Consider the following 72,089-nt stretch of genomic DNA (forward strand, 5'->3'; position numbering starts at 1 on the left):
CGATTCGGTTACATCAAGCACCACTGGTCTGTCCGCCTTCTACATATCCATGGATTCCAGCCACTGGTGTTCACCCTCCAAGAAAGGGAGGCCAAGATCCCGTCTGCTCATGCTGCTGCCATGAGGTCCCAACGAGTTTGGAGAAAAGCTAGAAGGACCACGATTGCTATGTCTGAAGTGCAATCCAGGACTGCTAATCGCCAACGGACTCCTGCCCCAGCATACCAAGTTAGACAAAAGGTTTGTCTCTCCACCAAAGATCTCCCCCTGCGAGTGGAGAGCAAGACATTCGCACCTCGTTTTGTGGGTCCTTTTCCTATAGCCATAGTGGTGAATGTGGTGGCAGTCCGCCTCAAACTACCCTGCCCCATGAGGATGCACCCATCGTTTCATGCGTCCCGGGTCAAGCCCTACATCATGTTCCGCCTGGAAACCTCTTCTAGGCCCCCTCCACCCACCTGGCTCCTCGATGGCAAGCCTGTCTACACGAAAGACAAAACACGTTCAAGCAGCCTTCAGTTTTTATACCCAAAAATCTGGAATAAGCTTCCAATGCACAGCAGAACTGCTCCTACTCTGAGCTCCTTGAAAACAAGGTTGAAAACCTTTTCATTTGTTGTTGCTTATTCTTAACTATTTTTATTTTAACTGCTTATCTGCTATTTCGTAGTATGTATATATATATATACTTTGAGTTACCTTTGGCTGAAATGTGCTTTGTAAATAAAGTTACCTTGACTTATACTTGTTCTGTTAGATCTCAGTGCTGCATTCATACAGCTGATTACAATATTTTCTTACAAAGGCTAGAACATGCCGTAGTGATCAGAGGAACAGCACTACATTGATTTGAATATTATTTGTTTGACAGATTCCAGTTTGTTCGTGTAAATCATAAATCATCTTCAAACTTAATTGTTGAGTACCACAGTGTTCAGTGTTTGGGCCAGATCTCTTTCCTATATATACGCTTCCAATAGGTAAAATTATCAGGCAGCATGGGATACATTTCTACTGTTATACTGATGATACTCACCTTTATTTATTCATAAATCTTGATGACCCGAACCAGTTAGATATACTACAGGCATGTATTGAAAACATAAAAATCCGAATGACATTAAATTTTCTTCTTATAAATTCAGATAAGTCAGAAGTTGTAGTCTTTGGACCAGAGCCTTCTAAAAAGAAACTGCTTAGTCAATCAATTAACGTGGACAGTATTAAATTGACCTCTGGTAATAAAGTAAAAAAACTTATTTTAGACTAGGACATGTCATTTAAGTCCCATATTAAACGTTTTTGTAGGATTTCCTTCATTCACCTTCTTAATATTGCCAAAATTAGAAATATCCTATCCAGGAATGATGCTAAAAAACTAGTCCATGCATTTGTGACATCAAGGCTGGACTATTGTAATTCTTTACTATCAAGATGTCCACAAAATGCAGTTAAAAGCCTTCAGCTGATCCAAAGTGCTGCAGCAAGACTCATACTTGTACTCGTCGCCTTCCCTTTTATCAGGGTATGGGGTGGGGAGGCAGCAGACTTAGTAGAGATGCCCACACGTCCCTCTCCCCAGACACTTCATTCTGGGGGGCTGCCCAAGGCGTTCCCAGGCCAGCGCTGAGAGACATAGTCTTTCAAGCGTGTTCTGGGCCATTCTCTGCGCTTCCTACTGGTGGGACATGGCTGGAGCACCTCCCGGGGGAGGTGTCCAGGAGGCAGATACAGATGCCTGAGCCACCTCACTTGACTCCACTCGATGTGGAGGAGCAGCAGTTGTACTTCGAGCTCCTCCCAGATGGAAAGGGTCCTCACCCTATCTCCAAGGGTGTGCTTGCCACCCTACTGAGGAAGCTCATTCCCACTGCTTATATCTTGTTTGATCTCATTCTCTCAGTTATCACCCAAAGTTAATGCCCATAGGTGAAGGTAGGAACATAGACCGACTGGTAAATCAAGAGCTTTGTTTTTTGGCTCAGCTCTCTTTTCACTACAATGGACTAGCACGGCGTCCTCATTACCGCAGTTGCCACACCGATCCGCCTGAAGAAGACAAGCCACCCTTTTCCGGTCAAGAACCATGGCCTCAGACTTGGAGGAGCTGATCCTCATCCTGGCCGCTTCACATTTGGCTGCGAAATGCCCCAGTGCATGCTGTAAGTCTTGGCTAGAGGGGTCAGCAGGACCACATCATATGCAAAAAGAAGAGACAAAATTCACTGGTCCCCAACCAGACCCCTCCGGCACTTGGCTGCACCTAGAAGTCCTGACCATAGCAGAGGACTGATGACAAAGGGCAGCCCTGCCTGAGTCCAACATGTACTGGGAAGAAGTCCGACTTAGTGCCAGCAATGTGTACCAAACTCCTGCTCCGCTTGTACATTGACAGGATGCCCTCTGATAAAGGGCCTCCGACTCTGTACTCCTGGAGTGCCCCGCACAGGACACGAACAGGGACATGGTGGAATGCCTTTTCCAAGTCATTGCTTTTAAGAGAAAGTGAATCCAAACAGAGATGATGCTTCTGGGGAAAAAGATTCAGGGGAGATCCGAGGCATCTGTCCACCAACAGTGTGCAGTAGCTTGGACAGACTGGTTGGGAAAAATCACATGAGCTCTCAAACATCCTCTAGAGGGTGTAGAGCTGGCCTGCGTTTCACAGCCGATACGAAAACCACTCCTGAAACTGAGGTTCGACTATCGGCCGGACTCTCCTCTCCAATACCCTGGCATAGGCCTTACCAGGGAGGCTGAGAAGAGTGATCCCCCAGTAGTGGGAATACACTCTCTGGTCCCTTGTCTTGTGAAGGGGGCCCACCACTTGAGGCACTCAGGGTGGATCCACCCCCAAAGGCTTGTGACAATGGAGCTTTTTGACCACCTCAGTGACTTCAGCCTGGGTGATGAATGAGTCAAGCCTCGAGTCCCTAGTTTCTGTTTCCACCAGGAAAGGCGCGACAACAGGATTTGGTAGATCCTTGAAGTACTCCTTCCACCGCCCGATAATGTCCCCAGTTAAGGTCAGCAGCTCCCCACATCCACTTCAAACCGTGTTGGCGAAGCACAACTTCTCTCTCCTGAGGTGCTAGATGGTTTGAATTGCTTCAGGTCTATCCAGTAGTCCTTCTCCATGGCCTCACCGAACTCCTCTCAGGCCCTATATTTTGCCTCTGCCATGCCTAGCCTTACAGTACCGACTGGTGAGGAGGTGGTGGACATAGAGGGGGGGAACATAGTTCACTCAAACTTTATGTCTCCAACCTCCCCAGAATCTGGTCAAAGTTCTCCTGGAGGTGGGAGTTGAATATGTCCATGGCCGAGGGCTCCGCCAGACCTTCCCAGCAGACCCTTCCTATGCGCGTGGGCCTGCCAAGTCTTTCCGGCTTCCTCCTCCTCCAGCGGATCCATCTCACCACCAGGTGGTGAAAAGCTCACATTTGCTCTTCACCACACTGTCCAAGACATGCGGCTGAAGGTCCAAAGACACGACTACAAAGTCAATCATCGGCCTCCTGCCTAAGGTGTCCTGGTGCCAAGTGCACTGATTAACACCCTAATGCTTGAACATCTCCAACATGTTCAAGCATTAGGGCACAGAAGTCCAATAATGAAACTCCATGTGTCACTGTCATTTCCCATGTGGGCGTTGAAGTCCCTCAGCAAAATGACAGAGTCCTTGAGAGGGGCGCTGTCCAGCACCCCAAACAGGGACACCAAGAAGGCTGAATACACTGCACTACCGCTCGGCCCGTAGGCCGTAACGACAGTCAGAGACCTGTCACTGACCCGAAGACGCAGGGGTAAACCCCAACACGAGACGGCTGAGCTGAGCTAGGGTGGCAACAAGCAAACCCACCCCAGCGCGTTGAACACTCCCTGCAGAGTAGGAGAGGGTCCAGCCTTTCTCGAGGAGCTGGGTTCCAGAGCACACGCTGTGCTTGGAGGTGAGCCCACTATTTCTAGTCGATATCCCTTGACCCCCTGCACAAGCTCAGGCTCCTTCTCTCCTAGCGATGTGACATTCCAGGTCCCTAGAGCCAGCAAAAACATCCGGAGAGCAGGCTGTCGAGGTCTCCACCTTAGTCCGCTGCTCAATCCTCTTTGCACCAGTCCCTCATGGTTCCCCCTGCAGGTGGTGGGCCCACTGGGGTATGGCCTCGTGTTTCTCGTTCAAACTTGGCCCAGCCTGCTCCCGTGAGGAGCTACCCTGCCACCAGGTGCTCTCTGACGAGTCCCGACCCCAGGCCTGGCTCCAGGGTGGGAGCCAGGCTCGGCCGTACCGGGTGACATCATGTGCCTCGATTTTGTGGTCTTCATTAAGGCGTCTTGAACCGCTCTTTGTCAGACCCGTCACCCAGAGCCTGTTTGCCATGGGAGACCGTACCAGGGGCATTTAAGCCCCAGATAACATACCCTCTAGGATCATTCGAGCACTTAAACCACTCCACCACATTAACGTGGCGGTTCAAGGAGGGGTCCTTCAAATGTGTTCATTTCTATTGAGTAAAACTGCAGCAAAACAGTTAGGCCATATTGAAGAAGAATTAATGGATTTCATGAAACTTTTCAACAAAAAAGCAGTTTGTCAAGACGACAGAAGCAGGCTGGAGTGGCCAGATTTCATTATCTAAGATTTTGAAAGACTATTCAAACCATCCATCTATCCACCATGCTACTATACAACCTATACCATTACCATCATTCCAGTACTAGCTTCTTCACGCATTTGAAGATAGTAGCCTCTTTCAAAGCATTAATACTACCTTCTAACATATAGAAGGTAATGTATGTTGAGACTACGTGTTGAAACTGTGCCACTGTATGGGAATATCTCTAAAAATGTTTTAAAATTATTAGTCCCGAGCAGGTAGGCCTGCAAGGGCCTATTGTAACTCGAATGTTTAGGCCTATTGTAACTCAAATGTTTATCATTATTCATCCGGGAAATTAATTGGCTTTTTGGAGGCCTTAACATATTCAAAAACTCATCAAACTTCACAGAAAGTTGTCCCTGAATGGAAATTTTAGTATTCTGATGGATTTGAAAATGGGCGTGGACAAACAGCTTTACAGCGCCCCCTAAAGTGAAATAGGCCAACTGGTAAGTCTTAGAGAGTTGAAATTTGGTACATAGCTAGATCTCCCGAAATCATCAAAAATAGTCTCTTGGGAGTATGCCTTAAAACCAACAGGAAGTCGGCCATTTTGGGTCAAAGGGTCATTTTGGACGTTTTTCACTTTTCATACATGTCAAACTTTAACAAACACCTCCTAGGGATTTTGAGCTACCGGCTTCATATTTGGTCAGTGTGTAGATAAGGCATTGGGGATTTAAAGTTATCAAAATTGTGAGTTTTGAGCATGTTGGAGGGGCGGGACCAGGCCTCAAAGTTAGCCTTCTCGCCGCAAATTTCGAACAGCAATAACTTTCACATAAATTGGCTGAAATACACCAAACCTGGTATTATTGATCCCTCTCAGGTCACCAACAATCCTATCTGGTCAAATGATGGCATCATCAAAGCCACGCCCCCTGAGAACAGGAAGTAACTTTTTTCACTTGGAAAGGTGCCTTTCTGACCCTCTTGACCCAATCAACTTGAAACTGTGTCAGAATACAGATAACTAGTGGGTCTAACTTCATTTGAAGCACAGTGACTTTTCATAAAAGGGCGTGGCCGTGGTGGCGCGGCGAAGTGTGATGTCACGCCATGGCCATACTTTTGGCTTTAATTTCCACAAACATCATCTGATCTGAACCAAATTCAATATGATTGATCCTTGTCTAGTTCCCAACAGAGATCTGATGACATATTTGGTGGGTGAGGCCTAATTCGTCCACAGTGCCCCCTAGAAAAGTTTTAAAAATCAGCCCCAAGCCATGCTTTGACTGAGGAATCTGAAATTTGGTACACATATGTAACTTCTCAGGACCTACAAAAACGTATCTTGGAGCATTGGTCCAAACCTAACAGGAAGTCGGCCATTTTTGATTGAAGTTGCCATTTTGAACCCGGATTTGCCCTTTCTAGACCGCATATCTGAGCGAACTCCTCCTACAGCTTTTGTCTTAGAGACTTGAAAATCACTCAGTATACACTTAAGACAATGGGGATCAAAAGTTATCAAAAGCTTTTTGATACATGAAAGCGTGTGGGCGTGGTCACGCCTCAAAATATGACTTCTCGCCATAAAAGACTAAATTGATATAGCTCCTACAAGGAAAGTCACAGAGACCTGAATCCTTCTGAGATTGATCTGCCTCTTGGCCTGAACAATATTCACTGATCAGATGCTGACATCATCGAAGCCCCGCCCCCTGAGAACAGGAAGTGTCATGTTTTCCTTTAGAGAGTAAATTTTTTATGTTCTTCACCTAATCAATGTGAAACTGTCCAAAGTAACACATAACATGATGGTCTAAGACAGATGCCAGTACTGACTGTTTTAGCTGGAGAGTGTGGCTATGACGGCGTGGCGAATACTGATTTCACGCCACGGCCATACGTTTGGCTCTAAATTACACATGCATGGTCTGATTCACTCCAAAATAAATATGGTTGATCTTTGTCAGCCCCCAAACACCTCTATTGGATTACATTGGAATTTGGATCAACAGTGCCCCCTAGGACATTTCAAGTGCTCTATCTCCCTCATACATCATCGGATCCACTTCAAATGTAGTATACATCATCAGGGATCAATGCTGAACATGTTGTCACAGTCAGTTTATGACATCTTTTCAGCTCCACCCACTAATAAACAAGTGAGTGCAGCTTCCATCTGGATGGTCGGATTTCCCCCAAATTTGGAATACTTCTCACCAGACCACAATTCTGCAGGAGTAAAGATCATGACAAGATGCTCACAGCGCCACCTAGAGGCAACATTTGGAATTGAACGGCGGCTTTGTCGGTGGCATGCAGCCGGCAATGCCAGGCTCTCGCGGTCGCTGCACAGGTCGAGTTGCGCTGAGGTGCGAGGGCCTTCAATGCTGCTTGCAGCTTTAATTTTATTTATACCTTTATTGAACCAGGAATTGAGATCATAAATCTCTTTTACAGCAGAAACAAAAGTCGTGCTGAAGGCCCACTCCACACAAATGCTCCCCCACCAGCCTCCCAAAAATAAAGCCACCCCAACAAAGTGCAACCTTGCGAATAGAAGATCCATAACATCCACACCCAAGAATACATGCCCAAAACCCATAAACCAGCCAGAAGCAGCCCCACGAGAAAACCCACACAGAAGCCCACAAAAGGCAAAAAAAAAAAAAGCAGAGCCAAAACTAAAATCTACAGAGAGGCAGAGACAACTCCGCCCCGAAACCAGTTCCAGTCACCCAGGCTGCCAAAACCATGCAGACATCTTTGACCCCACCTCCAAACAGAACTGCAATTCATAATCGTGAGGAACTGGAACTGAAACAAGGAACTGAAATCCGAGCCGCAATTGGTCAAACCCAAACAACGCTTGGGGAATCCCAAGCCTACCCCAGACACACCCAGGAGAAGCAGGGCCACCTTTGTCACAGTTGTCATGTGTAGCTCCTATTACCTTCACCACTCTTTGCCTGTTCACTTTCCTACACTCCTCATGGAACCTCCACGCTGATGTCCTTCTTCTGAACCACATCCAACCTCTCTCTGGCTGCCTGGAACACCCTTTATTGCTCCTTACTTCTCCTGGAAAATGTAATCCAGTCTTTCCTCCATCTTCCATCCATGTTACAATCCTGCCTGCTGTCAATCCCCATTTTCCCTTCCTCACACGAGCCACCTAAGAAGGAGAACAGATCCCTGTAATGAGTATAATGAATTAACTTGTTTAAACCCTCACATTCTGTTTCTGAGTGATTTCCTCCATGTGGGTCAAAAAGCTTAATACAAACACTCATGATAGTTGTGCAAAAATGCTGGATAATTTCTTCAGCAATAGAAGCCTTTATTAAACAGTAAATTGACAAGAAAGAGGAGGAAGAGAGAAGGGGAAGACATCCAGCAAATGGACTGAGACCGGGAATTAATCCTAGGACAACGGTGTCGAGAACTATAGCTTCAGCACATAGTGCGCCTTCTCTACCAACTGAGAATCCCAACCCACAGGGTAATCTGAAACATCCCATCACCCCAAGAACACCATCCCCACAGTTAAACGTGGTGGTGGCAGCATCGTGTTGGGAAAATGTGTTTCAGAGGGAGGGACTGAGAACCTTGTCCAAATTGAGGGAAAGATGGATGGTGTTCAATACAGAGATATTCTTGAGCAAAACCTGTGATTTGAGACTGGTACGATGATTCACCTTCCAGCAGGAAAATGACATTAAGTATACTGCTAAAGCAACACTCAATGGATTTAAGGGGAAACATTGAAATCTGTTGGAGTTGCCTAGTCAAAGTCTAGACCTCAATCCAATTGACAATCTGTGGGGAGACTTGAAGATCTCTGTTCACAAGTGAAAACCTCCCAACATGAGGGAGCTGGAGCAGGTTTGCCCTGAGAAGTGGGCAAAAGTTCCAGTGGCAAGTTGTGACAAGCTCGTAGAGACTTATCCAAAGCGACTTGCAGATTTAATTGCTGCAAAAGCTGGCTTTGCAAAGTACTGACTTTGGGGGGACAGCTATGCATATAGTTATACAAATGGTTCAATTCATTCAATAAACACTGGGGCTATATTGGATACTGAATTCAGAGCTGCACAGTGAGTACTGATTTTCCAAGATCACATTCCAACTTGGGGAGTGTTTTTGTTGTTTTTCAGGAAATCCAGCTTCTAAAACCCAAAATAACTCACCATTAATTGTGACAATTAAGTAAATATACAGTAAACCACTTGCAATTTGTTGCATTCTATTACAAATGCATTACAATACAACAGTACAACAGCTTAATCACAAAAATAGAAATAACTTCTTAAAGTGACAGCAGGGAGCATCTCACCTTGGATACAAAAGAATCCCCAGTCACACTAATGAACAGCCAATAAACACATAGAGATGGAATAATAAATCTGAAGCAGGTAAGCTGTTTCAGTCATTCAGGGACCAGGGACACATTCCACTTTCACTTCTTAGCATAGAATTAAAAAAACACATTGAACTAAATGATGCAGTTTTTTTTCCAGGACTGATGATATGGTTGAAGATCAGCGTCTCTGTAATGAATCACTAGAGCTGCATAGACAAACTGTGACCTATTATGCATTAAGTGTTTTTGTTGTGTCTTTGTCACTTCTAATCATATGTGGAAATCTTCTTGTAATCATCTCTGTAATTTACTTCAAGCAGCTCCACACTCCAACAAACTACCTTATCCTCTCTCTGGCTGTGACTGACCTGCTAGTTGGGGCTTTAGTTTTGCCTTTCAGTGCAATATTGTCTGTGAGGTCATGCTGGTATTCAAGTTATTTACTCTGTAAAATGCGAGGCTTTTTCGATATGTTACTATGTACATCATCCATTTTAAACTTGTGCTTTATCTCTGTTGACAGATATTATGCAGTGTGTCATCCTCTAACGCATAGAAGTAAAATAAATGTTCATGTTGCTCTGACAATGATCCTGGTGAGCTGGGCTATTCCTGCTCTACTTGTGATTGTCATCACAGTTCATGGGATAGGTAAAGATAATCCTAGCTGGAGGTGTAGGATATTTCTAGGTACAAAGGAATCCACAACTGGATCTATTTTTGCGTTTTATATTCCAGCCTTTATAATTTTAACTATCTATCTAAAGATTCTGGTGGTGGCAAAGAAGCAGGCACGCCGCATCCAGAACACTATGAAGTCTGGTGCAACTGTCAGTCAGATGGACAAAAAGGCGAACATAACGCTGGCTATAATAATGGGAGTCTTCCTCATGTGTTGGACTCCTTTTTTTCTGTCTATTGGTTTTTACAGAATGGAAATATTCACAGTACCAGATATAATAATTGAATCATTTAAATGGCTTGGATGGTCTAATTCTATGTTAAATCCACTGGTTTATGCTTTCTTTTACAGGTGGTTCAGACGGGCTTTTAAAATGATCATTCATGGGAAAATATTTGAAGGAGATTTTTCCAATACAAATCTGTTGTGAATTATGATACCATATGTTTACAAATTATAACCAACAATATGCTTCTGTTATTTATAGTGTTCAATGTACCATGCAAATAGAACCTGTAGAGTAACACCTGTGACAACATACAGAAAGAAATGGTGTGCTTCATTACTTTTACTTCACTGTTGAGCTCTTTTACTGCTGTTGCTTTTGCATGTTTTGAAGATGCGCTGAATAGAAAAATTAGATGTACTATTTGTGTTTTTCCTCAAAAATCAAAGCTCCCTCTGTGTTTTTTTTTTTTGCTTGAAATTTTTTTTAAGTGATCTCATTGCTGATTGGCATTGTTTACATTATTTGGCTTAGTAAATGCCACTATTGTCTCTGCCTACACTTGTTTATAACTCTGTTCTTTGTGACCCAGTGCATTATTGGAATTAGCAAGTCCAATCAAATCCATTCAGTAATGAAAAATCTGAGAGACTTGCCACTGAATTATTTTACACTTACTTTACACTACAATCAATTATCCACCTATTCATACACACATTCACACAGTGTCAGTGGTAGGCTACAATGTAGCCACAGCTGCCCTCGGTCAGACTGAAAGAAATGGGGCTGCCACACAATCGGTACCACCGGGCCTTCTGACCACCATCAAACAGGGAGGCAGGTAAAGCATGAGCCACTCGACAAATTGGCTGGTTTTCTGTAATGTTAGCTTGTTCCTATGCCTTTAGCAGAGCTGCAGCACACTGGCAATCTTAAGCTTGAATGACACTGTGTGGGGAAGGGGTTTTAGCAGCATGACCATGATTGACACTACTAAGACATTCCCTCTGGTTCTGATCACCTGTATCATACCGAGAGCATGGTATTTCTGCAAATGGCAGTAGAACCAGCCTGCTGGACGTTTGCAAAACTTCGTTTATGACTCTTCTGAAATGAAATTATCTAATAATTTTTACAATAACTAAAATACAGGCATATGATAGGCGCCTGATAACTCTGCATGCTATTCTAATGAAGTATTTAAATATATAAAAAACAAAAACTCCCTGGTTGACATGATGGGCGGTTGCTTTCTGACGCACATGCAGAAATCCAGTCAGAGGCAGTAAAATAAGTTTTCAAAACAAGGTTTATTAAAAGATAACAGGAAAATCAGTCGATCTGGTAACGCAGATTGAGGTGTTCTGTGAAAGGAGGCTCTGGTTAGTTCAGGTAGTCTGCACGGAATTGTTTGAGATCTTGATTTGAGCTTACGTTTTATCGGCGTGGTTTCTTGCTTTGGCTTGAGGGGAGTGGTCCGTGTGGTGAGTGCGACGGTGACAGGGTCGGAGTCCAGGCTCCATAGAGCGTTGGAGAGCAGGAAGGCAGGTTCAGAGCTTGTGCGGAGGGCGAGCCAACTTGGCAGTGATTTATCCAGTGAAGGGTTATTGTCATCAGAAGCTTGGTCGGCGGTTTTCGGGGTCCAGCAGTGTCAAAATGAGGTGAGATCCTTCCATGTATCCATGCAGAAATTAATTAAACCCTCATAATTAGATCAATGAAATATACAGCAGTAAATGTTCACATTTTAAAGCTATGAAGATTGGGGGGCCCATTTGGTGCATGTTTTAATTCTTATTTCTTTTGCAGAAGTGTATCACTATGATTGAGTTTAACAACAATCACCTATGATGAAATGAGAGCCTGAGCTTTGGAGTATCAAATAAATAATGATCATATTACATGGATAAGATGGCATGAAACAGTAAAATGAATATATCTTCGCACTCTGGAACTGAGGACTGAAGAGGCCTGTATGGAGTCACACATTAACTGTGACTGTCTCATCTTTTTCAAAAGTCTTAACTGTCTTATCTTTTTCAGAAAACTACAAGTATAATCAAAGAAAAATGTAAGCTGATTTTCTGTTTTTCTACAATTATTACATGTAATGAATAGGAGTGATGTTAAGCAATTGTGAAAATGAAGTGATGTTTTTTTTTTAGCTGTAACTGGTATGAGAGCAAAAAACAGAAATACTGTTAGAAAGCTTGAGGGTGAGCAGATAAGGAGGGCACCATGGTCTGGGAGCGAGAAGCGGCAGAGTCATAACATCAGGACGGGAGGGGCAGAAGAGAGCCAGCTTCACGGGAACTGGATGGAAGGTCAACGAGCAAGCTCAAGTCATAACGAGTTTAACAAGCGAGAAACGAGAAGCCAGGTGCACGCTGTTTTTCGTCAGTCTGAAGTTCGAAAAACAGGCAAAAGCCATGGCACCAGGATGGGAGCGGGAGTCGTGAAGCTCAAAAAACAGGCAAAGGTTGTGGCACACTGACGGGAGCGGGAGTCGTGAAGGTCGAAAAACAGGCAAAAATCACAACACAGGGAGCCAGCTGCGGGCTGTTTACGACTCTGTCTATGGTGGCTGGGAGACAGCAACGAAAAGTCACGGTGACCATGTAACTCAATGATGGGAAAGCTTGCCCGGCAACAGGGGATGAGCAGTGAGGCCATCTGCAATATAAAACCTGTGCTAAAGAAAGAAGCGGGGTTATTTCCTCGCAGAAGACCAGCAAACAAAATTGGACGGAGAAAGAAGCTACCGATGAATCAGAAGACAGGAGACGCAGCCCCGCTGACAAATTCTGTATTATAAAGAAGATCAACCCGTGTGCCCTGAGAAGAGCTGCAACTCAAAATTGAGAATCTGAATTTCATCTGTTGCATTTTTACCAAGACAACTGAAGTGAACTTGGTCAGTGAACAACTGATTGCTCGACGTTTCAGGCTACTGGAAGTCCTGAACCAACCTCAATTACACCTCAAATGTTTCCTTCAACTATTCAGCCTCTGGAAGCTACCGACTTTTGAAACATATGCCAACAAAGTTTCTGTTTTTCAAATGTTTTAATTTCTTACATTTGTTTTGTTTTTTCCAACTTGACCATCGAAAGTATCAGCGCCTGTCCACTTAGAGGAAGAAAACTGAAGACTTGCCTTTCACCCAAGAAGAAAATCACAAGTTGCCTATTGAAGAAATCATTCCATTCGGATCCATGGTGAGCCTCAGTCTCCAAAGCCTCTTCAGCCTTATCAGTTTCAGCATTAGGGAAAGACAGGTTAAGTTGATTGATTTATTTCTATTATTCAAATTATTAAGTTTTGCTGATTTTTATGCTGTTACTGACCCCTGCAAAAGCAGTACTAATTAAAGAAAGCATATAAAATTCTAGATTTATTGTGGACAGTCAATTATGTGAGTCACCTTATTTTTGGGTTTTTTCGTTGGTGGTAAAAAGTCTTGTTGCCTGGTTCCAAATGATTTTAGGAGGTTTTTATAGGTTGCCCTAAGCCATACAAACAATGCCCTTGGGGCTTGTGCCGAGCCACTAAAATCAACCTAACCCATATACCAATTGCAAGTTGTAAAATAGGGAACACGCAGCTGTTTAACAGAAGTGACTGTCGAGGAGTGGATGACTGCTGTGGGCTACTCGGTCGTCCAGACCACCAGTTGAAGAAGGGCGAGACTTTTGGAAGCAGGCTGTCAGAGGTTAGGCATGTCATTTCCTGACACCAGCTTAAACAGATTTTCCAGTAAACCTGCTTAGTAAGACCTTCCAGGTTTAGGGAAGTCTGGACCTGTTGGATGTAGAGCTGGATTGAGCAATCCCCTTAGAAATAGGGAAGTAGGAGGGAGGGTTAGCTCATCGGACAACGAAAGCAGACTTGGATCTGTGGAGCAACAGGCGGACTTTAGAAAACATGAATAAGAACTTCAGAGCATAAACAGAGTACCAGACTAGGGCTCAGAGACTTGAGTTACCACACAGTAGTGGACCATCTAGTGAAGGGTAGTTGTCTCAGAGCTCCTTATAAACGCTCCAACACAAAAGCCAGCAGGTGCGCTGCATCAGCTGGTTGCCATGCCCACCAGTAGATCTCCTCCAGAGCAGCAGAGTTCTCACCACAATACTCACTCACATATATGGCTCCATTCACTCACACACCAATATGACAGTACCCCCCCTCCCCCCTCCCTCCCCCCCCCCCTCCAAAAAACGCCACCAGGAAGACCCGAAGGTCCAGGTCGGAGGGACGTTTCAAAGTCTGTGATAAGGAACCTCAACAATCACACGTCTTTCTTCAGTCACTTGTAACCAGCAGGAACCGCATGGACTAGAAGCTTGTTATGGAGCCATTTCTTATTTATTTTTGTGACTGCTGGGAGATCCCAAGACAGGGAAAGCTCTCATAGTACAAGTTGTTAGTTTCCCCACAAAACCTTTTCATATTAATTGTTGCAAACCATTTTGATGACACTTGCCATTTCAGGGTCCCCATTGAACAGTGCACGAATGATTGCACGAATTAATCCTGCGGTTGGAGTTCCATCAATAAAAAGGAATGAGCTAACATCCTCCCTGCGATCCAGAAGAGGTTGCTCTCAACAAATGCCTCTGATGCTGCTGGAACAAGGTGGTCAGGTTCAACCTCAAAAAACAGTCTTGCCTGTTCCTCGTGAAAGTACCAACAAAATACACTTAACGGTTTAGTCAGATAACATGTGGCAATAGCCTTCTAGCCGACTGCCGACTGCTGACGGTCAGATCATATTTTTCCTTTTCGCCAAGGAGGCCAAAGGACGAAGATTGACCGCTCTTCCCGAAGTTAACTGTGGACGCACATTAACTTCCAACTTTCCCCTTCCTCCTCTCTCCCTCTGCTCAGAAGGAAGACTTCAACAAAGTAAAACCCATCCTTTAATTTTATTTCTCTCTTAGAAATAGTCTGGGCAGGGTAGAGGAAATTTTAGTGCGACTAGAGTCGCCATTTAGAGTCTAATGTGTTCTGGATTGTATGTGCATGCCATTGTTTTGAAACTTGCTGGTACTTTCGGAGGCTGCCGTGTCTCGCAAGTGTGTCTTCACCGTGTGAACACCTGCGCGCAGGTGCGCTGTGAAACTGGACCGCTATAATAACCTTATGGTGAAAATTAACCATTTTCTTTGTCTTAAATTTCATGTTTTACTGGTTTGCCGCTGTTGGGACGCACAGCCATGGATTTCAACATTAAACTCCGGTACGGACCTTTCTGGAACTTTCAAAATAAAGTGCATTAACCTTCTTCCGGCACAGCCAGGAAACGGGATAACTGCGGACTTCCTGTGACGTCACTACCCAAATAAAAGCACAGCTGTTGCTACATCCGCCCTCTTCCATACGGCCTTCCATAGGGACTGGATAGGGGAGACAAAGCGCACTGATGTGTCTTTGCTGGCAAACAGACATAAACTCTTCAACTGGATCCGAGGATGTTATACGATCATCGATCATATGCAAAGATAAGTACGAATGAAATACTGTCTGTATATCCGGTATTTTCATTCATGAACGGGGAAATTAAGGTGTAAGAGTTGCTTACTTTTTTTCCTCTGAGGCCTGTGAAGCAAATTGTCCCAGAGAAGTTCCCTACAGAGACGCGCGGTCTCTATGAAGCCGAGTGGAGCGGTCTCCCAGTCTGGAAGGAAGACAACAGAGACCCCATCAGCAGTGGCGTTGGCGGACAACGAGCCGTTTTAAATCCACAGCTGGAGGTTAGTGGGAAGCTAACCCTTTTGTTCACAGAACGAACGCACCTTCTGATCGTGAGAAGCTGAGGAGGTTAGCGGGAAGCTAACCCTTTGTTCACTGTAGATACCTTCTTCAAACATCATCGTTGCTTGGACAACATTCCTCACCACAATTCATGAGGTTAAGTGTTTTGGGCAGAGACAGATTTAGAATGAAATGATCTAAACGTTTTTCATTTTATGAAGTTTTGTTTGTGTGAAACTCGGCTACCTTAGTGCTAGCAGGCTATCTGCAGCACATGTGCCGGTTTGTGTTCTTTGTATGTTTTTAAAGTTAAGACAAACTTTATTTAAAGGGTTATTTTTAAACAGAACATTGATCATAACGCGCCGTCCGCGCTTATGCATTTTAACCCTTATATTAACCGAGGTATTTTAAAGGTATGTGTTTGTTTCTGGTGCTAAGCTATCTGCTTCTTTGTTAGCTCAACTGCTAAACGGTAAGAACACGTGCTTGCTACTAAAGAGTATTTAACAGAAAGGTTGTTAGTTTTCAAGCTAGTGAATAATAGTCCCTGAACATCATTTACTAGATTTGATAACTAAGTAAACACCATTAATTCCATTTCTCCAGAAAGATTTGGCTACAAAAATATTCCCTTAATAATATTTCTTCAAATATTATTTGAATAAATGAAGGCAGCTAATTAGACACCATTGAGAATTAGTCATCCAGAAGGTTGGTTTTATTCAGCAGATCATTCTTTAAAATATTATTTCATTAAAATAATATTTTATCTGATCTTGCATTGTGAAGGGTTGTCTACATGTTGCTGATTATTTCCTAAGTTGGTTCCAAGACTAACTTAACTTCATTTCCAGATTCTTCAAGATAATCCTTGGTTCTCAAACATAAATATCGCATGGTAATTTTGCATCGCTCTTTTGGTCATAATTTCCAATCATCTTTAATCAACTTGTTTATATTGTACATAGCCCATTAGTCTTCCCTATTCTTTAATTCTGCTTGGTAGTTAGTTGGATTGTTTTAGCATAGTAAAGAGTTTGTTGATTGAAATATGTTTGACTTTGAGTTGACTTATTTTTGTTAATAAATTCTTGTATTTTAAGAAATTGTGTGAATTAATTCCATATATGTGCAGAGTTTATGCTGTTCAATAATGTCAGAGCTCGTCTCACACCTTTCCATTTTGTCCTAATACCATCGCCTTACTGGGCTGTTATTCACAGGACAACCCTTAACAGACCGAAATATTATTTGATAAAATATTAATATTAAATATGAAATAATATTCTAACATTAATAATCCCAACACCGCCAAAAGGGTTTATGATCCTTTGTGTGGACTGAGTTTTACAACCTTGCTGGGGGAAGGTTTATGACTGCCTGTGTCCTGCTGAGCTACACTTTGGGAGGGTGCACCCAAAGCTTTGTTCAACCATATTCCCCTTTTATTTTGTCATAACGGCCATAACTGCTGGTTTGATCTCATGCACCCCCACTGCTGTTTTGTTTTATTTTGTTTAGTTAGATATTTTTCCCTTTTTTGTAGAACTTTGCATGTTTGATTAGGTGAAGATTATTAAATCGGAAGAGCGGATTGTATCAGGCTGTGATTTAATAAATATTCACATAGATAAAGACAAGGCGTTTTGTGTTTATTTTGTGCAACTGTGATTTGTCAGTCAAAATAAGATTAAAGTTCCACACATTTCGGCAGAAACGGTTGATTAAATAGTGACATCTCTGGTAATAGTTATCAATTATTACTGAGTATTTAACGGTTGTAATTATCAAAGGCATTGAGCCACAATTACAACACCACAGGACATCTTTGGCTTTGATTCATAAATGAGGATTTTGGTTAAGAAATTAATTTAGTCAAATTATGATTGCTAATTATAATTCTTGATTGATTAATTAATCAATAATCATAATTCCAACAAAAAGGACAGAAAATATTAAAACATACACATAAATAAATACATACAAAATAAGCAATTAATAAATAAAGTTGACAATTAATGGATTAATGGATAATAAATAAATACAGTTATTACAAACGTGAATAAATAGAGAAGCTAATTAAAAAAAACATAAATGTATGTCTCATCGTATAATTTAATTACTGCCTACATTTATTCATTTACTGTATTTCTTGTGCATTTAATTGCATGCTTATTTATTTATTGAGCATTTATTCATTTCTGTATTCATCTTTAAATATGTCACAATTGGTCCTCCATACAGAACTTGCCAGCATATGTTAGCCAGAAAATGCAGTCTCTCTGTTAGGTCAGTCAGATTCATGACACTGTCAAGCTTTTAATTGTCTTTCTGTGACTTAGTATAATTCAGATGCACAAAAGAAAAAAGGCAAGAGAAGATTGACAACTTTTCAAGAGAAATACTCTTAAGTGATTTTACTGTAAACAGCTAAAAGCCTATTCAAATTAATAAAAACATATATTTTTTGGAGTAATTTTTTTTGTGTAACCTGAGCCATAAAGTATTTAAATCATTTTGAGCCCAATCTTTACCACTCCAACATTCTGGTTTAGGATAGGCACTTGCAGGAGGCATCAGTTTCAGAGAGCACATGAAGATTCAGAGGTAAGCAAGTAAATAAATGTAGGATTAAACTACACTATGTTTTAGTTACAGTTTGTGAAAGAAGTCAATTGAAGGAGACAGTGTGTGTGTGATACGTTTATTTTCATCCCAGATGTAATGTAATGTTCTTAGCATTTTGTGTGAAACTGTAACAAAAGTCTTGGAAAAGTTGATAAGATTAAACTTTTTACTGATTTGTAATATTAATATGCTTTACTTACTATGTATACAACTGAAACCAGATGTTTACATGCACAAAAATAAAAAACACAATCTGTATTGGCACTGTCTGACATTAAATTTGACAAAACATCAGTCTTTTGGGCAGTTAGGGTTACCAGAATTATTTCTGTATCCTAAATTAAAAATGAGAGAACATTTTTAGACTTTTTTTCTTACTTTTTTCGAAGTCAGAAGTTCACATATAGTTCCATAATATTCGTTAGCATTGCCATTAAATCCTGTGATTTGAGTCAAATGTTTTGGGTTATCTTCCACAGTCATCTGGCAAACATTAGCTGGAATTGTGGCCCATTCTTCCTGATAGAACTGGTGTAGTAGCCATGTCAAATTTACAGGTCTCTTTCCTTGCAGGAACATCTTCAACTATTTTTTGGGAGTCACATTACCATGATGTCACACAAGGAATAAATATGTTTGAGGTGTGCCTTAAAATAAACATTCTCCAATTAAGTATTTCAGCACCAACTCACTTTAACCTTCTGAAGCATTTTGGATTCCACATAAACCAAAACTCTGTGTTTTTGCAGTTTCAACTGAAAAAATGCAGCAACGTAATATTACTCATATTTACTCATACTAGTACTCGTCGTCTTCCACTTTATCCGGGACCGGATCGCTGGGGCAGCAGACTCACCAGAGACACCCAGACGTCCCTCTCCCCAGACACTGCCTCCAGCTCCTCCGGGGGGAGCCCAAGGCGTTCCCAGGCCAGCCGAGAGGCAAAGTCCCTCCAGCGTATCCTGGGCCGTCCCCTGGGCCTCCTTTCCAGAGGGACATGCCTGCAACAACTCCCGAGGAAGGCTTCCAGGAGGCATCCGGTATAGATGCCCGAGCCACCTCATGCTGTATGTGCATGCTGTAGGTCTTGCCTAGAGGGGGCCAGCAGGACCACATCATCTGCTAAAAGAAGAGACGAAATCCACTGGTCCCCAAACCAGACCCCCTCCAGCCCTTGGCTGCGCCTAGAAATCCTGTCTAGAAAAGTTATGAACAGGAATGGTGACAAAGGGCAGCCCTGCCAGAGTCCAACATGCACAGGGAACAGGTCCGACTTTATGCCGGCATTGCGGACCAAATTCCTGCTCTGCTTGTACAGAGACCAGTTGGCCCCTAATAAAGGGCCCCCGATTCCATACTCCTGGAGCACCTCCCACAGGGCACCACGAGGGACACAGTTGAATGCCTTCTCCAGTTCCACAAAACACATGTCGACTGGTTGGGCAAACTCCCATGAACCCTTGAGTACCCAGTAGAGGGTATAGAGCTGGTCCAGTGTTCCATGGCCGGGACGAAAACCACAGTGCTCCCCACGAAGCTGAGGTTCGACTATCGGCCGGACTCTCCTCTCCGATACCCTGGCGTAGGCCTTACCAGGGAGGCTGAGGAGTGTGATCCCCCTTCAGTTGGAACACTTCCTCCGGTCACCTTTCTTATGAAGGGGGACTTCTACCCAAGTCTGCCAGTCCAATGTTGAAGAGGTGTGTCAACCATGACAGCCCCACAACATCCAGAGACTTGAAGTACTCAGGGCGGATCTCATCCACCCCCAAAGCCTTGCCACCGTGGAGCTTTTTAATCACCTTGGTGACTTCAGCCTGGGTGAATAAAGACTCTAACCCCGAGTCCCCAGCCTCTGCTTCCACCAGGGAATGTGTGATGGCAGGAGTGGGGTGACCCTCAAAGTACTCAATCCACCGCCCGATAATGTCCCCAGTCGAGGTCAGCAGCTCCCCACCCACACTGTAAACAGTGTGGACGAAGCACTGCTTCCCCCTCCTGAGGCACAGAACAGTTTGCCAGAATCGCTTCGAGGCCAACCGGTAGTCCTTCTCCATGGCCTCACCGAACTCCTCCCAGGCCAGAGTGGTTGCCTCTGCCCCAGCTTGGGCCATGGCATGCTTGGCCTCAGGAGTCCCACAAGCCAAACACAGCTGATAGGACTTCAGCTTTACAGCGTCCCTTACTGCTGGTGTCCACCACCGGGTTCAGGGATTGCCGCCACGACAGACACCGCAGACCTTATGGCTGCAGCTACAGGCAGCAGCTTCGACAATAGATGCGAAGAACATGGTCCCCCAGAGGTGGGAGTTGAATACATCCCTGACCGAGGGCTCTGCCAGACGTTCATTATGGACAATCCGTGACTAGCACAGAAGTCCAATAACGAAACACCACTCAGATTCATTTCGCGGAGGCCATTTCTCCCAATCACGCATCTCCAGGTGTCAATGTCGTTTCCCACGTTGGTGTTGAAATGCCTCATTAGAATAATGAAGTACCCGGGAGGGGCACTATCCTGCACCCCCAACAGGGACGCCAAGAAGGCCGGGTACTCTGCACTACCGCTCGGCCCCTAGGCTGAAACGACAGTCAGAGACCTGTCCGCAACCTGAAGACGCAGAGATGCGACCCTCTCATCCACTGGGGTAATCCCCAACAGGATACGGCTGAGCTGGGGGGCAACAAGCAAACCCACCAAAGCCCACCGCCTCTCCCCGTGGGCCACTCCAGAGTAGAAGAGAGTCCAGCCCCTATTGAGAAGCTGGGTTCCAGAGCCCACGCTCTGCGTGGAGGTGAGCCCGACCTCCCACACAAGCTCAGGCTCCTTCCCCCCCAGCGAGGTGAGATTCCATGTCCCTAGAGCCAGCTTAAGCATCCGGGGATTGGGCCACTGAGGTCTCCACCTTCATCTGCCGCCCAAGCCTCTTTGCACTGGTCCCTCACGGTTCCCCCTGCAGGTGGTGGGTCCACTGAGGGTTGGCCTCACGTCTCTTGTTCGGGCTTGGTCCCGCGAGGAGCAACCAGGCGCGCTGCGACGAGTCCCAACCCCAGGCCTGGCACCAGGGTGGGACCCCGGCTCCACCGTACCGGACGACGTCACATGCCTCGAAGTAATGGTCCTCATGAGGGTGTCTTGAATGAGGCTGCTGAATGAAGCACTTTGGATTGCACATGAACAAACCACAATTCTGTGTTTTTGCAATTTCAATTGAAAAGATGCAGCAACATAATATTAAATGATATACAAGTTTATTAAAATGTTGTTGCACAATTTTGTTCACAAATTATTGCCACAAAAAATTAAGATATTATACTTTTTATTTTGTAAGACTTGCATATGTGATCAAATAAAACAAAACAACATACTTGTCAGATTTACATATGTACAGATTATTTGTACAAATACAGGTGTTGGTAAATGCAGGCCAGCTGAGAGATTTCCAAGAGCCTGGGACACCATGGTCTTTTGCCAAACCACTGAACCTTTCTTGGGACATGGCAGAGCGCAGGTAGGTTTCACTTATCTTCCTTTTACTGAAGGCCCAATCACTTCCAGCAACAATCACCAACAGAGACAGGAAAATAGCAGGACACACAAGTCTCCATAAATGCTTTGTAGTCCGATTGTGTATAAGACATTAAGTAGGTCCAGAGGCAAAGACCATCTTCAAAAGTAGCACTATACATTTTCTTTTGTGCTTTGGTTTTAAGGTGAGTCTGTGAGGTAAATTTTATACTTTTCAGAGAGCTTTGAGCATGTTGCACTGATCCTGTCCTGTGGCATTTATCTAAATTTCCACAAGACACCATATTCATAACGTACCTTTTGCATTGATGTGAGCCGTATATGTAGTTAAGAGATTATGTTATCCATTGCAACATGAAACACTATCTCTAAATAAAGTGTCTGTGCTTTGCTCCTCTGTCTCCTGCTTTTCTGACTCATCAAATAAAAGTGTGTTCTTTCTCTGTCTCATTTCTAACTGGGATTTGAAACCCATGGGCCTGGCTATAGCCTCAGTGAGAAAGTTGTCTCATGATACATGCATGCAGGCAATCTCTTCCCCAAGTTTTATATTCACAGCTTGTACATAAAATTAAATGGTTGAAGATTGGTTGGTTAGGTTTCAATCTTCTATGTACTGCAACACTTGACTCAAAATGCGAGGAGCAAAACTGCATTAAAGGACTGAAAGTAAGTCTTTAGACAATGTGCCTTAGCTTCTCACTAGTAAAGTTTCCTGCCTGGATTACACCAAGCAAATGCTTTGCCACAATGTGCACTGTTTCTATCCACATACTTTATCGTGTGTCAGACAAGCTGTGTAGAGAACGGCTCAAAACTCTCTGTAAGGTTTCCCATAGATGTGGGCTATCACTGAATGGTTTGTACAGCTGATGGATGAGGCCAAAGAATGTATCTTTTTGTGGGGCGGCCCGGGCTGCATGGACAAGGTTTAACGTGTGAAGTGCACATGGAGATATTGCTCATGGAGAGATCTATCCCATGTTCACTTAATGATTGTTAGACGAATATCGCAATTTCTCCTTGTGTTTTTGAAAATGTCTTAAATCCAAGGAAACGTTCATTTATTTTCCACTCACCCCAAGGAGATATTTGACTGACGTACCTTATCAACAATGCATTTTGCTCCAAGTCTGACACATCTGGGGTTGCATCAAATGTTATGGAACAGAATGTTGCTTCTTGCCTTTCCCTCAGAATAGTATTTAGTACATATTACGCAGAAAGTTCATTAATTCAGGCTGTCAGGTGAAAGGTGAGGAACTTGAATTCTCTTCTGTTGTCAGTGCTCTCTGATGTTTTGTAAATGGTCATTTAAGAGGATGTCATACTTTGATAACAGCTCAATTAAACCAAGAAATCTAGTGTATTTGCCCCTAAAAGGCAGATTTCTAAGGCCAAGTAAAATATCACATCCAACAACCGCTTCAGCAATAATTAGTTTTTTTCTAATTCTGTTTAAATTTCCGTTTTGTGGTTGGCTATTAATTAGGTTCTTCTATTTCTAATAACGATGTTTGTGTGCATGGTTTATTTTATGCTTTGGAAATCTCTAAAAAAGCTTTCTGTATTTTATGTTGGGTATTTTCATACCATTTATGAATATTAGTGCACTGGTTGACCTTTTCTCAACTTCATTGAAGAATATCAAAAATGATAGGCCAAATAAGGTCTTTGTTGAGCACCATCAGTATATATTATGTAGTTCTTAGTAATATTTTTCCATCCACTGTGTAAGGCAGAATAAGTCAAATACTTTGGGAATTCCCTGCCATTATTTCTGCATATAATTTATTGGCTGGAGCCCAAGTTCTGGGCCATTCCTTTTGTCCTGTGTCTGGGCAATTGACCTGTTTTTTCCCCCCATAATTAGTGGGTGGGGGTAAATGACTCTGATGCAGTATTGGTGTTGTTTGAATTTCCAGTCCGTGAAAGACGGTAGACATCTAGAAGACAAACAAATAGTAAGTATAGTTAATTTGAGGTAATAAAGAAGAGACACAATGTAAAACAACTTACGCATTCTTCCACGTAATCGGCCAAAAATGTTAAGGCCACTGTGAGATGAAATTCCAGCACTTGTGCTCTAAAATAGAAAATGTTTGTTAAATAAGTGATTAAAAGGAAAAACCTGACATTTTAATTTAATATGATCAAACAACACTTCTGTAAACTATACAGAAGCATGTTGATCTAATATCAGGTCAAACTGATTCAAAAACAAGTTTGAAACAGTAGTGTTTTAGTAAATTACAACTTACTCTTGTTCGATTAGAGGTAGTGCTTAGAGTTGGCACTCTTCTTAACATCAGGGAACGGATCTACAAACAAACATTTATGTTACGGACTAATCCAACTAAAACAATTCTATACATTGGTTAAAAGGCTGTAATTCTTTGCAGTAGAGTTGGATAACAAATTACTGAATCCACTTTATATGTATAATTCAATACTTCTAAAAAATAAATTTGCTTTAAGAATGTACAACTATGAGCTACAAGCACAGTGCTTTGCAAAAGTATTCACACCCCTTGAACATTTTCAGATTTTGTCAATTATAACCACAAACTTTAATATTTTTCCCTGGAATTTCATGTGATGAAACATCACAAAGTAGCAGATGACTGTAAAGAAGATCCATGTTTTCAGTTTTCTGTATAAAAATTCAAAAAGTGTAGAGAGCATTTGTATTTACCCCCCACCCCCCTTTAAAGTTTCCCAGTACAGTTCAACCCAGCTTTATTTTTAAAGTACCTAAAATAAAACAGAGGGCAAAACTGCTGTACAGATAAAAGGAAAGTATAGATAATGCCAATAGAACCAATTAAATTCAAAATTAATACCCAAAAAATAATGTAAGATCAACATAAAACCAACACCCAAATAAATATGAAAAGTCTGAGAAAAAATATGTGTTTCTAAAAAAGACTTAAAAATGCTCAGGTAGGATGCCTATATGTGTAGCGGCAGACCATTGCAATGTTTAGGACCAGCTACAGAGAAGGCCCTGTCCCCTTTCAGCTCATGCTTGGTTCTCTGTACTGATGAGTAAATTATCAGCTGACCTAAGAGAACAAGGTCACACATAGGGCTGTAAAAGCTCAGAGATATAAAGCTGGACTAGGCCATTTAAAAACTTAAAAACAAATACAGAATCTTAAAATGGATCCTAAAATGAATAGGAAGCCAGTCATGTGAACTCGAAACTCGTGAAATGTGCTCAAACATGTTTGTGTTACTTAAAAGACACATAACAGCCTTCTGCAGATGTGTGATTAAAGACCTGCTGACACCAACATAAAGTGTGTTAGAGTAATCCAGTCGTGTCGCCACAAAGGCATGGATTTCTGTCTCCAAGTGCTGTTTCGTCTTGGCGAGTTGCTAAAGCTGAAAGAAACTGGAAGTGATGACAGCCTTAATCTGGAAGTCAAATATTATTGTCCGTTTTAAATCCAAGATTTGTTTCTGTCGTTTTCAGCAACTGGCCAAACACCCCAGGTTCATCTCTACCAGTTTTACACATCTGTACACTGTGTTATTTTTTGCCCATTCTTTTTCACAAAATACATCAAACTCAATCAGAGAGGATGGACAGCATTTGTGAACATATATTTCTCTTCAAATGTGTCAACTTAAATTTTGTAGACTGGTCATTCCAACATAAAACTATGTTTTGATTTAAACCATTAAGAATTTGCCAAGGTGTGCAGATTGTTTTCAGGACCAAAGTACATACAGAAACTTAGGAGCCACATGGTAAGTTGAATGATTCCATAAAAAACAAAACAGTAGACTTATGGTAAAAACTCAGGAGAAACAGAAAAGGAGCAGGGGCAGAGACTTGGGAGAGAACAGATATGGAACAGGCATGTAAACACTAGCAGCCAGCAATGAACAATGACAATCATACAGCTTTTATACAAAGGAAGAAGTGGAGAAGGCATGGCAAAAACAGGTGGGACAAAACAGGTGGAAATGAGAAACAGCTGAGACCAATGAAAGCAGAGGGAACTGAGGGGAAAGGAACAATGAGCAGATAAGAGCAGGAAAACACAGGAGGAAATCTTAACAGAAATATCTAAATGTAATGAAATGTAAGAATAAACTAAGAAATAAGTAAACAATGCAATGAGCTAAGGGAATATAAACAAAAGGGAAAAGAAGAAACATGAAAAGAAACTCCAAATCCTAGCACCTAATGGATCATGACAGATCCTGACAGGGCCCGGACCTCGCCCTGTCATGATTCATTAGGTGCGGAGGTTCAAATCCAAGCAGCTAATGGATCATGACAGGGCCCGGACCTCAAAGGAGTCCTTGAGAACACAATGAAACTGCTGGAAATCTTGATGAAGCTCTGGGGGGTGGCAAGGGAGCCAGAGAATCCCTCTTGATAGTGGCGCGGGAGCTGGGGAAACCCTTGACGGAGCTATGGAGAGCAGCGTGGGAGCCAGAGGATCCCTAGACAGAGCTCTGTAGAGTGACCTGAGAGCAAGAGGATCCCTCGACAGAACTTTGGAGAAGAAGACAGAGGCGTGTCCACCTGGACACCCACATCGAAAAACTAACACCTAGTAGAACTCAGGATCATGAACGTGAGGCGACTCATCCTCAAACCCCTCGGAGAACTCTGGAACAGGATGCAGTTTGCCCTGGAACCCCTCAGAAAACTCAGAAACAGGAACAGGAGGCTGTTCTTCATCGACTTCCTCAGAGAACTTATTAACAGGAAAGTGAGGAGGTTTGTCATCAAACCTCTTGGAGGACTAGGAAACAGGGACATAAGGTGCTTCATCCTGAAACCCGGGAACAGGACTTGAGTTGGGTCGAAGAAGGCTGAACAGAATGTGTAGTTGAGGATGATAATGATGACTGAGCCAGGTGGTAGATTGTTACAATGATGAATCTACTAAGGAAGATGACCGCACAGTAGGAGTCTCTAAAACTGTAGCTGCAGACAAAAAAGCTTCTAATGCAGCAGACAAGGACATGAAAACTGCAGCACATCGCCAGCTGCTGAGTTGTGTTGAAGGAGCAGCATTCTCGGGAATGCGAAAAAGCTGTGCACTGGGTCTCTCAGGTAGCACTAAGCAGACTCTGGGGTTCTAAAGGCCACGAAATGAACCTCTGGAACATAGGTATAGATCTTGTGGCGATGGCATTGTCTGCAGTAAGCAGGGGAAGCCATTGTGGACTTTGAAAGCACTGCTGCTGCCTGTGTGAGTTGTGGCACTGAAGAAACCAGATGTAACACTGAGAAAAGGCATGAAAGAGTCAGCCAAAACCTCCGGAACAGGAGCGGAGCTCTTATAGTGTCGGCATGGACTGCGCCAAATAGTGAAATTGCGACAAGGAAGGCAGAGGCATCAACCAGACCTTCTGGAAGAGTATAAGCGTCAGCCGGACCTTCAAGGACAGGAGTGGAGGCACCATGATGGCGATGTCATCTGAGGCAAGCAGAGAAGGAAACAGCAGGTGTGGAGATAGATGGTGGAAAACCATAACTGTGGCAGAGAGGAGCAGTTTCACTCTGGTAGATACCCAGGCAACACGAGCACCAGCTTAGATTCCCAGAAGGTCCGTTCCAGTTCTTCCAACAGCAGTGGAGAAGGTGGCATATTTACATTATCGTATACATTCTTTGCCAAACCATCTACTGTTGTCAAATTAGTGGAATTCAAAGCTGTTGAATCCACCATAACAGTTTGGTGCATTTCCTGTCTGCTTGGTCCAAATGGGTTAATTCTTCGGTCAAGGTGTGTAGGTTGTTTGCAGGACCAAAGTGCATACAGAAATTCCACATGGTAAGTTCAATGATAAATGAAACAGCAGACTTATTGTGAAAACTCAGGAGAAACAGGACAGGAACATGGACAGAGACTCGGGCAAAAAACAGACATGGAACAGGCAGGCTTAAATACAGATGAAGGAGTGGGAGAGTCATGGCAAAATCAAGTGGGAGACGTTTGGTAGAAATGAGGAACAGCTGAGAGCAATAAAGGTATAGGGAACTAAGAGGAAAGGAATATTAAGCAAGACAAGAGCAGAGAAACACAGGAAGCACTGCTACTTTCTTTCTTTTCAAAGAATATTGGTCCTATTATTTTCTTGTATAATTTTTTATTTTTATTGTTTACTTTTATTGCTTTTTACTTTTGTGAGGTTACCTTGTGTACCCTGAATTATGCCTTTAAATAAAATGTATTACTATTATAAAATGTTCAATATGACATACCAAATCTGCTTCTAATGTCACCTCAAATGTAATCCTGACCTGACCGATGTGTGCCTTGGTCTTCTTGATGCTGTTTACACACTAATGTTCTCTGTCAAACCTCTAACAGACTGCTGTGTTCCAGGGGCAGGACAAATAGACCGAAGACTGTAAAAGTGAGCTGGGGGTGCGTAACAAGAGGACAATGGATAGGAAGGACAGTAGCTGTAGTAATAGTCATAGTAGCGTGATCAGGGCTTGCATAAACGTTAACAAGGGCAAAATAAATCTATCTATCTGGATTTATACTTACATTAAATCACTCACAGGTACAGTAGTTTTAAAGTAAGGTGACCTCTGAAGGCAATTGCTTGCACTGGATTTTATTTAGGGGTACCATTTTAAAAGGAACTACATTTACAGTATATACAGCATATGCATGCCACACACTGCAAAATTCTATTTGTAAAAATAATGAAAACTGTGTTTTCTGTTCTTTTCACTTCAGAATATTGGATTATTTTGTTTTTGTCCATCAAATGAATTCTGAACAGAATTAACTGAAGTTTGTGCCTGTAACTTAGCAACATGTATAAAGAGAGGCATTCTTTTACAGCCAGAGGGAGTATTGCAGACCTAACAGGTTCTTTTACTTTCCATCTCTGGTTCTACTTTTAAATTAGAAGTCTACTTTCTGGCATAGTATATTAAATATCTGTAGGAAAATCAGCATTAATTACACTTCTAAACAAATATAAATTATAAAAATATATTTTTTACCATTTCAAAACAGCAATTATTATGTAGCCAGTAGGTGTTAGATTTAAGTTATCCAGAAAGTTAAGGCACATTTTTGGTAGACAGATATAGAAGACCAGAAAAGTGTTGTTTTTTTGTTTTTTTTTTTGCATTAGCTATTATTTTAAATCAAACATACCTTGGAATCCAATAGAGTCCCAAACAATAAAATGAAGAAACCCTAAAGAGAGTAAAACACTTGTGTTACCAGAGCACAACAAAAAAACTTATAAAAATGACAGTTGGTGTCCAACTTTAACAAAATTGCAGATACCTGTAGTGAATTGAAGAATGCAAAGGCAATATGGATCCCTTTATTTGTTGGCTCCACCATGGTTCCAATTCCCAAAGACCAGGTCAGTCCGAATAAAGGAGTCAGTATAGCCACACATCTTAGAATGACTAACAGGGCATGTTTTTCATCTGCCTGCGCTCCAATACTTCTTCTTCTCAGCATCTTGTACAAGACCACTATTATGACCAAAATATTGAACACAACTATGGTCAAGGCAGGGATCACCAAGGCCAAAAGGGCCTTAGTCTTCGTCCAGTTTAGCCAACAAGCCTGATCTTCCCTTACGTATCCATTACCAGGTGCTGTGGCAGCAACAGTAGTAACAGCTATAATCAGAGGGCAAACATATCCCACAGTCAAGCCAATTGCGAACATGGTCCATTTGGACATTTGGGAGAACACCATGACTGACCGGTATAAAAGCAGGAGACTTGAAACAAACATCCAAAAGAACATGGCAAGATAGAAAAAATGCATGAAAAAGGTTGCTGCACTACATGGTCCAACTGGCACTGTGTAGTCCTCATCTGGGTTTTCTTTGGGGTTCTTTGCAATAGAGGCCCCAATGATGAAACATATGTCAGCAATCAGCAGGGACAGGGCTGTGTTAACAATGGCGACATGGCGCATAAAGGCAGTGCTATTTATGGTTAGGGCTCTCCATACAATCCCTTCAATAATGAGACAAATAAGTAAGCTGACCATTGATATCCCAACTCCAATATATGTAATAATATCCAATAATGTTCTTATTGATTCAGGAATGTCAGTTGACATCAGAATTGAGAAAGATGTGAGGTGGTTGCAGGTGCAGGTTACAGTATTGTTTATGTCCGAAATAAACTGACAGCCCTCATCATCCCAGGCACCAACTTTATCAAAGAGTGTAAAATTCCAGAAGACACACTGTGGGTCCAGTTCCAGGGTTGTATTGAGCTTGTTGTAGCTTAAGCTGACGTTGGGAATTGATTCATTTATTTTGACAAGCAGAACAGCAGCATTGATGGCATTCCGGGTGTCAGTTTCATTGCTGGTGATATTAAAAAGGCTAAAGTTAAATGCAGAGGTCCGAGTTGGCATAACATTATTCAAGGAGGAGAAAAGAATGGTGGTGATAAATGTATTATCCAGGCCTGTTGCTGGAATTGTTATGAAAACCGTGGAGTTTAGATGTTCATTGTATGAGTCTCTGAATTTCACTCTCTTGAGCAGAATCCTTTGAGTACTTATTGCAAATGTTCCATTAAGTACTTCAGAAATTGTCTCAAGTGAACCCAGCAATAATGAGCTCGAATTTTGGGTTTGATTTGTATTTAGAAAGTTCCAAGAATCCTTTGCATCATCACTTATGATGATATCAACAGTTTCCAGTACATTCTGTAGGTTAAGAGATATTTAATGAATACACAGCATTCTCAAATAAAATACCACTTATCGGCTAAAAAGCAGTTAAGAGAACATTGAATATTTGCCATACCTGCATAACATCTTCTTGTACATCTTGTGAAACACTTGCAATGATATTTAAGATACTGACAATAGCAGAGATTGTTGCAGATGATTTAGTGATTTGTTTTTCTTCATCCTTGACAGCTGTACTTAATATCTCTGTAAATCTTGGAACTTCTTCTTCTTTCAGATCCTAAGTGAATGTGAGTATAAGAGAAACAAAAGGTGTATAAGTAGTGCAGAAAAGTTAAGAAACAGATGAGCAGCTATTCAGTTGAAACAAAACAGATTGGTAATAATTGAGCAGTCACTTAATGTCTGCTGAGTTAATTTCTTAAACATTTACATTTTAGCCAAATAGATAATTGATCTAGTCAAATCCCATGTCGAGGATTTGGTGAGAGTCTCATACAGAAACTCCTTCCACATGGGGCCACCACCTCATCACAGGGAGGTGTGGCTAGGGCCATCTGACCAAGGTGACATGCATGCCAAATTACTGGCCTTATAATGTAGACGTGAAATATCACCTCCCTAGTGGAAAAGAGGCATAACCTGAGTGTGACTTTGAGCAAGAGCAAATATATTTAGTTGGATTCACCTCAACAACAAAAATAGGCACTGAAACCCAACTTATGGAAAGGGGCTGGACCCTCTCCTACTCCTGCTCTACAGAGTGGAAGAGGGAAAGAGGCGTCAGGTGGGTGTGGAGATGTACACAAGTCACCCACTGAGGCCATTGTTTTGTTCCTGGAGAGTCAGAGAATAACATTTTTATGGCTTTTAGTTGCAAATGGAAAGGTTTTCAGTGTTGTCTGGGCTGGGGTGCCTGACAGCAGTGCCCTTGTGAGCAAAGATGGAGTCACCTGGAATAACATGATTGGGAGGAACAAGCCACTTTTTTGTTGGACTTTGTTGCTAGGCATTGGTTGTCTACAACACACAAGTTTGAGCACAATGGGTTAAAGAAATGTATGTGATACCAGGCCAAATAGCCATAGCAACGTTAACTATTCAGTAAACATCTTCCACAACGTTTAGGAGTGTGTTTAAAGATGAGTAAACCAGAATTACAGCCTCTGCTCTAATTAATCTCAAAAGTGTTCAAGAAGGTTGGGGTCAGGACTCTGTGCAGGCCAGTCAAGTTTCTCCAAACCAAACTCTATGCACATGCAGCCATGGAAGTGATCGTAACACTGAAATTCATTGATTTGGTGGTGTGACATAAAAGTTTTGGCAATACAGTGTAGGTTTGATGTTAAAATTAGGTCTATTTCTCACTAGGTATCAACAATAGTCATGGTCCTAAGGCACCACCGGATTCATGGGTCCACAAGATCTCTTAAATGGTATTATCAGAATTTATCGTAACATTTAGAAACTACCCACCTCTGAACCAATTAGTAACTCTTTGATTACAGTTACTATGCAGGTGTCCTCCACAAGTTTCCAGTTTCCTGATTCCAAACACACTGCAATCTTGGCCCCCGTTTGACCTTCTTCACACTTTCCTACTGCTCTGTCATTTGTTCTTCCAGCCCCATACTCAGGACTGTTACAGGTAATAGCTAAAAGTTTAAAAAATAACAAACATGTCAAAATAACAGTAAGACAGAATAAATATAATAGCATTTTATTCATTGCTCTTACAATCTAAAAAAATGGTTAGACGTGTTTTTTCTTCATAACCCGCCGGATTTTCAACTTTGCATGTGAATGTTTCTTCTTTTGGTACTGTGCAGCTTTGCATTAGATATTGATAACTGATGCAGTTTTGGCTTGAACCTGAACCTGCAAAGATTTTAGATTATGTTAAACATAATAAAAACTATTCCAAGCTTCTAACCATTTGGATTTTGTTTATTTCATCAGTTAATGCTTACCTGATTCTAAAGATGTCGATCCAGCAAACCAGTTGACTGTGAAAGGGGACTGGACACAACACTCAAGCGGTACAGTCTTCCCTTGAACACATTCAGCAAACATTGTACCCCGGACTTGGACATTAGGTGCTGTCTTTATGTCATTAGTTCTCACCTTTCCATACTGGTGGAAAGAAATTGCTTTTCCCTTCAATGTGCATTGATAATCTCCTAAAATAAAAAAAAAAGTATAATTAGTAGTTTTACTTATCAACTATAAATAAATGTGTAAGCGCTGCATGATTATTATATGGGTGCCAAAAAGCAAAAATGTTGTGGTATGTCTGAAATCCCTTAATTTACTGGTAATAAATAAATAATTATCCCTGTGTCTCCCTAAGCTCATGAGCCTAAAAAGAATAAACAATTACACTCATGTTGCATAAATATAGCAAATGTTTAAATTTTTTTCACATTCAGGTGAAGGTGGTGCCTAATGTTGCGTAAAATTTATTTCAGGTGTTAAATTTAGATTAATCAGTTCTACATACCTACAAATCTAAACAGATGGGGTAATTGTAAAAACTGATGGGAAAACTCTGGAAATTAGAAAAACTTAACATTACCAAGTATTTCTTTAAGACTTATTGAGCAAACTAAAATATTTGTGGAGAAATAAAACCACGTGCAAGGGTAAGTTTTAAACCTGGCTAAATATTAAACTGTAATTTTAAATCTTATGAGAACTTCTCACTCATTTCTTTTTCAAATAAAGTTGCCTTTAACTTACCAGCATCAGCAAGAATCACTTGGCTAACTTCCAGTGTGAATGGAATTTCAAAAGAAATTGTATGCCTTTTTGATGAAATTACCAACCCATCAAATGTCCATTCAACTGTAACATCGTTTCCCAGACTAAAACCAGAGGAGTTACATGTCAGTGTCATGGTTTGACCAGTATAAATGACATCCGGACTTAGTGTCATATTTGTTGCACCTGCAGAGAGAGTCAAATATACTAGTTAGGAATTCATTTCTGCAAAGCAAATTTAGAATTAAATGAAATGCTGTACACTCACTTGAGAACTGTGGAACACTCGTTTCAAGAACAGAGGCAATTTCTTTTGACATGGCTGTTTTCATGTTATCATTTGCCTTAGCCATTTGAGTGTCATTAAATTCAGATGTCCTGACAGTGAAGTCTACAATAACACTTCCTTGTCTGTAAAAACAATTCAAACCCAAAGGTATGATGAGGAGCATGTACAGACTAACTAAGCATTTATTTTTCATAACCGTTACAGATAAATACCTGAATCCCGTCATGAAAACATTAATGAATCCCGTTATGCCTTCATACTGGTTCTTCAGCTGTGGAAATAGAGTTGGTTGATATTATGAACATTAAAGCACAAACAGCTGAAAATCTGAATTAATATTGAACTAAGCCTACTTACCAATTTATTAATAGATGACGCAAGACTTTTGTAATTAGCACTGTCCTTATTGTTATAGTCTGGTATAAACGTCTTATCTATTTTGACTAACATTACAATATCAATTCCTACGGGTGTAAAATAGAGCAGTTATTCTTTTGAGCAACTTAGAAACACAGAACATCCATATAAAACACACACCCTGATAAGACTATTTAATAGAAAATAGCCTTGGTTCCTAGAAGAAAAACTGAGACATTTGATAGATTTCTTTCTATTAACATCCTTTTGACAAATAAAAAAAAATGTATGTACATAATTACAGGTCCTTCTCAAAATATTAGCATATTGTGATAAAGTTCATTATTTTCCATAATGTAATGATGAAAATTTAACATTCATATATTTTAGATTCATTGCACACTAACTGAAATATTTCAGGTCTTTTATTGTCTTAATACGGGTGATTTTGGCATACAGCTCATGAAAACCCAAAATTCCTATCTCACACAATTAGCATATCATTAAAAGGGTCTCTAAACAAGCTATGAACCTAATCATCTGAATCAACAAGTTAACTCTAAACATCTGCAAAAGATTCCTGAGGCCTTTAAAACTCCCAGCCTGGTTCATCACTCAAAACCCCAATCATGGGTAAGACTGCTGACCTGACTGCTGTCCAGAAGGCCACTATTGACACCCTCAAGCAAGAGGGTAAGACACAGAAATAAATTTCTGAACGAATAGGCTGTTCCCAGAGTGCTGTATCAAAGCACCTCAGTGGGAAGTCTGTGGGAAGGAAAAAGTGTGGCAGAAAACGCTGCACAACGAGAAGAGGTGACCGGACACTGAGGAAGATTGTGGAGAAGGTCCGATTTCAGACCTTGGGGGACCTGCGGAAGCAGTGGACTGAGTCTGGAGTAGAAACATCCAGAGCCACCGTGCACAGGCGTGTGCAGGAAATGGGCTACAGGTGCCGCATTCCCCAGGTCAAGCCACTTTTGTACCAGAAACAGCGGCAGAAGCGCCTGACCTGGGCTACAGAGAAGCAGCACTGGACTGTTGCTCAGTGGTCCAAAGTACTTTTTTCGGATGAAAGCAAATTCTGCATCTCATTCGGAAATCAAGGTGCCAGAGTCTGGAGGAAGACTGGGGAGAAGGAAATGCCAAAATGCCAGAAGTCCAGTGTCAAGTACCCACAGTCAGTGATGGTCTGGGGTGCCGTGTCAGCTGCTGGTGTTGGTCCACTGTGTTTTATCAAGGGCAGGGTCAATGCAGCTAGCTATCAGGAGATTTTGGAGCACTTCATGCTTCCATCTGCTGAAAAGCTTTATGGAGATGAAGATTTCATTTTTCAGCACGACCTGGCACCTGCTCACAGTGGGATATTGTGAAGAGAACGTTGAGAGACTCAAGACCCAACACTCTGGATGAGCTAAAGGCCGCTATCGAAGCATCCTGGGCCTCCATAAGACCTCAGCAGTGCCACAGGCTGATTGCCTCCATGCCCCGCCGCATTGAAGCAGTCATTTCTGCAAAAGGATTCCCGACCAAGTATTGAGTGCATAACTGTACATGATTATTTGAAGGTTGACGTTTTTTGTATTAAAAACACTTTTCTTTTATTGGTCGGATGAAATATGCTAATTTTGTGAGATAGGAATTTTGGGTTTTCATGAGCTGTATGCCAAAATCATCCGTATTAAGACAATAAAAGACCTGAAATATTTCAGTTAGTGTGCAATGAATCTAAAATATATGAATGTTAAATTTTCATCATGACATTATGGAAAATAAGGAACTTTATCACAATATGCTAATATTTTGAGAAGGACCTGTATTTGCTAAATGCTATTTAGTAAAAACTACGGTGGCTGACGGGAAAACCCTCAGCAAATTGCTGAATGCGCCACAGATGGCAAATTTGTTTGTTTGGGAGTTTAAATCATTCATGAATAATATAGATTGCATCATCCACCCCTCCTTGAACCACCACCTTAACGTGGTGGAGGGGTTTGAGTGCGCAAATGACCCTAGAACCTGCTATGTTGTCTGGGGTTTAAATGCCCTTGGTTAGGTCTCCTATGGTCTCCCAAACAGGCTCTGGGTGACCGGTCAGACAAAGAGCGGTTCAAGACGCCTTCATGAGGTCTAGTAAATCGAGGCATATGACGTCGCCTGGTATGGCGGAGCCGGGGTCCCACCCTGGAGCCAGGCCTGGGGTTGGGACTCGTTGGAGAACACCTGGTGGCTGGGTTGTTTCTATCGGGACCCGGCCGAGCTTGTGCGGGAGGTCGAGAGGTCGACTAGAAATAGTTGGGCTCACCTCCACGCACAGCGTGGGCTCTGGAACCCAGCTCCTCGGGAGAGGTTGGACTCTCTTCTACTCTGGAGTGGCCCGCAGGGAGAGGCGGCGGGCTGGGGTAGGTTTGCTTGTTGCCCTCCAGAGGGTCGCATCCCTGAGCCTTTGGGTCAGGGACAGGCCTCTGACTGTCGTTTTGGCCAACGGGCCGAGCGGTAGTGCGGAGTACTCGGCCTTCTTGAAGTCCCTGTCGGGGGTGCAGCATAGTGCCCCTCTCAGGGACTCCATTATTCTGCTGGGGGACTTCAACGTCCACATGGGAAACAATGGTGACACCTGGAGAGGCCGGATTGGGAGGAATGGCCTCCCCGATCTGAATCTGAGTGTTGTTTCAGTATTGGACTTCTGTGCTAGTCACAGATTATCTATAATGAACACCATGTTCAAGCATAAGTGTACTCAATAGTGCACTAGGCACCAGGACACCCTAGGCAGGTGGTCGCTGATCAACTTTGATGTTGTGTCTTCAGACCTTTGGCTGCAAGTCTTGGACACTCGGGTGAAGAGAGAGGCTAAGCTGTCCACTGATCACCACCTGGTGGTGAGTTGGATCCGCTGGAGGAGGAGAAAGTCCGGACAGACTTGACAGGCCCAAACGTATAGTGAGGGTCTGCATATAGTGAGGGTCTGCTGGGAACGTCTGGTGGAGACCTCGGCCAGGGATGTATTCAACTCCCACCTCCGGGAGAGCTTTTACCTAATTCCGGGGGAGGTTGAAGACATAGAGCGGAACATGTTCTCCACATCTATTGTCGATGCTGCCACCCGTAGCTGTGGCTGTAAGGTCTGCAGTGCCTGTTGCAGCGGCAATCCCCTTACCTGATGGTGGACACCGGCAGTAAGGGATACTGTCAAGCTGAAGAAGGAGCCCTTTCAGCTGTGGTTGGCTTGTGGGACTCCTGAGGCGGCCGACCGGTACCATGAGCCCAAACGTGCCGCAGCCCGGGCTGTGGCAGAGGCAAAAACTCAGGCCTGGGAGGAGTTTGGTGAGGCCATGGAGAAGGACTACCGGTTGGCCTCAAAGCGATCCTGGCAAACCATCTGGCGCCTCAGGAGGGGGAAGCAGTGCTTCACCAACACTGTTTACAGTGGGGGTGTGGAGCTTCTGACCTCGACTGGGGACATTATTGGGTAGTGGAAGGAGTACTTCAAGGATCTCCTCAATCCTGCCGTCACGCCTTCCCTGGTGGAAGCAGAGACCAGGCTGAAGTCACCAACATGGTTAAAAGCACCACGGTGGCAGAGTTTTGGGGGTGGATGAGATCTGCCCTGAGTACCTTAAGTCTCTGGATGTTGTGGGGCTGTCATGGTTGACACACCTCTTCAACATTGCGTGGCAGTTGGGGATAGTGCCTCTGGACTGCAGACCGGGGTAATGGTCCCCTTTCATGAGAAGGGTGACCGGAGGGTGTGTTACAACTATAGGGGGATCACACTCCTCAGCCTCCCTGATAAGGCCTATGCCAAGATATTGGATAGGAGAGTCTGGCCAATAGTCGAACCTTGGATGCCAGAGGAGCAGTGTGGTTTTCGCACTGGCGGTGGAACACTGCACCAGCTCTACACCCTCTAAAGGGTACTCAATGGGAGTTTGCTCAACCGGTCCACATGTGTTTTGTGTACCTGGAGAAGGCATTTGACTGTGTCCCTCGTGGTGCCCTGTGGGGGGTGCTCCAGGAGTACGGAGTCGGGGGCCCTTTGTTAGGCGCCGTCCGGTCTCTATACAAGCAGAGCAGGAGTTTGGTCCGCATTGCCGGCACTAAGTCGAACCTATTTATGAACAGGATTTCTGGGCGCAGCCAAGGCCCGGAGGGAGTCGGTTTGCGGACCAGTGGATTTCTTTTCGTCTTTTTGCAGATGATGTGGTCCTTCTGGATGAGGTTTAGCACCTTCAAGTCCGAGGCCATGGTTCTCGACCGGAAAAGGGTGGCTTGTCCTCTTCAGGTTGGAGGAGACTTCCTGCCTCAAGTGGAGGAGTTCAAGTATCTCGGGGTCTTGTTCACTTGTGAGGGGAGAGTTGAGCGGGAGATCGACAGTCGGATCAGTGCGGCTGCCACAGTAATGGGGACGCTATACCTGTCAGTTGTGGTGAAGAGAGAGCTGAGCCGAAAAGCGAAACTCTGGATTTAACTTTGGGTCATGACCGAAAGAACGAGATCCCGGAAAAAAGCGGCTGAAATTAGCTTCCTCTCTAGGGTGGCCGGGTACTCCCTTAGAGATAGGGTGAGGAACTCGGCCATCCAGGAGGGGCTCGGAGTAGAGCCGCTGCTCCTCCTTATTGAGAAGAGCCAGCTGAGGTGGCTCGGGCATCTATACCGGATGCCTCCTGGACTCCTTTCTCGGGAGGTGTTCTAGGCACGTTCCACCAGAAAGGAGGCCCAGGGGATGGCCCAGGATACGCTTGAGGGACTATGTCTCTCAGCTGGCCTGGGAACGCCTTAGCTGGAGGAGCTGGAGGAGATGTCTCAGGAGAGGGAAGTCTGTGTGTCTCTTCAAAGTCTACTGCCCCCGCGACTCGGTTCTGGATAAAGTGGAAGACGACGAGTACGAGCATCATCCACGTGTTTGCAGCGCATTTAGCTGCATGTTTGCACCTGTCAGCCACCATAGACAAACACTTGTATGTAAAAATGTAAAAAGATAAAAACAAGTATACATGATTCTGTTTACAACATAATTATTTTTTACATTTTTCTGCCAGTTATTTTTTTAGCATCGCTGTAGCAATTCTCTATGACTAACAAAAACATTGCAATCCCAGGAAGTTCCCTGGGTAAATAATAACCAAAGACAACAAACACAAATAGATAAAAGGTGATTTTTCACAGCAATGTTACCTGGTGCAGGTGTTAAAGGAGGTAAGGTGGTAGTGGAGGTCAAGACAGTAGATGTAGCAGTTGTGGTAGCTACAGTTTTCGAGGTAACAGTTGTAGGGCCATTGTTAGCAGTTGTGGGGGTGCTGGAAGTCATACTACTGGTCATGATTGTGGTGGCCCTAGTAGAAGTACTTGTGGTACTGGTTGGAGTTGTTACTTTTGTGGTAGCAACAGTCATGTTTGTTGTGGGGATAGCGCCAGTTGTTGTATTTTGGGGTGTCAGATTTACACCTGAAAAGGTTAAAAATTTAAACATAAGTATACAACATAACCTCAGATCAAAAATGAAAATTCAGGACACAAATTCATCCATCCTTCCATTCATCCACATACCTCTATTATATTGTTGTTGCTATCTCAGATAAAGGATGAGACTCTTAAGGAATAGATGTGTTTAATGCATGGCTTATACTAGTCCAGCCTGTCAGTTTATGTAAACTGCCATGTCTTGCTAGGTTAGCAACTGTGTCATACTCTTTAGAATTGAATAACTGATTGAGATATTGTTGTATAACCTAACCCTTCACTAAACTTCTGCACGACTTACCCCCTGCTGTGTTCCTTGGTCTTCATGATGCAGTTGGCTCATTAATGTTCTCTAACAAAACTCTAAAGCTTTTACTGAGCATTTGCATTTAAACTGAGGTTAAATTACATGCAGGGGGACTCTGTTTACCAATTAAACAGAGTCCTCCTGCAGATGGTGGCCATCTCCAGCAGTCTATGGGCGGGAGGCGGGGTAAATCCTGGACAGGTCGCCAGTCCATCGCAGGGCCCTTCAAAATAAAGTTTTTTAAAAATATATGTATGTATATATAGACACTGCTCAAAAAAATAAAGGGAACACTCAAATAACACCGATCTAATCCTAGATCTGAATGAATTAAATATTCTCATTGAATACTTTGTTCTGTACAAAGGTGAATGTGCTGACAACAAAATCACATAAAAATCATCAATGGAAATCAAATTTATTAACCAATGGAGGCCTTAATTTGGAGTCACATACAAAATTAAAGTGGAAAAACACACAACAGGCTGATTCAACTCTGATGTAATGTCCTTAAAACAAGTCAAACTGAGGCTCAGTTTTGTGTGTGGCCTCCACGTGTCTGTATTACCTCCCTACAACGCCTGGACATGCTCCTGATGAGACGGTGGATGGTCTCCTGAGGGATCTCCTCCCAAACCTGGGCTAAAGCATCGGCCAACTCCTGGACAGTCTGTGGTGCAACGTGACGTTGGTGGATGGAGCGAGACATGATGTCCCAGATGTGCTCAATCGGATTCAGGTCTGGGGAACAGGCGGGCCAGTCCATAGCTTCAATGTTTTCATCTTGCAGGAACTGCTGACAAACTCCAGCCACATGAGGTCTAGCATTGTCCTGCATTAGGAGGAACCCAGGGCCAACTGCACCAGCATATGGTCTCACAAGGGGTCTGAGGATCTCATCTCGGTACCAAATGGCAGTCAGGCTACCTCTGGCGAGCACATGGAGGGCCATGCAGCCCTCCAAAGAAATGCCACTCCACACCATTACTGACCCACTGCCAAATTGGTCATGCTGAAGGATGTTGCAGGCAGCAGATCACTCTCCACGGTGTCTCCAGACTCTGTCACGTCTGTCACATGTGCTCAGTGTGAACCTGCTTTCATCTGTGAAGAGCACAGGGCGCCAGTGGTGAATTTGCCAATCCTGGTGTTCTCTGGCAAATGCCAAGCGTCCTGCACGTTGTTGGGCTGTGAGCACAACCCCCATTTGTGGGCGTTGGGCCCTCATACCATCCTCATGGAGTCGGTTTCTAACCGTTTGTGCAGACACATGCACATTTGTGGCCCACTGGATGTCATTTTGCAAGGCTCTGGCAGTGCTCCTTCTGTTCGTCCTTGCACAAAGGCGGAGGTAGCGGTCCTGCTGCTGGGTTGTTGCCCTCCTACGGCCTCCTCCACGTCTCCTGGTGTACTGGCCTGTCTCCTGGTAGCGCCTCCAGGCTCTGGACACTACGCTGACAGACACAGCAAACGTTGTTGCCACAGCTCGCATTGATGTGCCATCCTGGATGAGCTGCACTACCTGAGCAACTTGTGTGGGTTGTAGAGTCTGTCTCATGCTACCACGAGTGTGAAAGCAACACCAAAATTCAAAAGTGACCAAAACATCAGCCAGAAAGCATAGGTACTGAGAAGTGGTCTGTGGTCCCCACCTGCAGAACCACTCCTTTATTGAGTGTGTCTTGCTAATCGCCAAAGATTTCCCACTGTTGTCTATTCCATTTGCACAACAGCTGTGAAATTGATTGTCAATCAGTGTTGCTTCCTAAGTGGACATTTTGATTTCACAGGAGTTTGATTTACTTGGATTTGTATTGTGTTGTTTAAGTGTTCCCTTTATTTTTTTGAGCAGTGTATATGCATTGTTATGTGAATTTTTATTTATGCATTTATACTAACCATAATCAGATAGTTTGAAATAGCATGAAAATATCATGAAACCTTAAAATTGACTTTATTTTGAAAAACCAACACCCCCGGCTCCTTCCTGCCTACGAAGCTGCTACAGTTGTTCATAGAGGGAAGCGAAAGAATTCCACATCCTCTGTTCCTGCTCTGTTCCGTTCCGACCCATGGAGCAACTCCATTGTTATGTTAATTAATGAGAACAGTTCCTCATTCTTCGTGACTACTCCGAACGTCACCGTCGACGGACCTGCTCTCCGTCAAATTACGGAACAACTCCAATTTTCTATTCCATTCTGGTCCGTCTTGCTCCGGCCGGGTCAACCCGGTGTACTTCTCGCGCATGCTTTCTTCGGGCTCCAAGGAACTTGGAGCAGACATATATTGCATTTGAATGACAGTGATGTGTTAATTAATATAACGTTTACCTTGATGCGTAATGTCTCAGATACATTTTGAACAGCACAACGAACCACCCCTCCCTGGCAGCCCATCGCCATTTTAAAGATCCTAGAGGAAACCCTGAGCATGGTAAACTTAAAAATTTCAAGGAGCGTGAATACTTTTGCAAGGCACTGTAGACTGAGTTAAAGAATTTATATTTTCACTGTTTAAACAGTTTGTAATTTTTTTTACATTTCCTAATGTTGTACAGTGTGTTTATACAGCTGCTCACTCTTAACTGGTAAACACAGAGCAACAGTAGCATAGAGGCCCTTACTTGTTACAAGTGTTGTCACAGGTGTTGTTGAAGCTGTTGTGTCAGTGACAGAGGGAGTTAAATCTATAGGAGAAAAGGACAGTTGAGCATAGGACCCAAATTTTTCTTCTGATGACAACATTTGCTGTGTCCAACATGTTGCAAATAAAGAGACATTTCTACCAATAAGAAGATTGAGTAAAACCAATTAACGAAGATATTTCAATTCTTGCACTAAAACATATACTGGTAGTTGCCCATGGTCTTTAAATAAAGGTGTCACTTTGTCAAGCTGTGTTTTATTAAGGACATATTTTACCCAGTGTTGTGCCAGTTCTCATTTATCAATAAATGCTTACATTATTTTGTGTTTCTTTGATAATATATTTATATCATGACATGATGACATATTAATTATGTCATTGTCAGACAGGTTTTCTAGAACCTGGCTTTAGCCCGCTTATTTACATTTGTTTAATTATCTCCTGTTCTTTTTGCTCACATAAAAAGTATTTTAATATGGTCGTCTCAAAAAGGCTGCACACATTTACATGTTGTGCTTTAGCTGTAAAGAAGCAAAACAAGTGTAAAATATTGAAATAAAATGTCCCTTTTAAGACAGCAATTTTAACTACAGCAATCATTACAGCACTTCGAGGCTGACGTTCCTCTGTAAAAAAAATCCTGATTCAGCTTAAACACCTTAACAGATAAAATTATTGCCCTTGTAATCTAAATTAGTTGAATTTTTTTAAACAGTAAAAAAGACAACATGCTTGGCATAAACCTACTACATCATTCCAGGGGAAAGAACTTCATATTGTAAAACATAGATCTTAAACTGCTTTGGAATGCTTTGCTGCAGCAGAACCTGGCCTGCTCACTTTCATAGGTTCTATCATGCATTCCATGAATTAGAGGGTGCGTGAGGAAAATGTGAGATCTAAATAGAACCCTGCAACATGAAATTGTCCCAAATACAATAAATCCCCAAGAACTTCATGAGAATTAAGAAATGGAAAGTCTTGGGGCCCAGTCAAGGCCTAGTTCTTGACCTCATTGAGATGCTTGGGGTGACTTGAAACTGGCTATACATGCAGGAAATCCATCAGACATCAAACAGCTGAAAATGAGGATTAGGGCAGGTTTTCCTGAGACTTCAGGAAAACCTGCCCTGAAATAGCTTCAGATCTCACTGAAGCTATTTCAACCAATCTATGTAAAACTAACTGTAAGTGGGTAAGGAGAGATTAAAAAAAAAAAAAAAAAATCTGATCTGAGATGTTTGTGGCATATTTTGTTGAATCTATAAAAAGTATTACAACCAAAACACCTAAATACCTAAATTTAATAATGAGCTTCAGGTCTACAAATACAACTTCATTGGACATATATTAATAAATATCAAATCCAAAAAATCTTTACCGTCAATAACTACTTAAGGAAATGACCCCAACAAATACTTTGAAGACGTAACTTGTTACATGTTCTGCTGTTATAATGTCCATGGTTGTTGGAGAAGCTGTTGTTAAATCTGAGAAAAGCAAGATGTTTACACATCTTTTGTATCAAAACAGTTGCTCTGAAATTCTTCAGGTTATTGTGAATAAGTATCCAAACACTATATACATTCTATTTAATGGTCTGCAGTAACAACAGCTGCTGGTGATGCAACATTTCAGCACTGAATCCAAATAAGACAATTGACACAAAGTTTAAGTACAGATCCAAAACAATAAAAGCTAAACTTTTAAGGAAACAAATATTTTTGTTAAAGTTATCTATTTTTATTTTTACGTATTCTCTTTCTCTTCACTGTAAAGAGGGCCAGTTTAAATTGTGAACCTACTGATTAAAAAGGGTGAATATTCTAAACTATACTATACTAAATATTTTGTGTGTAGTTTTGAAATTTTTAACCCTACAGATAAGAATATAATGTATCATATTTTTTATCAATAGATCCCATGCTTTAATTTAAAAGAATAAACTAATCCCAATTGATCCAGTTGAATTCGTGAAAAATAGATATAACATTTGTTTCTTGATACAGTAAGAGGATTGATACAGAAGAAATTGTTCCGCTGTTACAATATACATTGAATTTATCAAACACACTAATTCTTTTGCTAGTTAAATAGTCATTAGCTGGTTGTTTAACCCTCTATAGATTATTGTCTCTAATTGTTTACCAAACCCCATAGCCAAGGCGGTGTAGGTATGTCACTGTTGCATGCTGAAGCCTTTTTGAACACATAGCAAGGATCAAATCTGAAGAACTTTGCCGCCATCTAGTGGATAAAATTATTATTAATTGTTTCCAGTTCAACTACTTAGCATTAAATAGCTTAATTTATGTCTATTGTTTGTACTAAATTCAAATTAAACATATCTATGTTATTTTGAATCTGTTTGAAAGAACAAACAAATTAAATTTATTTTCTATTTATAAATGTAAATAGATTCAAGCAGCATGAGGTTCAATTTTTATAACTGCCCACGTAACCCATTAAAACTAGTTTCAAGTTAATCTTTACAGTAAAATGTGGACCTGGGATTACAGAGCAGCAGCTTCATCAAAGGCCTTACTTGTCACAGGTGTTGTAGCCATGCTGGTGACAGTGAAGGTTGTCGTCTCAGGTGTTGAATCTGTAAATGAAAGGTATTAAAACTGACCATAGAAATATATCATCCTTTAGGTTTCATTTAAAACATGTGAGTAACTTTTGCTCCAAGCATTAAAAATGAATTACTAGATACATTTAAAGTTATATAGCAAATCCTTGTAAATCCCTTTTGAGTCTATATAGCAACAGACAAATTATAGGAAGTGAAGCTGAATCTAAACTCCCTGTGTAATTCACATTTATTTACATTAATTATTTGCCACAATATTAGGTCAAAGGTTCTTTATATGTGATGCATTTGTGTCATTTTTACTTTTAGTGACAAATTTGTAGCTATTTCAGCAACATTTAAATACCCACAATCATGTCCAAATTCAATATAAAAAATTGTTTTTGTACTTCATTTTCAAATTTCCAAAGTTATAGTAAAACAAACAATTAACATAAATTATATGGTTTCCTAGATCAAATTGACTGTATCTGTACAATTTTTAACACACAACCTTAAAACAATGACATGGATCCATATTCCTCTCAATCTTAAAAAGTTGAATTAATACTGAATAGTCTTATTTCCTTTACTCTTTACTGAAGAGGAAGTCAGACAGGTGGTTGTTAATGCAGTTTGCTATTTCATGCAGGAGAAATAGCAGAAATAGGTGGTGAGTTTAGCACAACTGTTTCTTTACAGTATGTTATGAAAGCCAACTCAGCCACAGCGACCACTTTAATTCCAACACCTGTAGCCTTCTCTTAGCTAGAAAATACACAACAGTTTATAGAAGCTCTTACTTGTCACAGGTGTTGCTATAGGTGTTGTCATGGTTGTGGCATATGTTGTTGAATCTGTAAAATAAAATATATTACAACCAAACACCTATATCTAATATTGATCTTCAGTTCTACAAATACAACTTCATTGGTCGTATAATAATAAATATCACACGCATAATAAACAAAGGTAATAATTTGTATCGCCAAGAACTACTTAAGAAAATTAACCCAACAAATACTTTAAAGCCCTTACTTGTTACTTGTTCTGTTGTTGCTGTTGTAATGTTCATGGTGGTTTGAGCAGCTGGTGTTGAGTCTGAAAAACAAAGAGGTTTTCACCGTTTATTGATACAGTTGCTCTTAAGTTCTTCGAATAAAATAAAATAAGTATTCAAACGACATATACAATCTATTACATTCTACTAAATGCTCTGTTGTAATGACAGGTGTTTGTGATGCAACATTTCAGCACGGAGTCTTCTTAGGAAATTTACACAAATTTTCAGCAAAAATCCAACAAAGATCCATATTTTAACGCAACAGATTTAAAATAATATAATGTTTGATATTTTTCATCAGAAGACGCTGTGCTTTATTTTAAAAGAATTAAACAAAGCCCGACTCATCCAGTTGAACTCTTATGAAAAATAAATCTAACATTTGTTACTGATACAATACGAGGATCGATACAGAGGAAATGGTTACCCTGTAACAACATACATTGAGTTTATCAAACATACTAATAGTTTGGCCAGTTATATAGTCATTAGCTAGTTGTTTAACCCTCTCTAGTTTATTGCCACTAAAGTTTTAACCCACCCCATAGCCCAGGTGGTGTATGTATGCCACTTATGCATGTTGAAGCTTTTTCAACACAAACCGAGGATCATATGGGAAGCATTTTGCCACCAACTAGTGGCTAAAATTAGATTAAATTATGAACAGTTGAACTAATTAGCATTAAAGACCTTAATTTATACCTATTCTATGTAATATATTCAAATGAACAATCACTATGTAATTTTCAATCTGTTTGAGAGAACAAACAATATTAATTTATTTTCTATATATAACTGTAAATAGATTCAAGAAGTATGAGGTTCCATGTTTTATAACCAACCAGGTCACCCAAAGTAACTAGTTTCAAGTTAATCTTTACAGTCAAATGTGGACCTGGGATTACAGAGCAGCAGCTTCATCAAAGGCCTTACTTGTCACAGGTGTTGTAGCCATGCTGGTGACAGTGAAGGTTGTCGCCTCAGGTGTTGAATCTGTAAATGAAAGGTATTAAAACTGACCATAGAAATATATCATCCTTTAGGTTTCTTTTAAAACATGTGAGCAACTTTTGCTCCAAGCATTAAAAATGAATTACTAGATACATTTAAAGTTATATAGCAAATCCTTGTAAATCCCTTTTGAGTCTATATAGCAACAGACAAATTATAGGAAGTGAAGCTGAATCTAAACTCCCTGTGTAATTCACATTTATTTACATTAATTATTTGCCACAATATTAGGTCAAAGGTTCTTTATATGTGATGCATTTGTGTCATTTTTACTTTTAGTGACAAATTTGTAGCTATTTCAGCAACATTTAAATACCCACAATCATGTCCAAATTCAATATAAAAAATTGTTTTTTGTACTTCATTTTCAAATTTACAAAGTTATAGTAAAACACACAATTAACATAAATTATATTGTTTCCTAGATCAAATTGACTGTATCTGTACAATTTTTAACACACAACCTTAAAACAATGACATGGATCCATATTCCTCTCAATCTTAAAAAGTTGAATTAATACAGAGTAGTCTTATTTCCTTTACTCTTTACTGAAGAGGAAGTCAGACAGGTGGTTGTTAATGCAGTTTGCTATTTCATGCAGGAGAAATAGCAGAAATAGGTGGTGAGTTTAGCACAACTGTTTCTTTACAGTATGTTATGAAAGCCAACTCAGCCACAGCGACCACTTTAATTCCAACACCTGTAGCCTTCTCTTAGCTAGAAAATACACAACAGTTTATAGAAGCTCTTACTTGTCACAGGTGTTGCTATAGGTGTTGTCATGGTTGTGGCATATGTTGTTGAATCTGTAAAATAAAATATATTACAACCAAACACCTATATCTAATATTGATCTTCAGTTCTACAAATACAACTTCATTGGTCGTATAATAATAAATATCACACGCATAATAAACAAAGGTAATAATTTGTATCGCCAAGAACTACTTAAGAAAATTAACCCAACAAATACTTTAAAGCCCTTACTTGTTACTTGTTCTGTTGTTGCTGTTGTAATGTTCATGGTGGTTTGAGCAGCTGGTGTTGAGTCTGAAAAACAAAGAGGTTTTCACCGTTTATTGATACAGTTGCTCTTAAGTTCTTCGAATAAAATAAAATAAGTATTCAAACGACATATACAATCTATTACATTCTACTAAATGCTCTGTTGTAATGACAGGTGTTTGTGATGCAACATTTCAGCACGGAGTCTTCTTAGGAAATGTACACAAATTTTCAGCAAAAATCCAACAAAGATCCATATTTTAACGCAACAGATTTAAAATAATATAATGTTTGATATTTTTCATCAGAAGACGCTGTGCTTTATTTTAAAAGAATTAAACAAAGCCCGACTCATCCAGTTGAACTCTTATGAAAAATAAATCTAACATTTGTTACTGATACAATACGAGGATCGATACAGAGGAAATGGTTACCCTGTAACAACATACATTGAGTTTATCAAACATACTAATAGTTTGGCCAGTTATATAGTCATTAGCTAGTTGTTTAACCCTCTCTAGTTTATTGCCACTAAAGTTTTAACCCACCCCATAGCCCAGGTAGTGTATGTATGCCACTTATGCATGTTGAAGCTTTTTCAACACAAACCGAGGATCATATGGGAAGCATTTTGCCACCAACTAGTGGCTAAAATTAGAATAAATTATGAACAGTTGAACTAATTAGCATTAAAGACCTTAATTTATACCTATTCTATGTAATATATTCAAATGAACAATCACTATATAATTTCCAATCTGTTTGAGAGAACAAACAATATAAATTTATTTTCTATATATAACTGTAAATAGATTCAAGAAGTATGAGGTTCCATGTTTTATAACCAACCAGGTCACCCAAAGTAACTAGTTTCAAGTTAATCTTTACAGTCAAATGTGGACCTGGGATTACAGAGCAGCAGCTTCATCAAAGGCCTTACTTGTCACAGGTGTTGTAGCCATGCTGGTGACAGTGAAGGTTGTCGTCTCAGGTGTTGAATCTGTAAATGAAAGGTATTAAAACTGACCATAGAAATATATCATCCTTTAGGTTTCTTTTAAAACATGTGAGCAACTTTTGCTCCAAGCATTAAAAATGAATTACTAGATACATTTAAAGTTATATAGCAAATCCTTGTAAATCCCTTTTGAGTCTATATAGCAACAGACAAATTATAGGAAGTGAAGCTGAATCTAAACTCCCTGTGTAATTCACATTTATTTACATTAATTATTTGCCACAATATTAGGTCAAAGGTTCTTTATATGTGATGCATTTGTGTCATTTTTACTTTTAGTGACAAATTTGTAGCTATTTCAGCAACATTTAAATACCCACAATCATGTCCAAATTCAATATAAAAAATTGTTTTTTGTACTTCATTTTCAAATTTACAAAGTTATAGTAAAACACACAATTAACATAAATTATATTGTTTCCTAGATCAAATTGACTGTATCTGTACAATTTTTAACACACAACCTTAAAACAATGACATGGATCCATATTCCTCTCAATCTTAAAAAGTTGAATTAATACAGAGTAGTCTTATTTCCTTTACTCTTTACTGAAGAGGAAGTCAGACAGGTGGTTGTTAATGCAGTTTGCTATTTCATGCAGGAGAAATAGCAGAAATAGGTGGTGAGTTTAGCACAACTGTTTCTTTACAGTATGTTATGAAAGCCAACTCAGCCACAGCGACCACTTTAATTCCAACACCTGTAGCCTTCTCTTAGCTAGAAAATACACAACAGTTTATAGAAGCTCTTACTTGTCACAGGTGTTGCTATAGGTGTTGTCATGGTTGTGGCATATGTTGTTGAATCTGTAAAATAAAATATATTACAACCAAACACCTATATCTAATATTGATCTTCAGTTCTACAAATACAACTTCATTGGTCGTATAATAATAAATATCACACGCATAATAAACAAAGGTAATAATTTGTATCGCCAAGAACTACTTAAGAAAATTAACCCAACAAATACTTTAAAGCCCTTACTTGTTACTTGTTCTGTTGTTGCTGTTGTAATGTTCATGGTGGTTTGAGCAGCTGGTGTTGAGTCTGAAAAACAAAGAGGTTTTCACCGTTTATTGATACAGTTGCTCTTAAGTTCTTCGAATAAAATAAAATAAGTATTCAAACGACATATACAATCTATTACATTCTACTAAATGCTCTGTTGTAATGACAGGTGTTTGTGATGCAACATTTCAGCACGGAGTCTTCTTAGGAAATGTACACAAATTTTCAGCAAAAATCCAACAAAGATCCATATTTTAACGCAACAGATTTAAAATAATATAATGTTTGATATTTTTCATCAGAAGACGCTGTGCTTTATTTTAAAAGAATTAAACAAAGCCCGACTCATCCAGTTGAACTCTTATGAAAAATAAATCTAACATTTGTTACTGATACAATACGAGGATCGATACAGAGGAAATGGTTACCCTGTAACAACATACATTGAGTTTATCAAACATACTAATAGTTTGGCCAGTTATATAGTCATTAGCTAGTTGTTTAACCCTCTCTAGTTTATTGCCACTAAAGTTTTAACCCACCCCATAGCCCAGGTGGTGTATGTATGCCACTTATGCATGTTGAAGCTTTTTCAACACAAACCGAGGATCATATGGGAAGCATTTTGCCACCAACCAGTGGCTAAAATTAGAATAAATTATGAACAGTTGAACTAATTAGCATTAAAGACCTTAATTTATACCTATTCTATGTAATATATTCAAATGAACAATCACTATGTAATTTTCAATCTGTTTGAGAGAACAAACAATATAAATTTATTTTCTATATATAACTGTAAATAGATTCAAGAAGTATGAGGTTCCATGTTTTATAACCAACCAGGTCACCCATAGTAACTAGTTTCAAGTTAATCTTTACAGTCAAATGTGGACCTGGGATTACAGAGCAGCAGCTTCATCAAAGGCCTTACTTGTCACAGGTGTTGTAGCCATGCTGGTGACAGTGAAGGTTGTCGTCTCAGGTGTTGAATCTGTAAATGAAAGGTATTAAAACTGACCATAGAAATATATCATCCTTTAGGTTTCTTTTAAAACATGTGAGCAACTTTTGCTCCAAGCATTAAAAATGAATTACTAGATACATTTAAAGTTATATAGCAAATCCTTGTAAATCCCTTTTGAGTCTATATAGCAACAGACAAATTATAGGAAGTGAAGCTGAATCTAAACTCCCTGTGTAATTCACATTTATTTACATTAATTATTTGCCACAATATTAGGTCAAAGGTTCTTTATATGTGATGCATTTGTGTCATTTTTACTTTTAGTGACAAATTTGTAGCTATTTCAGCAACATTTAAATACCCACAATCATGTCCAAATTCAATATAAAAAATTGTTTTTTGTACTTCATTTTCAAATTTACAAAGTTATAGTAAAACACACAATTAACATAAATTATATTGTTTCCTAGATCAAATTGACTGTATCTGTACAATTTTTAACACACAACCTTAAAACAATGACATGGATCCATATTCCTCTCAATCTTAAAAAGTTGAATTAATACAGAGTAGTCTTATTTCCTTTACTCTTTACTGAAGAGGAAGTCAGACAGGTGGTTGTTAATGCAGTTTGCTATTTCATGCAGGAGAAATAGCAGAAATAGGTGGTGAGTTTAGCACAACTGTTTCTTTACAGTATGTTATGAAAGCCAACTCAGCCACAGCGACCACTTTAATTCCAACACCTGTAGCCTTCTCTTAGCTAGAAAATACACAACAGTTTATAGAAGCTCTTACTTGTCACAGGTGTTGCTATAGGTGTTGTCATGGTTGTGGCATATGTTGTTGAATCTGTAAAATAAAATATATTACAACCAAACACCTATATCTAATATTGATCTTCAGTTCTACAAATACAACTTCATTGGTCGTATAATAATAAATATCACACGCATAATAAACAAAGGTAATAATTTGTATCGCCAAGAACTACTTAAGAAAATTAACCCAACAAATACTTTAAAGCCCTTACTTGTTACTTGTTCTGTTGTTGCTGTTGTAATGTTCATGGTGGTTTGAGCAGCTGGTGTTGAGTCTGAAAAACAAAGAGGTTTTCACCGTTTATTGATACAGTTGCTCTTAAGTTCTTCGAATAAAATAAAATAAGTATTCAAACGACATATACAATCTATTACATTCTACTAAATGCTCTGTTGTAATGACAGGTGTTTGTGATGCAACATTTCAGCACGGAGTCTTCTTAGGAAATTTACACAAATTTTCAGCAAAAATCCAACAAAGATCCATATTTTAACGCAACAGATTTAAAATAATATAATGTTTGATATTTTTCATCAGAAGACGCTGTGCTTTATTTTAAAAGAATTAAACAAAGCCCGACTCATCCAGTTGAACTCTTATGAAAAATAAATCTAACATTTGTTACTGATACAATACGAGGATCGATACAGAGGAAATGGTTACCCTGTAACAACATACATTGAGTTTATCAAACATACTAATAGTTTGGCCAGTTATATAGTCATTAGCTAGTTGTTTAACCCTCTCTAGTTTATTGCCACTAAAGTTTTAACCCACCCCATAGCCCAGGTGGTGTATGTATGCCACTTATGCATGTTGAAGCTTTTTCAACACAAACCGAGGATCATATGGGAAGCATTTTGCCACCAACTAGTGGCTAAAATTAGATTAAATTATGAACAGTTGAACTAATTAGCATTAAAGACCTTAATTTATACCTATTCTATGTAATATATTCAAATGAACAATCACTATGTAATTTTCAATCTGTTTGAGAGAACAAACAATATTAATTTATTTTCTATATATAACTGTAAATAGATTCAAGAAGTATGAGGTTCCATGTTTTATAACCAACCAGGTCACCCATAGTAACTAGTTTCAAGTTAATCTTTACAGTCAAATGTGGACCTGGGATTACAGAGCAGCAGCTTCATCAAAGGCCTTACTTGTCACAGGTGTTGTAGCCATGCTGGTGACAGTGAAGGTTGTCGCCTCAGGTGTTGAATCTGTAAATGAAAGGTATTAAAACTGACCATAGAAATATATCATCCTTTAGGTTTCTTTTAAAACATGTGAGCAACTTTTGCTCCAAGCATTAAAAATGAATTACTAGATACATTTAAAGTTATATAGCAAATCCTTGTAAATCCCTTTTGAGTCTATATAGCAACAGACAAATTATAGGAAGTGAAGCTGAATCTAAACTCCCTGTGTAATTCACATTTATTTACATTAATTATTTGCCACAATATTAGGTCAAAGGTTCTTTATATGTGATGCATTTGTGTCATTTTTACTTTTAGTGACAAATTTGTAGCTATTTCAGCAACATTTAAATACCCACAATCATGTCCAAATTCAATATAAAAAATTGTTTTTTGTACTTCATTTTCAAATTTACAAAGTTATAGTAAAACACACAATTAACATAAATTATATTGTTTCCTAGATCAAATTGACTGTATCTGTACAATTTTTAACACACAACCTTAAAACAATGACATGGATCCATATTCCTCTCAATCTTAAAAAGTTGAATTAATACTGAATAGTCTTATTTCCTTTACTCTTTACTGAAGAGGAAGTCAGACAGGTGGTTGTTAATGCAGTTTGCTATTTCATGCAGGAGAAATAGCAGAAATAGGTGGTGAGTTTAGCACAACTGTTTCTTTACAGTATGTTATGAAAGCCAACTCAGCCACAGCGACCACTTTAATTCCAACACCTGTAGCCTTCTCTTAGCTAGAAAATACACAACAGTTTATAGAAGCTCTTACTTGTCACAGGTGTTGCTATAGGTGTTGTCATGGTTGTGGCATATGTTGTTGAATCTGTAAAATAAAATATATTACAACCAAACACCTATATCTAATATTGATCTTCAGTTCTACAAATACAACTTCATTGGTCGTATAATAATAAATATCACACGCATAATAAACAAAGGTAATAATTTGTATCGCCAAGAACTACTTAAGAAAATTAACCCAACAAATACTTTAAAGCCCTTACTTGTTACTTGTTCTGTTGTTGCTGTTGTAATGTTCATGGTGGTTTGAGCAGCTGGTGTTGAGTCTGAAAAACAAAGAGGTTTTCACCGTTTATTGATACAGTTGCTCTTAAGTTCTTCGAATGTCTAGATCCACTCTAAAAATTTTGTTCTACTTTATTTTCAGAAACTTTCACCTTTTATGGATACAGTTGTTCTTTATTTCTTCGAATAATAGTAAATAAGTATTCAAATGACATATACAATCTGTTACATTCTACTAAATGCTCTCTTGTAACTACAGGTGTTTGCGATGCAACATTTCAGCACAAAGTGCTGAAACTAGTGGCTAAAATTAGAATCAATTATGTACAGTTTAACTAGTTAGCATTAAATACCTTAATTTATATCTATTGTACGAAATATTCAATGTTACAATTTCTATGTATTTTCTAATCTGCTTGAGAGCACAAATAAAACTAATTTATTATCTATATATAACTGTAAATAGATTTAAGTAGTATGAGGTTCTGTGTTTTATAGCCAACCAGGTTACTCATAGAAACTAGTTTCAAGTTAATATTTACAATTACAGTTATCTTTACTAATGTGGACCTGGGATTACAGAGATCGAGCTTCATCAAAGGCCTTACTGGTCACAGGTGATATCACGTTGGTGACAGTGAAGGTTGTCGCTTCAGGTGTTGAATCTGTAAATAAAAGGTATTGAAACTGCCCATAGAAACATCTCATCCTTTAGGTTTCATTTAAAACATCTGAGGGACTTTTGCCCCAAGCCTCAAAGGTTAATTACTGGATAGTTTTAAAGTTAGATAACAACCTTCCATTGCATGTCACATTTGTTTACATTAAGTATTTACCATTAAGTATTTACCAGAATATTGGTTCTGTTTATGTGATACATTGCTGTCATTTTTGATTTAAGTGACAAATATGTATTTTAGCAACATTTAAATACCAAGAATTAAGTCAAAATGCACTGTAAAAAACATTTTTTTTACTTTATTTTCAACTTCACAAACTTGATGTAAAACACACAGTTAGTATAGACTATATTGTTTCCTAGGACAAACTGACTGTATCTGTAAATGTTTTAATGCACAGCCTTGAAACAATGACATGATTCCATTTTCTTCTTAATCTTAAGGTGATGAGCTGTAAAACGTTGAATTATTACAGAATTGTCTAATTTCCTTTATTCTTTACTGAAGAGGAAGTCGGACAGGTGGTTTTTAACGCAGTTTGCTAGTTCATGCAGAAGAAAGTGTTGCATAGCAGCAATAAGTGGTGAGTTTAGCTCAACCCTTTCTTTACCGTCTGTTATCAAAGCCAACTCATCCACAGCAACCACTTTAATTCTATCATCTACAGCCTGCTCTTAGCTAGAAAATGCACAACAGTTTATAGAAGCTCTTACTTGTCACAGGTGTTGCTATAGGTGTTGTCATGATGGTGGCATCTGTTGTTGAATCTGTAAAATAAAACATCTTACAACCAAATACCTATATCTAATATTGAGTTTTAGATGACATTTTAGATGACTATCTAAACATTTAATTTCAGTATTTAAATTATAAATTTGTACTACTGCTCAAAATAACAATTAACTGTTGCATTCCTCAATAAAAATCATATTAAGCAAACTGGGGCTCACTCTTGTACAGTAACATCAGTAAATAATCAGGGTATGAGATTTACTGCCATAAACATTATTGATGCTAGTCACATGGTGGTGTGATTAAAAATGAGGTGTAATATTTGATGTAATGGACATGTACACTTTAGGGGACCACCACAACATCTCAGATGTGCACACGGATATTTAGGCCAGGTACCAAGGAAGTGACAGAGTACAAGGGCCTTCAATGAAGTCAGAGCTGTGGTGATAGCCCATATCATAAATCATGGCATGGCAATAAATCAGACAAAAATTTAAACCGAATCACAACATTGAGGCTAGGGTAGACTTAATCATTAGGATCTTTCAGAGTGAGAACCGCTAAGTTTTTCCTATGGCACTTTTTATTGCTTACTGTACTAAAGTGCTTTACTCTTACAGTAGTTATCAGGGTATCCCATTCCCATTTGTGGTGCAGATTAGGTTATATGTTGCAATGTATGGGGTTAATATATGAACATACTATACTGTACTGTAAATGAAAGCAAACCATGGCTTTCAGAGTAGCTCAGAGACAGTGCAGAGAGACCTTCATGGAAGTCAGGACCTGCTTGTAATCTTTACATTACCAAGAGTAATCCAAAGCAATGAATGCAGTGGTGTAAAGTATGTTTATATTTCTCTGGGTTTGTAATAGCCAGAAGAACAACACTTGTGTAAAGTGTAGTATGGTGCAGAGGGGAATATATGTGGGGATCTATTTTAGCACATTCCCCATGTAATTGCATTTCACGATAGTGTTAACTTTTTTTAAAAATGGGACCAAAGGGTTTGATTCAACTATTTAGGGATTACACATTCAGCTTTTTTTAGGAAAGACTGTTTTAGGGTGTTGGAATGAAGGCTCCGACAAATCGTGGAACCTCGCATGCATAAGTGTGGCTTTCATCCTTTCCATGTAACCCTCGCTGAGAGTTTGGCTGTCCACTTTACATGTATTTTGGGAATCTGGAAAAGGTCTATGACTGTGTTCCCTAAAGCATTTTGTGGGGTGTGCTGCATTAGTACAAGGTGAGAGATAATACTACGCCCTTTAATCAAGGTGCCAGGAGTGCCCATAAGGGCTATCTTGTCCCTTTATAAACAAAGTAAGGCATGTGTCTGTATTCTTGACACAAATTCAAACTTGTTTCAAGTGTGGATTTATCCAGGGTTGCTCTTTGTTCCCAGTTTTGTTTGTATTGTTCATGGACAGGATCTCAAGGCATAGTCATGGAGAGGAAGGTATCTAATTCAGGAATCTCAGGGTGTCTATTTTGCTAAATGCGAATTAAGCAATCATTTTATTCCATAGACATACTTAGTCTATGAACTCTTGCATACACTGGATCAATTTGAAACCGAGTGATAAGCAGTTGTAATTAGAGTCAATTTCTCTTGGTCTGGGACAAGACCAAGTGATGGATCGTTATTGTGTGAAAGTTTTTTACAAGTTGGGATTGGTTACTTACTTCAATTAAAAGTAACTCTTACAGTATTGCTTTTGCATACCAAAACACCCCCTGAGAGCAGCACACTGCCAAGCCCACCCATCCATCTGACCAATGGTAGCAGCCACAGCCCGAAACAACAAAAAAAGAATAATAAATATATAAAAAAGAAGCTGGGTACCCACACCGTGTCAGACAACAGCCCCAGGCTGAGTACCACTCACTAGCCACCCCAATGCAGGTACAAGACACACTTCACCACCCCACCCACCCAGCTTCAACCTCCACCAAAGCGAAGCCATACCCACAATCGTCATCACACACTGCCCGGCCAAACCTGAGGGAACTGAAATGCCAGTCCGGGCCTAAATCAACCCCTGAGACCCGCACCCAACCCCAGCCCAGACTAACACTACCACACCCCCCACCCACCCCACCCAGAACCCTCAATGTCTACAAGCAACCTTACAACAAGAGTTGGGCATAGGCACCAGATTTGAGGCTAATTAAATAGATCCTCCCCCACTCCCCCTGGAGTGATAGGGGAGTGGTATTGTGATGGAGCGGGCAAATGTAGGTGTCTGGGAGATGGGGAGGGAAACACTGGGGGGCAAAATGAATGAGTTTTGGGGACAGCTCCCCAGTTGACCCCAAGAGGCATACCTGTTTGCCAAGATCCACAAAGGGAGGGAGGGAGTCACCTGCACATCCAGAGTTCTAGGCTAGGGATGGGCTTCGAGCTCTGAGTACCAACCGAAAACCAGGACCAACCCCCCCCCAAAACAGCCCTAACCCTCAAACCCTGGTCCCCAGCCCCAACACTCAGTCCGCAGACGAAAATAGTCATGATCTATACTGAAGATGAACCAGCCAGAAGCACACAGCGGTGACCAAGAGCACAGCCCCACTCCAACAGCCGACCAGTCAGCCCAGCGCAACAAGGATACACAGCGCAAAAGAGGCTACATGACCACAACACCCACACACCCTGAAACCTATGAAACAGAACTTACATAGTCCCCAGGCTTCAATGGCCCCCAGCCTGGCACTGGACTCCGACCCATAACTAGGCCAGCAGAACAACAAACACACCCCATACCAACACCAAGGCGGCCAATAAGTCACACCAGACCCAAAATGGTAGGCCAACCTTAATGCAAATCCCCAGCCAGCGTAATGTAGGCACATGCACACCCCATAGACATAAATGAACCATAATTGCCAGCACCAGCCAGGCAACACGCCCCAGGAACCCTGAGCCCACACCAGACCTACCCAGGGGCAGCACAGCCACCGGGCCAATTACCTATGTCTACCGGCACAGACTCCCCAAAAGGATCACATGGAGCTACTGGATGCCACCCCCAAGAGGCACCAAAACCCACCACCGGTGGGAACCATAGTCCCCGGCAGTGGAGCCTCCAGCAACCCCAATCCAGGGACACCCTAGATTTCCCAAAACCAGACACCACCCCATATCACCAATAATGCCCCGCAAGATGAAGCCAAAGGTCCTCCACTATTGTGATGGAGCTAAACAAAGGAGCCCAGAGAGATTGATCTGATGTGGAGCCAGAGTCTCAAGACTAATAAAATCCAACAAAAGGTCTCTATACAATGCTATTTTTCAAAATTTGCATTGAGAAAAGGGAGATGTTAAATGTATAAATTTCATCTAAGTAAAGGCAACTGACATTTGGCTATGCAGTATCCTGTTCTATATCTATAAGGATACAATGAAGACATTATTATGAAAATTGTATCAGTACAAGGCTGATGAAACCAATGGGGAAGCTGATGTTTCTCATCTTTTCTACAGCTCTAACATCTGTGGTATTCAGCTCTATAGAAAGCAGGTACTGATGGATTTCCGGTATAACTGTTGAGGTTGCAAGTAAAGAAAAAATAAAAAAATAAAAATACAGAAATGAATCTAGAGTAGGTGTAGAGCATACATTTTACTTACACATGATCCTGTGTTTCAATCTTATAAAGTTTAAGTCTTACTTGTTGGTACTACAGTTGTTGATGCTGGAGGGCATGCTGTGAAGTCTGAACAGACACAGAGAGAAAAACATCAAAATATTATCGAAAGTATTATCAAAAGGTTATTTTGTTGAGTATTTAGTGAGTACATTTTTATTCAGTGATAGGGCCACATCTGCAGATCAACAGCTTTGTGTAAGTTTGCTCAGATTTGCATAACTGCAGCATATTTCTTTATATTATTTTAAAATATTTTAAATATTTTTTCCTAACTCAAGAGCTTTTTAGAAGGTTATGAAAATAGCAAAATGTGGTAAATTATAGATTTATTTTTACGTGGTAAATATTTGACTATTTGACCCTATGTTGTGTTGTCTATGGCTATTTTACATTCAAGCCAAAGGCAAATAACTGTTATGTATTTTTTCTCAACAGCAGATAGCAATGTTTGATAGTTATTAAAGAAGTACCTAAGTGCTTGTAGAAGTACCTAAGTGCGTGGGAGGTAAACCAGTTCAGAACAATGCCCTGGGTGCTCGGAACGATTTTCAAAGATATTGAACCATTTCAAAAATTGTGCAAAATTGTGTAAAAGAACTTTAGTTTTACATGGACCATCATATAATCAGCAGCATTTCATTTAAAACCAATCAAGATGTTTGGCATCTGATTTTAAAGAAGAAAACAAAGTGAGTAATGCAGAGTGAACAATTTCCCTATAATTCATTTTTGAAAAGGAATAAGCTTTAAGTTAGAATTTTTATTTATTCAGTCAGTCATTTTCCACTGCTTCTTCCATAGTGGGTGACGGGGAAGCTGGTGCCTATATCCAGCAGTCGATGGGCAGGAGGCAGGGTACACCCTGGACAGGTCGCCAGTCCATCGCAGGGCAACACAGACACACACAGGACAAACAACCATGCAGACACTCAGTTACACCTAAGAGAAATTTAGCGAGACCAATTAACCCAACAGTCATGTTTTTGGTCTGTGGGAGGAAGGAGGAGAAAACCCACGGAGAACATGCAAACTCCCTCGGCCAGGAGGCGAACCTAGGACCTTCTTTCTGCAAGGCAACAGTGCTACCAACTGCACCACCATGCAGCAATTATTCAATTATTTCAAATTATTTTTAGAATGAAATCTATCAATTTGCAAGAACTATGTTTTGTGTTTAGTTTCTGGGCTTGATTCCATCTTCCTCCTGCCACATGTCGATGTACCCAGTCAAGGCACTTAACCTCAAGTGGCCTATCTATCTGCGTATTGGAGTATAAATGTGTGCAAGTTAGTGAGTGCGAATGGGTGAATGTGGCTCTAGTGTAAAGCACTTTGAGTGGTCGATATGACTGGAAAGGCGCTATAAGTTCACTCCATTTACCATATGTGTAATGTGTGACTATTAAAGTGAATTAACTGTTTTTAAAAATAAAGTTAAATCTAGTAATCAGTTCTGTTCAGTTAAGAATACAGTTACTGTTAATGTACTCTAAATAAAAGAAAGGTTTTAAAGGCTTAAAGAGAAGTCAGTAAGAGATGAGCATGTACAGGATGTGACTAACAAACAGGTAATTTAGGAACAAGGGCATTAGAACAATGCTCCACTTGTGAAAGTAAATCTGTTGGGCAATTGTCAATGGCATGATGACACTGGAATGGTAAGGTAAAATCATCTCATCTCAAAACATTTATCAAAAGAAAATGTTGGTAAGGAAAAAAATAAAAGGAAAACTTATGATTAGATGGTATTAGATGGATTAGATATGATATACAGTGAAGTGAAAATTGAATTGCCCTCTTGCAAACTTAAATGTTGTGAGTTCATGAAACAAAATTTAAAATTAATTACAAATTACCAGGGTAAATATAAAAAGCAGATTTTTAAACATGATGTCACCCTCTCTGGGGTGACTAGGGCTCAGGTGGTATGAGTTCGTCATGTGACTGGTGGGTTGTTGATTTATTGGAAATGAGAGATGGGCTAATTTTATTATAAATGAGAAATACTCACTATGTTCTGAAGCTGAACATCAATTTCACACCAAGGAACGACAGAAGGAAATAGGTATGTAAATATGTACACACATTGGGGACACAGAAAAATTAAGAGCAACTGAAAACAAACTCACTGTATTGATCCAGAGACTGGCAGTACCGGCCATCAGCAGGAATGGCACTGATGCATCCACATGTGTCATCAGTGATGTTGTCACATGATCCATATGTTAGACACTGGTCACATGACCAGCGATACTGATCCTCACATCTGCACTGATAACCAGGGTTGCTTGGAGAGCAAACTGCAGAAAAAACATTGAATAAAAAACAATTAATGCTAATTATATTTTTCATATGTTAAAATATTCTGAACCTTAAAAGTCCTAAAAGTGAAAACATGTTTATCAATGTTTCCGGGAATGCTGCATGTTGCTTATTTAAGATTCAAATATTTTGCTAAACCTTAATCAACTGAAATTTGACATACAAAGGTTAAAACCTTCTTTCATTTAGTCCTACCTGTAGAGATGTTAACATCAGAGATCTGTGTGTTACTGTTGATGCTGATGGGATAATTGATGTTCCTTAGCTTCTCTACAGCTGTAACATCTGTGGAGTTCAGCTCAACAAAAAGCATGTACCTATACATTGGTAGAGCTGTAGAGGGTGAAATCAAACAAGAAATGAAGAATAAAAGGCTGAGTAATAATGAAGCCCCTTCAAATATTTACAATTTGCTGAATGATCCACAATAATCATGTTTTCAGTCTTACTTGTTGGTACTGGAGTTGATGGTGTGGTGCTTGGACATGATGTAAAGTCTGTAGAGGTGAAGGCAGAAAATGAGAAACTGCTTGATATGAATACATTCTCTGATGAGTCTAAGAAAAATGGTTTTGTTCTCACAGTAAATTTTACACTTTCACTTATTCTCAGTGGAACAATGCCACCCATTAGTAACCAGAGTCTCCATGTTCCAAGTTAAAAAAATCAATTGGAAAGAACCCAAAGTCAGAAATACAAAGTGGAAAGTCACTGGTAGCTGGCTAACCCCATTCTCAAAATGCAACATGGCTGCCACACATAGTAAAGGTTGTGACAACTGCAGCATTAAAAGGTTTTCTGGCACCTGTAATAGTTTGTTTCTCATCAAATCTAATTCTTGTTGGCTTGGTCACAGAGTACAACAGTTAGAAAATCCTACTGCTTTTCCATCCAGCAACTGGTTCACAGTTAAACTAGGTTCCAGACTGGTTTAGGTCTATCTGGTTATTTCTCAACAATTTCTATTATCTTAATCATTGCAATAATGTCTGAATAGCGGTTTGCACTGTTTTCAAATGAATGTGCTTAACTTAAAGTCAGCACTAAAGCACTGATACACACAACTTAATTTTGTTTGGACATTAAAGTTACTCACACTGAAGTAATAGAAACATTTGTTGTTCAAGTGAGAACATCTAATTGTTGCACAAAATTATATTTAGGAACATCCAACCATTTTCTATTTCCGCTTCTTACACACAGGGCCAAGGAGGAGCTGGTGTCTATCTCCACCGGTTTACGGGTGAGAGGCGGGGTATCACCTTGACAGGTCGCCAGCCCATCGCAGGGCAACACACAGGACAAATAACCAGACACACACCCTTTCCTACCTAAGGGCAATTTAGAACAATTAACCTGACAATCATGTTTTTGGACTGTGGGAGGAAGCCAGAACACCTGAAGAGAAACCACACATGCACGAGGTGAACATGCAAACACCATGTAGAAAGATCCCCAGCCAGGAGACGAACAATGAACCTTCTTGCTGCAAGGCAACAGTGGTACCAACTATGCGACCTTGCAGCCCTATTTAGGAACATTTCAAAGCTAAAAACAACTTGAAAATACATAAACATTCATTTGCTTCATGTAAAAAAAGACTCCATCCATCCATCCATCCATCCATCCATCAGCTAATAAGCAAGAGGCAGGATAAAAACTGGGAAGGTCGCCAGTCTATAACAAGGCAACACATAGACATACATGGAAAACAGCCATGGATACACTCACTGCTAAGAGCTTTAGAGAATAATATTAACCTAACAAAAATGAATTTGGACTATCAGAGGAAGGTAGAGTACCCAGAAAGAGCCGACGCATGCACTGCAAGAACATGAAGACTCTAAAGCCCTGACAGTGATCTACACCCAGGACATTCTTGCAGCAAGGCAACAGTGCTGACAATAGTCATATTTCTTCAATTACTGCCAGTATATTTAATGACTCTCTGAATTTAGCTCTTTAGTGTTATGGAATGTGTAAAAATGATCTTCCTGTGGTTTGTATTGTGAAAGCCTGACCTGCTCTGGCTTTATTCATTGACATTAAATGTTACAGAAAGGTTTTTCTTATTGATGGGAATCCAACAAACTCCAAACAAACTCACTGTATTGATCCACAGACTGGCAGTACCGGCCATCAGCAGGAATGGCACTGATGCATCCACATGTGTCAACAGTGATGTTGTCACATGATCCATATGTTAGACACTGGTCACATGACCAGCGATACTGATCCTCACATCTGCACTGATAACCAGGGTTGCTTGGAGAGCAAACTGCAGAAAAAACATTGAATTAAAATCAATTAATGCTAATTATATTTTTCATATGTTAAAATATTCTGAACCTTAAAAGTCCTAAAAGTGAAAAGATGTTTATCAATGTTTCCGGGAATGCTGCATGTTGCTTATTTAAGATTCAAATATTTTGCTAAAGCTTAATCAACTTAAATTTGACATACAAAGGTTAAAACCTTCTTTCATTTAGTCCTACCTGTAGAGATGTTAACATCAGAGATCTGTGTGTTACTGTTGATGCTGATGGGATAATTGATGTTCCTTAGCTTCTCTACAGCTGTAACATCTGTGGAGTTCAGCTCAACAAAAAGCATGTACCTATACATTGGTAGAGCTGTAGAGGGTGAAATCAAACAAGAAATGAAGAATAAAAGGCTGAGTAATAATAAAGCCCCTTCAAATATTTACAATTTTCTGATTGATCCACAATAATCATGTTTTCAGTCTTACTTGTTGGTACTGGAGTTGATGGTGTGGTGCTTGGACATGATGTAAAGTCTGTAAAGGTGAAGGCAGAAAATGAGAAACTGCTTGATATGAATACATTCTCTGATGTGTCTAAGAAAAATGGTTTTGTTCTCACAGTAAACTTTACACTTTCACTTATTCTCAGTGGAACAATGCCACCCATTAGTAACCAGAGTCTCCATGTTCCAAGTTAGAAAAATCAGTTGGAAAGAACCCAAAGTCAGAAATACAAAGTGGAAAGTCACTGGTAGCTGGCTAACCCCATTCTCAAAATCCAACATGGCTGCCACACATAGTAAAGGTTGTGACAACTGCAGTATTAAAAGGTTTTCTGGCACCTGTAATAGTTTGTTTCTCATCAAATCTACTTCTTGTTGGCTTGGTCACTGAGTACAACAGTTAGAAAATCCTACTGCTTTTCCATCCAGCAACTGGTTCACAGTTAAACTAGGTTCCAGACTGGTTTAGGTCTATCTGGTTATTTCTCAACAATTTTTATTATCTTAATCATTGCAATAATGTCTGAATAGCAGTTTGCACTGTTTTCAAATGAATGTGTTTAACTTAAAGTCAGCACTAAAGCACTGATGCACACAACTTAATTTTGTTTGGACATTAAAGTTACTCACACTGAAGTAATAGAAACATTTGTTGTTCAAGTGAGAACATCTAATTGTTGCACAAAATTATATTTAGGAACATCCAACCATTTTCTATTTCCGCTTCTTACACACAGGGCCAAGGAGGAGCTGGTGTCTATCTCCACCGGTTTACGGGTGAGAGGCAGGGTATCACCTTGACAGGTCGCCAGCCCATCGCAGGGCAACACACAGGACAAACAACCAGACACACACCCTTTCCTACCTAAGGGCAATTTAGAACAATTAACCTGACAATCATGTTTTCGGACTGTGGGAGGAAGCCGGAACACCTGAAGAGAAACCACACATGCACGAGGTGAACATGCAAACACCATGTAGAAAGATCCCCAGCCAGGAGACGAACAATGAACCTTCTTGCTGCAAGGCAACAGTGTTACACACTATGCCACCTTGCAGCCCTATTTAGGAACATTTCAAAGCTAAAAACAACTTGAAAATACATAAACATTAATTTGCTTCATGTAAAAAAAGACTCCATCCATCCATCCATCCATCCATCCATCAGCTAATAAGCAAGAGGCAGGATAAAAACTGGGAAGGTCGCCAGTCTATCACAAGGCAACACATAGACATACATGGAAAACAGCCATGGATACACTCACTGCTAAGAGCGTTAGAGAATAATATTAACCTAACAAAAATGAATTTGGACTATCAGAGGAAGGCAGAGTACCCAGAGAGAGCCCACGCATGCACTGCAAGAACATGAAGACTCTAAAGCCCTGACAGTGATCTACACCCAGGACATTCTTGCAGCAAGGCAACAGTGCTGACAACAGTCATATGTCTTCAATTACTGCCAGTATATTTAATGACTCTCTGAATTTAGCTCTTTAGTGTTATGGAATGTGTAAAAATGATCTTCCTGTGGTTTGTATTGTGAAAGCCTGACCTGCTCTGGCTTTATTCATTGACATTAAATGTTACAGAAAGGTTTTTCTTATTGATGGGAATCCAACAAACTCCAAACAAACTCACTGTATTGATCCACAGACTGGCAGTACCGGCCATCAGCAGGAATGGCACTGATGCATCCACATGTGTCAACAGTGATGTTGTCACATGATCCATATGTTAGACACTGGTCACATGACCAGCGATACTGATCCTCACATCTGCACTGATAACCAGGGTTGCTTGGAGAGCAAACTGCAGAAAAAACATTGAATTAAAAACAATTAATGCTAATTATATTTTTCATATGTTAAAATATTCTGAACCTTAAAAGTCCTAAAAGTGAAAAGATGTTTATCAATGTTTCCGGGAATGCTGCATGTTGCTTATTTAAGATTCAAATATTTTGCTAAAGCTTAATCAACTGAAATTTGACATACAAAGGTTAAAACCTTCTTTCATTTAGTCCTACCTGTAGAGATGTTAACATCAGAGATCTGTGTGTTACTGTTGATGCTGATGGGATAATTGATGTTCCTTAGCTTCTCTACAGCTGTAACATCTGTGGAGTTCAGCTCAACAAAAAGCATGTACCTATACATTGGTAGAGCTGTAGAGGGTGAAATCAAACAAGAAATGAAGAATAAAAGGCTGAGTAATAATGAAGCCCCTTCAAATATTTACAATTTTCTGATTGATCCACAATAATCATGTTTTCAGTCTTACTTGTTGGTACTGGAGTTGATGGTGTGGTGCTTGGACATGATGTAAAGTCTGTAAAGGTGAAGGCAGAAAATGAGAAACTGCTTGATATGAATACATTCTCTGATGTGTCTAAGAAAAATGGTTTTGTTCTCACAGTAAACTTTACACTTTCACTTATTCTCAGTGGAACAATGCCACCCATTAGTAACCAGAGTCTCCATGTTCCAAGTTAGAAAAATCAGTTGGAAAGAACCCAAAGTCAGAAATACAAAGTGGAAAGTCACTGGTAGCTGGCTAACCCCATTCTCAAAATCCAACATGGCTGCCACACACAGTAAAGGTTGTGACAACTGCAGTATTAAAAGGTTTTCTGGCACCTGTAATAGTTTGTTTCTCATCAAATCTACTTCTTGTTGGCTTGGTCACTGAGTACAACAGTTAGAAAATCCTACTGCTTTTCCATCCAGCAACTGGTTCACAGTTAAACTAGGTTCCAGACTGGTTTTGGTCTATCTGGTTATTTCTCAACAATTTTTATTATCTTAATCATTGCAATAATGTCTGAATAGCAGTTTGCACTGTTTTCAAATGAATGTGTTTAACTTAAAGTCAGCACTAAAGCACTGATACACACAACTTAATTTTGTTTGGACATTAAAGTTACTCACACTGAAGTAATAGAAACATTTGTTGTTCAAGTGAGAACATCTAATTGTTGCACAAAATTATATTTAGGAACATCCAACCATTTTCTATTTCCGCTTCTTACACACAGGGCCAAGGAGGAGCTGGTGTCTATCTCCACCGGTTTACGGGTGAGAGGCAGGGTATCACCTTGACAGGTCGCCAGACCATCGCAGGGCAACACACAGGACAAACAACCAGACACACACCCTTTCCTACCTAAGGGCAATTTAGAACAATTAACCTGACAATCATGTTTTCGGACTGTGGGAGGAAGCCGGAACACCTGAAGAGAAACCACACATGCACGAGGTGAACATGCAAACACCATGTAGAAAGATCCCCAGCCAGGAGACGAACAATGAACCTTCTTGCTGCAAGGCAACAGTGGTACACACTATGCCACCTTGCAGCCCTATTTAGGAACATTTCAAAGCTAAAAACAACTTGAAAATACATAAACATTCATTTGCTTCATGTAAAAAAAGACTCCATCCATCCATCCATCCATCCATCCATCAGCTAATAAGCAAGAGGCAGGATAAACACTGGGAAGGTCGCCAGTCTATCACAAGGCAACACATAGACATACAAGGAAAACAGCCATGGATACACTCACTGCTAAGAGCTTTAGAGAATAATATTAACCTAACAAAAATGAATTTGGACTATCAGAGGAAGGCAGAGTACCCAGAGAGAGCCCACGCATGCACTGCAAGAACATGAAGACTCTAAAGCCCTGACAGTGATCTACACCCAGGACATTCTTGCAGCAAGGCAACAGTGCTGACAACAGTCATATTTCTTCAATTACTGCCAGTATATTTAATGACTCTCTGAATTTAGCTCTTTAGTGTTATGGAATGTGTAAAAATGATCTTCCTGTGGTTTGTATTGTGAAAGCCTGACCTGCTCTGGCTTTATTCATTGACATTAAATGTTACAGAAAGGTTTTTCTTATTGATGGGAATCCAACAAACTCCAAACAAACTCACTGTATTGATCCAGAGACTGGCAGTACCGGCCATCAGCAGGAATGGCACTGATGCATCCACATGTGTCAACAGTGATGTTGTCACATGATCCATATGTTAGACACTGGTCACATGACCAGCGATACTGATCCTCACATCTGCACTGATAACCAGGGTTGCTTGGAGAGCAAACTGCAGAAAAAACATTGAATTAAAAACAATTAATGCTAATTATATTTTTCATATGTTAAAATATTCTGAACCTTAAAAGTCCTAAAAGTGAAAAGATGTTTATCAATGTTTCCGGGAATGCTGCATGTTGCTTATTTAAGATTCAAATATTTTGCTAAAGCTTAATCAACTTAAATTTGACATACAAAGGTTAAAACCTTCTTTCATTTAGTCCTACCTGTAGATATGTTAACATCAGAGATCTGTGTGTTACTGTTGATGCTGATGGGATAATTGATGTTCCTTAGCTTCTCTACAGCTGTAACATCTGTGGAGTTCAGCTCAACAAAAAGCATGTACCTATACATTGGTAGAGCTGTAGAGGGTGAAATCAAACAAGAAATGAAGAATAAAAGGCTGAGTAATAATGAAGCCCCTTCAAATATTTACAATTTTCTGATTGATCCACAATAATCATGTTTTCAGTCTTACTTGTTGGTACTGGAGTTGATGGTGTGGTGCTTGGACATGATGTAAAGTCTGTAAAGGTGAAGGCAGAAAATGAGAAACTGCTTGATATGAATACATTCTCTGATGTGTCTAAGAAAAATGGTTTTGTTCTCACAGTAAATTTTACACTTTCACTTATTCTCAGTGGAACAATGCCACCCATTAGTAACCAGAGTCTCCATGTTCCAAGTTAGAAAAATCAATTGGAAAGAACCCAAAGTCAGAAATACAAAGTGGAAAGTCACTGGTAGCTGGCTAACCCCATTCTCAAAATGCAACATGGCTGCCACACATAGTAAAGGTTGTGACAACTGCAGTATTAAAAGGTTTTCTGGCACCTGTAATAGTTTGTTTCTCATCAAATCTACTTCTTGTTGGCTTGGTCACTGAGTACAACAGTTAGAAAATCCTACTGCTTTTCCATCCAGCAACTGGTTCACAGTTAAACTAGGTTCCAGACTGGTTTAGGTCTATCTGGTTATTTCTCAACAATTTCTATTATCTTAATCATTGCAATAATGTCTGAATAGCAGTTTGCACTGTTTTCAAATGAATGTGTTTAACTTAAAGTCAGCACTAAAGCACTGATGCACACAACTTAATTTTGTTTGGACATTAAAGTTACTCACACTGAAGTAATAGAAACATTTGTTGTTCAAGTGAGAACATCTAATTGTTGCACAAAATTATATTTAGGAACATCCAACCATTTTCTATTTCCGCTTCTTACACACAGGGCCAAGGAGGAGCTGGTGTCTATCTCCACCGGTTTACGGGTGAGAGGCAGGGTATCACCTTGACAGGTCGCCAGACCATCGCAGGGCAACACACAGGACAAACAACCAGACACACACCCTTTCCTACCTAAGGGCAATTTAGAACAATTAACCTGACAATCATGTTTTTGGACTGTGGGAGGAAGCCGGAACACCTGAAGAGAAACCACACATGCACGAGGTGAACATGCAAACACCATGTAGAAAGATCCCCAGCCAGGAGATGAACAATGAACCTTCTTGCTGCAAGGCAACAGTGGTACACACTATGCCACCTTGCAGCCCTATTTAGGAACATTTCAAAGCTAAAAACAACTTGAAAATACATAAACATTCATTTGCTTCATGTAAAAAAAGACTCCATCCATCCATCCATCCATCCATCCATCAGCTAATAAGCAAGAGGCAGGATAAACACTGGGAAGGTCGCCAGTCTATCACAAGGCAACACATAGACATACAAGGAAAACAGCCATGGATACACTCACTGCTAAGAGCTTTAGAGAATAATATTAACCTAACAAAAATGAATTTGGACTATCAGAGGAAGGCAGAGTACCCAGAGAGAGCCCACGCATGCACTGCAAGAACATGAAGACTCTAAAGCCCTGACAGTGATCTACACCCAGGACATTCTTGCAGCAAGGCAACAGTGCTGACAACAGTCATATTTCTTCAATTACTGCCAGTATATTTAATGACTCTCTGAATTTAGCTCTTTAGTGTTATGGAATGTGTAAAAATGATCTTCCTGTGGTTTGTATTGTGAAAGCCTGACCTGCTCTGGCTTTATTCATTGACATTAAATGTTACAGAAAGGTTTTTCTTATTGATGGGAATCCAACAAACTCCAAACAAACTCACTGTATTGATCCAGAGACTGGCAGTACCGGCCATCAGCAGGAATGGCACTGATGCATCCACATGTGTCAACAGTGATGTTGTCACATGATCCATATGTTAGACACTGGTCACATGACCAGCGATACTGATCCTCACATCTGCACTGATAACCAGGGTTGCTTGGAGAGCAAACTGCAGAAAAAACATTGAATAAAAAACAATTAATGCTAATTATATTTTTCATATGTTAAAATATTCTGAACCTTAAAAGTCCTAAAAGTGAAAAGATGTTTATCAATGTTTCTGGGAATGCTGCATGTTGCTTATTTAAGATTCAAATATTTTGCTAAAGCTTAATCAACTGAAATTTGACATACAAAGGTTAAAACCTTCTTTCATTTAGTCCTACCTGTAGAGATGTTAACATCAGAGATCTGTGTGTTACTGTTGATGCTGATGGGATAATTGATGTTCCTTAGCTTCTCTACAGCTGTAACATCTGTGGAGTTCAGCTCAACAAAAAGCATGTACCTATACATTGGTGGAGCTGTAGAGGGTGAAATCAAACAAGAAATGAAGAATAAAAGGCTGAGTAATAATGAAGCCCCTTCAAATATTTACAATTTTCTGAATAATCCACAATAATCATGTTTTCAGTCTTACTTGTTGGTACTGGAGTTGATGGTGTGGTGCTTGGACATGATGTAAAGTCTGTAGAGGTGAAGGCAGAAAATGAGAAACTGCTTGATATGAATACATTCTCTGATGTGTCTGAGAAAAATGGTTTTGTTCTCACAGTAAATTTTACACTTTCACTTATTCTCAGTGGAACAATGCCACCCATTAGTAACCAGAGTCTCCATGTTCCAAGTTAGAAAAATCAGTTGGAAAGAACCCAAAGTGAGAAATACAAAGTGGAAAGTCACTGGTAGCTGGCTAACCCCATTCTCAAAATCCAACATGGCTGCCACACATAGTAAAGGTTGTGACAACTGCAGTATTAAAAGGTTTTCTGGCACCTGTAATAGTTTGTTTCTCATCAAATCTACTTCTTGTTGGCTTGGTCACTGAGTACAACAGTTAGAAAATCCTACTGCTTTTCCATCCAGCAACTGGTTCACAGTTAAACTAGGTTCCAGACTGGTTTAGGTCTATCTGGTTATTTCTCAACAATTTCTATTATCTTAATCATTGCAATAATGTCTGAATAGCGGTTTGCACTGTTTTCAAATGAATGTGTTTAACTTAAAGTCAGCACTAAAGCACTGATGCACACAACTTAATTTTGTTTGGCTATTAAAGTTACTCACACTGAAGTAATAGAAACATTTGTTGTTCAAGTGAGAACATCTAATTGTTGCACAAAATTATATTTAGGAACATCCAACCATTTTCTATTTCCGCTTCTTACACACAGGGCCAAGGAGGAGCTGGTGTCTATCTCCACCGGTTTACGGGTGAGAGGCAGGGTATCACCTTGACAGGTCGCCAGACCATCGCAGGGCAACACACAGGACAAACAACCAGACACACACCCTTTCCTACCTAAGGGCAATTTAGAACAATTAACCTGACAATCATGTTTTCGGACTGTGGGAGGAAGCCGGAACACCTGAAGAGAAACCACACATGCACGAGGTGAACATGCAAACACCATGTAGAAAGATCCCCAGCCAGGAGACGAACAATGA

At 40.3% G+C, this 72,089-nt stretch overlaps 4 protein-coding genes and 1 long non-coding RNA gene across 5 annotated transcripts in view; 2 read left to right on the forward strand and 3 right to left on the reverse strand.

The window, feature by feature from the left end:
* LOC124881846 (adenosine receptor A2a-like) overlaps positions 1-124 on the forward strand; it is a 19,555-nt gene extending 19,431 nt beyond the window's left edge. Inside the window, exon 7 of the mRNA XM_047387668.1 lies at positions 1-124. This exon is cut by the window's left edge and continues 93 nt beyond it. Coding sequence (XP_047243624.1) covers positions 1-124 — 124 coding nt within the window.
* Positions 125-9,140: 9,016 nt separating this feature from the next.
* LOC124881847 (trace amine-associated receptor 1-like) lies at positions 9,141-10,085 on the forward strand. Its single transcript, XM_047387669.1, has one exon. It carries the CDS (start codon positions 9,141-9,143, stop codon positions 10,083-10,085), a length of 945 nt encoding a protein of 314 aa, XP_047243625.1.
* An 11,487-nt stretch (positions 10,086-21,572) lies between these two features.
* On the reverse strand, positions 21,573-46,184 carry LOC124881725 (adhesion G-protein coupled receptor F1-like). Its single transcript, XM_047387478.1, has 18 exons — positions 45,903-46,184; positions 45,668-45,721; positions 44,838-44,897; positions 42,270-42,332; positions 39,052-39,321; positions 33,874-33,980; positions 33,729-33,787; positions 33,496-33,638; positions 33,207-33,413; positions 32,438-32,647; positions 32,205-32,345; positions 31,944-32,122; positions 30,583-30,747; positions 29,085-30,482; positions 28,950-28,991; positions 24,060-24,119; positions 23,818-23,884; positions 21,573-23,744 (listed from the first exon to the last, which is right to left on the reverse strand). The coding sequence occupies exons 1-18, from the start codon at positions 45,937-45,939 to the stop codon at positions 23,668-23,670; spliced, it is 3,339 nt and encodes a 1,112-aa protein (XP_047243434.1). The 5' UTR covers positions 45,940-46,184; the 3' UTR covers positions 21,573-23,667.
* A 644-nt stretch (positions 46,185-46,828) lies between these two features.
* Positions 46,829-52,256, reverse strand: LOC124881848 (poly(A) polymerase-like). The gene is made up of 8 exons (XM_047387670.1): positions 51,975-52,256; positions 51,740-51,793; positions 50,909-50,968; positions 49,951-50,013; positions 49,716-49,769; positions 48,885-48,944; positions 47,927-47,989; positions 46,829-46,920 (listed from the first exon to the last, which is right to left on the reverse strand). Exons 1-8 carry the CDS (start codon positions 52,009-52,011, stop codon positions 46,829-46,831), a joined length of 483 nt encoding a protein of 160 aa, XP_047243626.1. The 5' UTR covers positions 52,012-52,256.
* Positions 52,257-65,861: 13,605 nt separating this feature from the next.
* Positions 65,862-66,514, reverse strand: LOC124881726. The gene is made up of 3 exons (XR_007041721.1): positions 66,462-66,514; positions 66,208-66,345; positions 65,862-65,990 (listed from the first exon to the last, which is right to left on the reverse strand). It is a non-coding gene; the product is annotated as an uncharacterized LOC124881726 (long non-coding RNA).
* Between the last annotated feature and the right edge of the window lie 5,575 nt (positions 66,515-72,089).

This window comes from Girardinichthys multiradiatus, chromosome 15, assembly GCF_021462225.1.
Source record: "Girardinichthys multiradiatus isolate DD_20200921_A chromosome 15, DD_fGirMul_XY1, whole genome shotgun sequence".
NCBI classification, from domain to species: domain Eukaryota; kingdom Metazoa; phylum Chordata; class Actinopteri; order Cyprinodontiformes; family Goodeidae; genus Girardinichthys; species Girardinichthys multiradiatus.

Bases quoted from the DNA above. Each gene is read 5' to 3' on its own strand.
- LOC124881847 (XM_047387669.1), top strand. From the start codon at position 9,141: ATGGTTGAAGATCAGCGTCTCTGTAATGAATCACTAGAGCTGCATAGA.
- LOC124881725 (XM_047387478.1), bottom strand. From the start codon at position 45,939: ATGAACATTACAACAGCAACAACAGAACAAGTAACAA. The intron at 33,639-33,728 runs GTATTTATCTGT...TTGTTTTTACAG, and splicing joins GTTTTCATGACGGGATTCAG to ACAAGGAAGTGTTATTGTAG. The intron at 32,123-32,204 runs GTAAGAGCAATG...TTAAACTTTTAG, and splicing joins TCTAACCATTTTTTTAGATT to CTATTACCTGTAACAGTCCT.
- LOC124881848 (XM_047387670.1), bottom strand. From the start codon at position 52,011: ATGAACATTACAACAGCAACAACAGAACAAGTAACAA. The intron at 51,794-51,974 runs GTAAGGGCTTTA...TTTATTTTACAG, and splicing joins AACAACAGAACAAGTAACAA to ATTCAACAACATATGCCACA. The intron at 46,921-47,926 runs GTAAGGGCTTTA...TTTCATTTACAG, and splicing joins AACAACAGAACAAGTAACAA to ATTCAACACCTGAGGCGACA.